The following is a 72089-nucleotide window of genomic DNA, read 5'->3' as shown; positions in this document are numbered from 1 at the left end:
TGAAGTAAATCTATAATGAATATACACTCAAAAAGTAAGCCTAAAATAAATACCAAAAGTTATACAAACAATTTGAAGATAACACGAAGGAAATAAAAGCATAAGACAACATAAGAGAACAACAATCATAAATACGAAGAAAACAGGATCATAATTAAATCAAAAGAAACTCTCTAAGATTTTTTTAAAGCACATAATAGATGACGATGATTTGACCGTGACAGGCAAATTATTCCACAATGTGACAGCTGCGAAACAAGAAGTTTTCTTACCGTAATTTGTGCGAACCGTTGGTAATAAGAAATTATTATTACTTGAAAATCTAGTGAAGCTTTTGCTTCTTAAACTAACAAGATCAATTAAATCATGTGAATGGTAACAGTGCAATAATTTGTAAAAAAATATTCCCAAGTTGTAATGAACTACTGCATTTATTGATAGTATGTTATTCTGACGCAGTAGACCTGAGGCAGAGGAACGGCATGAACTAAACGTTATAATGCGAATACATTGATTTTGAATGTGTTGAACCGATGAAACGTGAGAAGAGCAAGCATTGCCCCATGAAATAATGCCATAATGGAAGTGACTGTGAACAAAAGCAAAATATAAATGCAGCAAAGCATGATGAGGGAAAAAGCGGCGGGCCTTGATTAAAGCTCGAATGCCGAAAGCGGTTTTTTGCTTGAGATTGGAAAAGTGAGATTTATATGTAAGGTTAGGGTCGAGATGAATGCCAAGGAATGTAACTTGGTCACATGGCGCAATTGAATGAGGCCCAAGTTTTATTTCCGGAAAAATACTGATAGTTTTCTGGCATGACCTGAACACCATAAATTTAGTTTTTTCCGGGTTAATAATTAGGTAGTTGTTATGACACCAGTTTACAACATTGTTAAGCACTGTATTCAAGTTAGAGGTGAGGGAAATTATTGATTTATTAGATAATGATATGGTTGTGTCGTCCGCATACAAGACGCAGTGAGAGGAATTAACGCAATCTGGAAGGTCATTAATATATAAAAGAAAAAGTAAAGGACCTAAGATTGATCCCTGGGGTACACCTTGATTAAAAGTTCTTGTATCAGAGAAAGCATCAGCCACATATACAGTCTATTGTCTGTTTAGTAAGTAACGTTTCAAAAATAATAATGCAGGTCCGGTTATGCCATAAGCTTCTAATTTATTAAACAAGATTTCGTGATTAAAGGTATTAAAGGCTTTAGTAAAGTCTAAAAAAACTGAACCCACAAAATTTCCAGAGTCAATTGATTTCTTAATATAGTCAGTTAACGAAAGTAAAGCTAGGTTAGTGGAACGTCCAGACCGGAAACCGAATTGACAGGGGTTAAGTATATTAAACTTAAGTATATTAAACTCTCCACAGTAATGCAAACATTATGCACTAGATTTTCTTCGAGTTACGCCATTGCTTGTTTTTTAAATCTTGGTGCATGATAGCTGGGACACCCGGTATAGATACATGCACTTTTAGTGCGTGACGAACAAAAGGTACAGCTCTGCAATGCTGCAAGGGAGCGAAATCGCGGACTCGGGATCCGTTACACCTGGTACTGAGGATGCATTGAGAGCTTCATAAAGTTGCATTTTAAGAGCACGCTTGAAATTCTCAATGTTGTCAGAAAATACGTCTAAGGAGACAGAAAAATCATCATTATACAGTCGCTGCACTCGAAACAATGGAGACAATGTCTCATGAGGCCCCTACATCAAAGCACATGGGGGGACGGAGTGCTCGCACTGGTGCCCGAAGCCGAACAAACCTCACTAATACGACGCTGTCGAATTTAGAACGCATAAACTTAAACAGTAAAAATAAATCGCGCTTCGTGCGTTGAAATTCTAATTCGTCCAGGTTAAGCCACTCGAGGAAGTTGTTGTGAGCGTATTTAGCATGCAGGGTGCGATAACACAGAACAAAATGCGACAAAAACTTTTTTGCACCCTCTCCAACAGCAAAGGTGGCGGCGCACTAATACAATTCCATACTGCCGATGAAAACTCCGCCTTCGGAATAATAAGGGCTTTATAGAAATCTAGCCCCCCGCCCCCATGAAAAGTGCCTAGCTGTACCAGATATCGCGCACAAAGAGCGAAGAGATGATCGTGCTAGGTAGTTAACATGAGGTGTGAACCGACGAAGATTGGAATCCATCAAAACACCCAAATTGCGTGTTCTGATTACTCTTTTTATCAACCGAGAGTTCAAGTGGTAGGAAAAGGTTAAAAAAGAATTCTTTCGTGTTTATGTACGGATTTAGGTCTAGGTAATTACTCTTACCCCGGAGGGAGATCGCTTGTACGTCGCTTTGAAGCTGGGAGAAATCTGCATGTGGTACCACTGCACGATAAAGTTTCATGTCGCATGAGCGTAGCGCAAAGTGACGAGAATCCCAACTCCTCATCACTTCGGCACACCCTCTCCCTTCGGCCACCTGTTCGGTTCCGGCCGCTTTATATGTGATCTAAAATGGCGTCTACTGCCCCCCCCTCCCCCCCTTTAAAACAATGTCTTCCCAGCTGTGTATCTCTTTATAAGTGAAGTAGTTTAAAAAAAAAATCTGTGTGAGCTTGTTCTTTGTAAGCTGGCTTTCCCACATTGCGTGTTCAACGGGGAAGCCTACCTTTAAAGAAAAAAAACAAATAGGCGGCAATAGGCGCCATGCCCGTCGTGAGACCGAATACCGCGAAGTGGAAAACGCGAGATGTCCGAGTGGCTATACGTTCACGCTGAAAGCTTCACCTATGACATGACACGGTTCCAGTGGGAATTTGTAGCCAAGCAATAACCTACAAACAGATCCACTGGTCATCCATCCACACGCAGAGAATGGAGTGGCAGTGAATTTTTTTTTCTTTCTTTTACAGCGGCAGCAATTTCGCTTACACTCGTGTAGACGGACGACGGGGACAACAGTCACTTTTCATGTTTGATGAGACACCTAAGGATCTCGTTGTAATAATTCTGTTTGTGATGCTCGCACATCACATATTTCTCCATTTTCATCTAGTTACTCGCGGAGACAGGCACACAATTCTACTACAGCACCAAACGGTGAAGGAGATATTGCTTTACGCATTCCTTTTTTTTTATAGGACACTCGCGAACTGGAATAACTTAAATAACGGAGATGTCGCCCAAGTTTTATTGTATTTCTGCGCCCTGTTTTCGATTCTTGATTGCCATCTACACTGCTGTGTGTTCGCACAAAGGGGAGATGTGTAAACCGCGCAATCGATCACTATACTATCAGTAATCAAACAATAAATTCCGTGACCGTGAAAAGTATGTAAATTTATTTCTGGAATATTCTACAAAAAAAATAGGCACCCCGAAAGTCTCATGTCCGGATAGTAACAACCACAACAAATTATGCCGGATATAAATAATATGGGGAACTATGGGGAAAATAATGTCCATGAACACGGCTCGTTCTACCACTTTTAAGTTTCGTTAGGCGGTGCATGCCTCGGGAAAACATGCGAGTTGCAGAGTATCTCGAATGCAATACGCCTCCGTACTTTTTGTAACGATAATTATATCTACCGGTGTCAACCTTACACAATAGGAAGGGAAAAGCCAAAGCCTCTAGTAGGTACGTTCGGCAACGCCGGGTAGCAGCGGCGTTTTTTGCAGATAAGCACATACAAGCTTACGCATGCCAGCCTGGGAAAATTTAATCGGATCAGAAAGTAAGCAGAAAGATTTAAGTGCTATCGCTCAGCCATTTTCTAAAGAAAGTATTGCGGTTTTAAGCTGGCCGCGCATGCACAAAATTACAGCGGGAAAACATGCTCTGTGACTTCATTAAAAATTGCCGGAACATACCTTGCTGTAACGTTTTTCTGCGATGTGCGTGCACTCTGGGCATGACGTATCAGGAAGTGCATCCGAAGGGTAAGTGATTGGTATTAGTACTCTTGCAAGTACTTTCTCAGAAATATTTCAGGATCAGATACATTGTAATTTAACAGGACAGATGATTAAAACACACCTTTCGATTCAACGTTGTACAGAATCTTTTTTGTAATTTTTTGTAATGCTTTTTTTCAGAGTTCGATTAGCCCTATTTTTGCAAGTTGTAGAGACGAATACTGTAGCGTATAGAGCTCTAACCACTAACGTCTTACGCTGAAACTTGCAGGAATACTTCAATATTGCGAACACGGCGTGCATCTTGGTTCCTTACAGGCGTAGTTCATATACGTGCAGCACGATAAATCACTATCGACAAACACACAAGTTTTATATTTTACAACCCGCCGCGGTGGCTCAGTGGCTATGGGGTTGTGCTGCTGAGCCCAAGGACGCGAGTTCTATTCCCGGCCACGGCGGCCGCTTTTCTGATGGAGGCGAAAAACGAAAACGCCCGTGTGTTCGAGATTTCGGCGCATGTTAAAGATCCTCAGGGGGCCGAAAATAATCTGGAGCCCTCCACTACGGCGCTCCTCATCGCCTGTGTAGCGTCGGCGCGGTAAACCTCAGAATCAATCAATGAATCAGCATATTTTACAGACGCCACGGGCGTTACAGGGGAGCAACAACAAGATGGGAGCTTGGACGTATTGCGATAAACATTGTCACAACTTTATGAAAATAGAATTAGTTCACTTTTTGGGGGGCTAATACTAAAAAAATAAGCCTGAAGCCAGTCACTTGTTTTAATACATGTGGCGGTAGATCCGACAGCAGAGTAGAGTGTTTGTTATAGCTTGGCACGAGCAAGGTGTCGCCTGCATAGTGTAAGATTGAGTTACAAACCTAAGGAAGTTACAACCTAATCACGATCATTAAGATACACATGAAATATGATGAGAGACAGATTAGAGCCCTGGGGACCTCGCTTTGCGAATAAATACTGCTCTCTGGCCGAAGTGATGCCTAGACTGTCGGTGTTTTAGTACAGTAGCCGACCGTTTTTTTTTTTTTTTTCGGACTCCGAAAATTCGGACTTGCCAGATATTCCGGACTTCCCCGAGGAACCACCAGTTGTCTCATAGGAGTAATGTATATGAACAACAGATATTTCGGACAAAATAAAGCCAAAAGTTCGATCTTTCGGACAAAATTTTCCGCGACAGAGCCGCGGTGCGTCTCCAGGACAACGCCATTATGAATACCAGCCACCTGTCTCGCTTCGGATTGGAGGGGAATTGACCTGACTCCCGCCGGGGTAACCAACTTTGATCTTTCGCGACATTTCGAGAGTTTGCTGCAGAGGCAGCAACATAGTGTTGTGCGTGGAGCTAACGGACGACGAAATCGTGCGCAAAGAAACCGTGCGCAAAGAAACGCGACGAAGACACTCACGACCGCCCGCAACCGTCAACATAAGACATTGCCAACTATTTGGAGTCGTTGCCCAATGTTTACAAAGGAAACGTGACTCTTGTAGAGATGCAAGCAGACGTTCTCACACGAAGGAGAAATTTAAGGCAAGAAATCACTCGCGACTTCTTCAGTCCTGTTAAAATGAAATAAAGTTCGCTTTTTGCGACTCGCGAATTTTTCAGTCTGTTCTTTTATTCGGACTATTTTCGGTCCCCGTCATAAAAATCGGTCGGCTCCTGTATATCTATAACACTTGCGGAATGTACGCCTCATTTTCAGTAGCTTTATACCTCACACTCGTTGCGAAAGGTATCGCCACTGGAACGGCATAAAATAGAAGTTCGTATTTCGCGCGCTCTCCCGCTTTACAATGGCGAAAAGAAATGTTCCGCCCTCTGTACGAACAGATTGAAAACGCCGCAAAGCCGCTCCGGTAGTCTTTCGCGCGCTCTGTCACTTCACAATGGCGAAAAGGAATGTGCCGCCATCTGTACGAAGAGATTGAAAACGCGTGAAAGCCGCTCCGGTAGCCTTGTTAAGGTGGCTTGTCCTGGCTGGTCGCGGCTAGTTCTGGCCCGCTAGACACTGGTGTTTGTCGGCGAAGCGCAACCAAGGGCAGTTCTCACTCCAGCGGCGTAACTTCAGCACTGTTACGGCTGTGGTTTCGTACACACGTGATGGGTGTGCGTGGTGCGGCTGAATAACAGATTCAGGTTGGGGGTAGTTAAATTGGAGAATAAAAATATTGACGTTCTGACCACTTGCCTAAAGCGCATATTACTTCACGCTTAACAGAGCGGTGATGATATCGTTAGCTTGTGTCACTCGCTCATTTTGCGAGTCTCCTCGGTAAAAGGTTATTATTAAAGCGAAGCCCACTATATGCTCTGCCGTGGTGAAAACTGTCTGGCTTCTCCCGGTGTACCGTGAGTGCTGTACCTAAAACTAACGTGCGTTGGAGGAGAATGGAAATGGTGCTAAAAGGTTTTTTTTATTATTATTATTATTGTCGCGAGTGGCGCTCGCAAAGACATTTTTTTTTAAGTTGCAATCCCTGCATTGAAGATAAGTTGAAATCCCACGAAGAATTTGTACATCGTCTTGAGATGCTGCTAGTTCAGGTGTTTCCTACTCAACCTACTGTTACCGATGTCCTGTGACCGAAGCTTATTATCAAATTTCACTGCTTCTGTTTTTGTTTTTGTTTTTTAAATAGAGTATTGCGCACAAAACCTGACCACCCCATTACGTTACGGCTTAGAATAAGCTGCCAATGTCCCGAGTGCTTTTCTGTAAATTTATAAGCATCACTTTTTTCAATGAAATTAATGTGTTCAAAGGGACCGTTTCTTGACGGAATCCTCTGCTCCAGATGTTTTGACGATCCGACGCGTTCGCAGTGCGTTCGCAAGTCTGCGTATGTATAACCTCATATAAACTGCTCCCTATCGTTATTTAAGTTGGCAATAACCACAAAATAACTAACATGAAGCAGTCAAAGGTGAGATGTCTTCAAACTACACTGCAAACCTCTGGGTCGTTGTTAGGTTAGTTTGCACTGCGTCGGCAAAAGGCGCAAAGTGTCGGAGGCAGATCCAGCATGTTCTCTGAGGGGGGAGGTGGTACGGTTGGGCAGAATAGAGCTACTAAATAAGCTACGATCCCATATAGGGCGGATGCTTTAGCGCATGTTGGTACGGCTTGGTAGGGCTTACACTCTTGGAAATTCGAAAAGAAGGGTACGGTGTCTTACCGCCCGCAGCCACCACGGTTTAGTGTGTTATAAAATGAGGCAGAAATTCTGCTTTGGCCAGCTTTGACCCAGGATCATGAGTGCTGAGACGCTGTCACTGTGTAATTGAGAAATTTAGGGATCAATATAAGGCAGGTACGCAAAAGAAACAGCTCTAATTTTCATTGCTTCCACCAACTCTTGTATTGCGAGCGGTTACACCATGATTAAGTCATTAATTAACTAAGAACAGTGTGGGCATGCACTGTTGCTTTCGGCCTTATACCACACGAAAACGTTCTTATAAGCCCGGAAAAGAGTCGGCGCAGTGGGAACCTCTGGCAAATGGTTTATTTGTTTAGCCTCGGTTAGGTTAGGCTCATGTCCTCGCGTGCTATTACGCCCAATCGCGAGGCGGCAAGCACGTCGGGAGGAAGACGCGAGGAAGAAACGTAAGCAATTTTTCCACCACGGAAGAAGCTCATAGAGAAGGCCTGTCTGGCGGCACATAGAGGAATAAAACACCTGTTGGCACTAAATCACCAGGACCGGCCCAGCATCAAAGCGCCAGCGCAAATGAAACCCCTTTTACGGCCCCTCTCGTCGGCTGACATTTACAACTACCACATCACAACCCATTCTGCGGGCCCGTGACCGCGCCCAGGCTACGAAGGCCAGCTAGCGATACGTGGCTCCATTCCCATGGAGGCTTACGTGACGGACGGGGATGGCGCCAACACCGTCGACCTCTCGCGCTCTTATCGCGCACTCGTGGCTTGAGAACTGGTAGTGTTCCGCACAGCCTGAGTATGAATACCCGTTTCGTTGGTGCATTCTCGGATGAATTAATGTGGTGCCTAACAACTATGGCATTCTTACTCGCTAAATGGCGATGTCCCTTTGGAGACATTGCAGGTTGCAGGACATTGCAGGGCAATGGGCCGGGAAGGCCATGTAATGCAGATAAGGCGCAAGTGGGCCATCCGCTTAACGAAATGGTTGCAAACGAATGGAAACGACACGGGGGAAGAGGGGACGACCGAAAATTCGATGGGGGGGGGGGGGGGAGGGGCACAGAATGGACTTGACAAACTCGCGTTAGGGGTGGATTTGGAAACAACACCTGAGTGGTATTATTGGATAGTACTCAGGAGTGTCATGAGCACCTCAGAGCACGGACAAAATATAAATCGGCGGCAGCGGGTTCACGGACTCATCGATCTTGCTGGGAATCAGCTCGCCGCTGAATGGGAAGCAGCGACAGGCTGAGCCCAAGGACGCGGGTTCGATTCCCGGCCGCGGCGGCCGCTTTTCTGATGGAGGCGAAAAGCGAAAACGCCCGTGTGATCGAGGTTTCGGCGCACGTTAAAGATCCCCAAATGGTCAAAATTAACCCGGAGCCCTCCACTTCGGCGCGCCTCATCTCCTGCGCTGCGTCGGCGCGTTAAACCCCACAATCAATCATGAAGCAAAGCTAGTGCTGTTGACGCCCGCTCCATTTTTAAACAGTTTAATAAGAATTAATTAGTTCACCAGGAAGGTAAGCAATCCGGCGTCTTAAGGGGCTCACCTGATCACATTTCTATGGGCCTTTCTCATTGCACGGGCTTAAAGAGAATCGTGTACCGATGGTAAATGTTTCACAAATTCATAGAAACGTTTCTAATGCCTAGTTTGCTCCGCTTAGAAATATATCATTTCTTTACTGAGATAAAAAATAAAAAGGAAATGCATTTTGGTTCATCCACTTTTTACTAGATGGCGGTAGCTGTCTAGCAAGCATGAGTTTTATGCAAGAGTTTTTTTTTTTTTTTTTCACTAAAGTAGGGGCGTATCTCTGAAACAAGCGAACTAGGCCGTTGTCAACATTGATATGCATTTAAAAAGCTTTTCGCATTTGTGCACGATGGTTTTTAAGTCCGTGGGTCATGAAGCAGTAAGTCCCACTAAAATGTTAACAGGTGAGTCCCCCTTAACCAAGAGATGGCCCACAAGATAGCCTACGTCGGCTGAAAGAATAATAATAAAAAAAAAACAGGGCGAGAATGCCTGAACACGCCGTATATATGGCTCATACATGTCAACACACTATGTAGAACTGCTATCCTTGGCTCACACATGTCACCATAGTTCAGGGCCAAGCAAAACTTAAGTATATTTGAGGAAAAACTGAAGTGCGGAAGCGAGAATAACAGTGCTCTTTTAATTAATAATTCACCTTGGATTTGTTATTACGACACCAAATAAAGATATCACAGGTCAAAAATGGCGCCGGAGGGAGGCGAGATAAAACCAAACACAAAAACTCAAGATGTAGGCTCCAGTTGCTCCAAGCGCCAAAAAAAAAAAAAAACGAAGTTTAAGTAAAATAGAATGCGCTGCTTAACAGATGGCGCCCGAGCGGTGCGAACGTGGTAAAACAATTAAATCGCATAATGTTTAATACTAAAACGATTGCCTATGGTCTGTGGGGAAGAGGGAGAGAGAGTTATATTATAACTTGTTACGTGTGGAGAAAGAAGAAGGCGTAAAGGAAAAATTACGATGATGATAAAGAAAGGGCACGTTTGGCAACTGAAAACTAATCGTTTCGCATTCACTACTTAGTAAGGAATGCCTGGGTGAGCTCGTGATTTTCTACGACCGTATGTAAGAGCATTCATTGTTTCCATCACAGAACTAACTTGCGCCACGACAAATTACTGATTGATTGATTGTAGGGTTTAACGCGCCGATGCAACGCAGGCGATGAGGCGCGCCGTAGTGGAGGGCTCCGGATTAATTTTGACCACCTGGGGATCTTTAACGTGCGCCGAAATCTCGTACACACGGGCGTTTTTGCTTTTCGCCTCCATCAGAAAAGCGACCGCCGCGGCCGGGAATCGAACCCGCGACCTCGTGCTCAGCAGCGCAACGCCTTAGCCACTGAGCCACCGCGGCGGGTGCGACAAATTACTGAACTAATCATTGGGCCCATAGATTCTCAACCTTGCCTGGACGCCACTTGTTACTTGCTCTTGTCAGCAATCACGGGATTGTGGAATTACCGGATGTTCTGACATAGCGCGGACATTGCATGACCGCTTTTCTTTCTTAGAAATGACTGACATCCGCCCAAAGGCAGGACCACATTGTAAGCAGAAAGCTAACGGCGCGTCGGAGCAGAAGACGAGAACAATTAAGTTATTTATTTCAAACTTCCGATGTGATGCAAATTAAAGGGTACCAATGCACAAGTTACGTTGTGCCCATGTGATTGAAGCTAATAATAATTGGTTATTAAGCTTGTCCAAAAAAGGGGTATAAGAGCCTGTCCAAGCTGTCTTCACGAACATGTCACGTTTCTATCCATACTGTGGAGCACGGTTTCTATTTCTCAAACAGTGCAGAACCGGCACTTCCTTCACGGCATAAGATAACCAATATCTTATCTTATCTTATACTGATAGCGCCCTTATTTCCCAACAAGTGTGTAAAATGAATCCAAAAGTACATCCTTAGTGCGAAAGCACAACTCCCCTACCAATTTGCATTTCGCGGTTGTCTGCCTGAAGTCTACCGTAATTTCTTGTTCATAAGTCGCGTTAGGGAAATGGGTGTGCAAAAATCGAAATATACGCAGGTGCATTGAACAACTCTTTGTATCAGGAATGCGTGCTGCTTCCCCACTGCATTTCGTGGTCGGCGCAACCAAATCGCCTGTCAATTCTTATCTGCATAAAAAAGTCACTTTACTAAAAGAACGGATAATTTGGATTGCCGGAAATAGGAACCACGTCGTTATAACGGCGGAACACGACGGGGGCGGAACGGCGAAGCTTTGCTGGCAGGTAAGCTCAAGAAAATATGGGTAGTGCTCAAAGGAACCACTAGATAACGCTGAGCGTATTTAAGTGCCAGTTATGTACATACTATTTGGAAAACGGAACGTGACTATACGATGGCATGAAATAGACGGTGGGTTGCTGTCTGCGTTCTCGCTTCACAGCGTCTCATTGTTTGTCTTTTTTTTTTCCCCGCGGCAGCAGCAGCAGTGTCAGCAGGCAAGATTTTCGTCGAAGAAGGGAGTGGATGGGATCACCGCCAGTCTCCATACAGGGACCCTAGACTCAACTTGCCCACATTGGGGATTGAAAAGCAGGAGGCATTCGAAGGTGGGGAGGCGCGTTATATATGTGTAAATGCGTGTAAATGCGTGAGTACATTCGCGCTGGAATCACAGCACGTGTTACCACAGCTTGTCCAGCAAAATTTCATAATTGTTCAACGTTAGTTGTCGAGAACTAACGAGAAATTCCAGCTCTAAATGCGTTTATGCAGCGTTCCTCATAAAAAAACAAGTTAGAGAAAAGCAATGAAACAAAATAAACAGACTGCAAGCGAGCTATAACGACATGCGAATGCTTCGTTGGGCCTAAGTGTGTCTTCGGGTGGCTTATTTTAGAACCTAAAGTATCATTAGGTCCGCCGCTTGCACACGAGGCATCACTGAAATAGGCCAAAACGTCGACCATGCGTAACAAAAATACACGCAAAAAGGGCGAAGAAACATCATGTACAGTAATGCTGTTTTGAAGGCAGACGCGGAGATTCGTGGCGCGATTATGCACGTATGACGCGCGTTCGCTTTTCCTCCGCGGAAGGATATGCGTGTCCCGGCGATCCGTGTTATTTCTGCGCGCGGTGCAAGAGGCGCGGTCGAACCACCATGACGCACAGCGGGTAACATGCAAAATCACAATGGCTGGCTCCGTAAAAGGGCTGACAGAACTCAACCGCGAGCTCAAGTTCTGATATGCCGCGCGAAACGAATAATCACTCGCAGACAACACGAAATTTTCTCCAGATTGTCGAAGTCCCACGGTTGGTTAATTTTTCTGTCTGTCTGTCTGTCTGTATGTATGTATGTATGTATGTATGTATGTATGTATGTATGTATGTATGTATGTATGTATGTATGTATGTATGTATGTATGTATGTATGCATGCATGCATGCATGCATGCATGCATGTATGTATGTATGTATGTATGTATGTATGTATGTATGTATGTATGTATGTATGTATGTATGTATGTATGTATGTATGTATGTATGTATGTATGTATGTGTGTATGTATGTATGTATGTATGTATGTATGTATGTATGTATGTATGTATGTTGGAAGTGATCCTCTGTAAATGTTCTGCAGCAAATTAATACGTCGCTCACAATAAATATATTTTTCCCGTCGGCCAAAAACCTGCCTAGAGTGTAGCTAATTCACATTTATAACCTTCTACCGCCTCGGTGTAACGTGATTTGATACAAATTATATAATATTTTTGGAGTCCGGGCTGTCCACTTTGATCCTCACTATTGTTTCGGGGCTGACGTAGCCACCTTGGATGTCATAGTAACACTCTTTAAGACCCGCTAATGTGAAATATTTGCTCTATCTGTGCGGCGGGCTGTACAGTCATGCGAAAATGAAAGGCGAACACGGAAATATGAACCAGAACACGCAAAAATGAAACTGTTGGCGCGCTATCGATATACTATTTCGAAAGCCACATTTTCCAACTTTGTTTTTGTAACTAAGCCACGCGTCATTTTGACTTGCATGGAAATAAATCGAGCTATTTGTGTTCAGGTTCATGTTTTCGTGTTCGCGTCTCATTTTTCCATTACGTACGTGCGTTGTGCAGGTGCATTACATATTCTCAAGAATTTAATGATGATATTGTGAATATAATCATTATTTCCCTATTGGTTCACTTTCACTGTACCTGTATATAGACGGCATTGTTACGAATAGACTGGGCTGTCACGGCGCGCGGACTTCGGCAATGCACAGCGCGACGGCGTGCCCTGATACTTTCCCGCATAACAGTGATGTTCGTAGAGGAAGGCCACTTGCGGTGCTCATGCGACTGCGACAATACGGCGCAGCCAGAACCTTCTCGAGCATGGAGGAGCTTGCCCGAGCAGCCGTTGACAACGGCGGCGCGTCTGACACATCCATTGTTGCCAACTGTAGGGCTTTCTCTCTACTTGTAGAGCGTTTTTGAATTTTTCTCTCGTCGTAGGACCGTCGGGCTGTTCAGCCAATTTTCCGCCAGGTGTAGGGCGATGTTAAGTCTTCTTGTTAAACTTGCAGTTCTAAGCCAAATGAATCCGAGAAAGTATGAAATTATTCCTTGGTGTAACGGGTTTAATTGCCACTTTGTCACCTGGATTGCGCTTCTGCAGCTCGATCCTTAGGCAGCGCGCGACAAAAAAGCTGGCTCCTTAGAGAACGATGGAGCGCGAGCGAAATGCGTACCGAGAAGGAAGATATCGTAATTAAGAATGGAACGTTCGCTATCCGCAGCATGGACGGAAGCTTTCCTCCGTGATCAGGGTGGAGAAAAGAGTGACTATCAGCATAAAGTTACCGACTAATGCACATTGTATGTTAATACGAAACTCTATAACATAACTGCTCTTGTACGGCGACTCCGATGAGGTCACGCAATTCGTATCTGCCCATCCTGTACATGATATACAGGCATAGTGATTCTGAAACGGAAGCTGAATGAATAAAAAATAGCGCCATTCACTCTGCAAAGAACGATGACCAGCGAAGCAGAGCGCAGCCCAAGAAGTGGACGAAGCAAAACACGTTTTAGATGCGACTGCATCTCATTCACTCGCCTTGTCCATGCAGCGTCGTCGGCGTTGTTGTCGTCCGCCCCTCCCCCATTCTCCTCGCCGCGCGAGCTGCGCTCTCCGCCGCTCACCCCCTCTCCTCTCCGATGCCCCTCTCTCGCGAGGGGCATTAGATTGGATTCGAATGAATTGGCCTGGATTGGATTGGATTGGATTAGATTAAAGTGGATTGTGTTGGATTGTGTTGCGTCATAGCCGCGGCAGACACACTGGCGCCGGCGCATGTGCAGTACTCTCTCTTCCGCGGTCTCCTCTCCTTCGGGCGCGCTGAGCATATAACCGGTGTGCCGCTCTCCGGCGGCCTTTCGGTCGACGGTTGCTCTCCGCTTGCGCTTGAACCCCCCTCAGCGTCGCATCACACCAGGGTTCCCGCGAGGGGAGGTGGGGGTAATTTTTTTTTATTAGTTACATGCCATTGAGCATACCTCTACTTAACTAGCTGAACGAAACTTGGAAGGGCTCTAGTTTTATTGAGCGGTCAAATACGGGTATGTCATTTGCCTCCGCAGAATCCTGTGTAGTGGCAACAGATGGCAATTTTCCGTTTAGAACTCCATACTCATTAAACTTCTGAATCATGAGCTATGTAATCATGAAAATTAAATGAAACTAGGAGTACTGTTGGAGTCGTCTGTTTCGGGAGTAGTTTTGATTAAGCAAGAGTTACCTGCCGTTTTCTGCAACCATTTTATCGGAACTGTTCTAAATCCGTACGTGCGTGAAGCCTGGCTACGTGTGCAAGCCCCCTTTCCCCTACCCTCCCCCACCACTCTGCGTCCACGTTTAAAGGTGTGACAGGTTATGTGCGTGCGCTTATGCGAAAAAGACACCGGCCAAAACATCGCTGCGGAATCATTTCAAGGTGCCCGTGTATGAGTGCAAAAACACCGGCAAAAGGGTAGCACCAGGAGCCCTTCAAGCGGGTTACACAACATTACCTCTGGAGACGAAAAATTCCTGTTCTACTCCGAGTTGTCCGAAACCGGAACTGGTTGTAAAAGTAATAAAACCTGCAACTAAAAATACAAAAATAACAAAAGAAACGAATAAAAAATCCCGTGCCATCTCCAATAACGTGGAACCTGGGGAGGTGCAAAGAATGCAGTGTACAAGTTTATTCTTGGGCCTTGGCGTTTTTGCCCATGCACGGAGATGAAACCGTTGGGTAGTAGAGGTACACAGCTTTGCTGTAAGTCTCGTGTTTTTGAAGCACCGTAAGCGTTCTAGCACGATGCGTTGGAAAACTACTGTCCGGGTGTGTTCTTTTAGTGCGCGTTTTTCCAATGGAGATTTAACGTTCTAGCACGAGGTATTAAAAAAAACGAGTGTCCCGGTGTGTTCTTTTAGTACGCGTTACGTTCTAGGGCGAGGCGTTGGAAAACGAGTGTCCTGGTGTTTTTGTACCGTGACTACATGATACTACGACGACAACAGCAGACGCCGAGAGCCCGAGCCCCTAAAACAACAAATACATTGATAGATATGTCGCAAAACAGTCATTTTTCGTCTGGGGAGGAGCGTAGGGCCACCAAAAATATTATGTAGGGTGATGTAGGGCTTTTTCAAGCCCGGTGTGAGGCGTTGCAGGCAAAATTGGTTGGTAACACTGGACTCATCGCCTCTCCGGCTCTACGAGAGTGCTTTTATTTGTGTGTGTTTGACTAACGATCCGTGCGCAACACGCCGTACGCCTGTTTTGACCGTTGCATTGGAGACTATAAATAGGCTCTCACCCCGATGAGGGAGCAGTGCATCGTGGGCCACTGCTGAGGGCGTTTCCCTACACGTTCGACTGTCATGTTGTAAGCACGCCGATGTGCTGCTACCTGTATCATCGCTGTTCTCTACTCGCCATGCATCAAACAAGTGAAGTTTCACTCTTGGCTCTGCGTCGTTGTTCAGAACGGCGGCAACTCTCCTGCAAGCCACTCGTCCACCACGCTACCTCGGCATGACGGAGGCGATTCTTGGACGCCTTTAGCCACTGTAACGGAGCTGCAAACAACTCATCGCGTGACTCTGGTGTGGGAGAACACAATGCAAAATTATCGTCAAAGACGTCGGGTTTCGATCTTCAAAATGGCAGCTCACCATTTGATAACGGACAAGAACATGCTTGAAAGATGACGAGGCTCTAATTACTAAGAAAAATAAAGCTCCAAAATATTCTTTCCCATTTTCCCAACCCTACTTAAAAAAAAAATCAAGTTCCGATCATCGTTATAAGAATAAGCTTTTGCCTAATATCAGAACAATGCAAACACAAGGCCTCATCCAATCATGTTAGCCACTTAGCGTTTTTTTTATGCTTTCTACGCGCCCACAGGCTCGTGCACGGATGTACTGTATATACCAGAAGGGTTTGCTGACGGGCCAGTTGGTACATTGTTACACTAAGAAAAACAGCGCGAATGACAGGACGAAGAAAGGGAAGACAAAAGCACAGGCGCTGTGCTTTTGTCTTCCCTTTTTTCGTCCTGTCATTCGCGCTGTTTTTCTTAGTGTACTGTATATACGAAAGTAAACTGAAATATTCTTCATCAGGGCGGCCTCCAAACATCCGTTCCCACGGCTTCAGATTACTGCTTCTTCTTCTTTATTGTGGAAAACGCTTCAGGACTGCCGTGCAGTCCTCCGAGATTCCCCCGTCACCACCTCTCATCAACGACAGCGCCTTCTTGCCTCAGCCCTCTCTTCCCATCATACCCTGGGTCGCAAAAACTGAGCACATGGCCACCTATCCTTAGCATTCTGGCGGCCAAATGATGTTATAGCGGCGACCATTACGCAGCCCCGAACGGGGTCTCCCTCCCCTCGAATGCCCCGGCCGCTCTAATGAAGAGCGCAAACGGTGCCTAATTGAAGAGGCGGCTTTTCCCTTTGATCTGAGCCTGCGTCGATGGGGGACTTCGGCTGGATGCCGGCCACCGCAGCGCACGACGCCATGAGCGCCTGCTGCTCACCTGACTCCCCCTCCAGGAGGCGGGGACGCTTCACACTTGCGCCGGGCTGGGGTCAAGGAGATACTTTGCGCTCCCCGACGATCGTTCCGCGCTCTAACCGCGACGCCGAGCTCTAGCGAAGATATAAGCAGGGCGGAGGAATCGTATTGTTGCGGCGCGTCGGCTACCGCACTCGCCGCAGCCGCACGGAGGTGGACTGTTTCAAATGGGCTATGAAGGCAAAACACGTTTCGTTAAGAAGATTGCCTTGTCCCAATAACAATGATACCAATTTTATCGCAAACTTCAAACAGATAATCCACATAATAAAGAAAGAAAACAGATGGAGCAGTGGCCGACGTTGCAGTGGCGGCACCCCAGCTATACTTTCCGCCGACATCCCTATGACGTCACACAATCTGGTTCGGGATATTGGCGGCCTCCGATTGAGAAAACATAAGACTGGGTGATTGTACTGGGGTCTGTGGTTCCATTTGATTGTATTGCTTAAATTTTAACAAACAGTTGACGCACTAACAACTATGTTTTTATTGTGTCATTGCTAACCACATCTCGACACCGTAGCGCGACATTTGACAGCTTTTAAACATTTCTTGCGTTTTTTTCGCTTAAAAACAGTTTCCGTGGCAGCTAAAGAGCTTAGTGAGTTACCAATGGCTACAAACGTACCGAGTGGCGCAAATACACAACACACAAGAAAGAAGACACGGACAGGCGCTACACTTGTAGACCTCAACCAACACGCCCAGCAACACGTTCTCTTGAAGTACCAATGGCTAGTTCTTTCAAATTGAACCAGGTTGTATTTTGACTTCATGGCCCCTTTCGGATATGCGGAGGGCCTGTTTTCTTTATGCCAACTTGTTTTCTTATGTCTTTATTATCGGTGAATATAGTATCACGAAGCTACATGTAAGGAGTAGTGTTGGACGTGCGTTAGGTCGGACACAAAAGTGCAGTGAAAACTCGGTCCTGCTTGTCAGATGTCGAGCCCCGCAGAATAGCAAAGAGATCTGAGGCTCAAACGTGGTGTAGTATTACGACATTTTAACCATCTTAGACCCGTAAACATATCTCGTATTTCGCACTACGCACTGGAAGCGACACGGCAAGCTATTCCGTTTCAGTATCTTGAGCAGCGGTCACGTGGTCTAATTACTACCTTTACTTGCGACATGAAAACGGATTCCGTTCAATGAGCATGCGCGTTCAACCAGCCAATTAAATTCTGCTGTACAGTCACCCCACCGATGCTAAGTCTAATTTTTACCACCTGGTTACACGCAAGCGACAACTCTCTCAAACTGTTGTATTCCTTTATTGAAACGTTTTTTTTTTTTTTCCGGTTCTTCCTGCGGAAACGTGCTTTGCTTAAAGGCTTGTCTAAAAACCCCACCGTTTCCCTCCGCGAGCGATAGTTTCCTGAGATCTTGCTGTTCATCTCTGCTTCGGCTGGTCACCGGGATCATGTGGCGAAGGCACCATATAGAATTCCGTGAAGAGGATATTGCGCGTTTTGCGATACAATTTTTCCATATGCCTTGCCGCCCCCATTACTCGCTGCCCACTGCCGCTGAAACAAACGTGAAAACTTTGGCGAGCCAGTGAGGCATGACGGATAATAAAAATTATTCGGGACACTGAAGTCTTCTTACGTGCCTTGGAGGTCAAAGCCCATAGCACTATTGTGACGAGTACCTTTTATGTGCACGCCCTACCCTTCAGACAGCCGCCACGCTATTTTACCGCCCTTAATCAATCTTACTGAGCACTAATCCACCGTGATCAACATTACGCAATTTTAGTAGCTCTTAATCCTTATCTTTATGCATGGTTGTCCACATTATTCCCATCTTACAAATAATTACGTCCCCCATTCATCCAGCTTAATCCACCTTGATCCTACGATGCTGATATCAATCTCTAATCAGTCATTAACTTCGATAATCACTAATCAGGAACTTAGTTGCCAGCCGAGTAACTAAGCATGTTGCTCGGCTGGCATGCTAGCCGAGCAACAGCGCAAAGCACAACCGCCATCCTCCACTCGTCAGTTCCCGCTACATGCTGAAGTCACGTGAGTTTTTCGGTGCCATTCGTGTTGATGCGGATGATGACGATGGTTACCTTTCAAGTTTAATGAGGCATTAAGGAAAAGCCTTAAGGTCTCACCCTAAGGTCTCATCCTAGTGGTTGGCGCTGTGACAGTGCCAACCACTAGGACGAGAGAAGGAAACACCACAGCTCTGCGCTGTGGTGCCTGGACACGTATTGAAACCCTCGTCACAACATTGGGATTAGCGGTTATACCACTTCCTCCCTTTACCCAAAGGGTCAGATCCGGGCTAACCTACTAAAAGAAAGGGGGAGGGTGGTTGTCGCATACCTTGCAGCAAGGTCAGGAGAAGGGTGGGGTGGCACACAGCCTGTAGGCTTAGTAGTGCTAGTTTCTAAGCTTGAGGAAGGGCAATCACAACTGTGTTATTGTTTTACTGTTACGGTTTTAATCATGTGTTATTGTGTTTACGCGCGTTCCATGCTCCTCCCCTAAACCCTAATTAACTAGTATACTCGGGAACAAGTTAAAAACCGCAATGATTCATGTACGGTATCACTCCGCGTAAGCTGCGGACCCAGATGTCAACGGGCGCGCGCGTTTTGAAAGGAGATTACTATGAATGTGCGATATCGTCTGTTTTTTCTCAAGTAGTTTGTTTGTCGTCGTTGAAGAAGTTTATAAGCATATTAAGTCGGAAAAATCACGGGAACGGCTTGTGCCATGTTCAAAATATTCCCAATAACGCACTACTTGGACCGCGGAGTAACATCTGCTTGCGGTGATGAAGCACAGAGGCACCTTCTGTTACCCTTCTTCAAGTTGTACCCAAGTATAGTCACCTCATCAAATGCAAACCCAGCTCAACTAGAAAGTGATACTGAAGTGACACGATCAGAAAATTCCGTAACAAAGGATGCATGCCGCTAAAAAATAGTAATAATAATTATAATCTCTATTGCACAGGAAGTGAGTGGGGAGGGGTAAAAAAGTAAGAGAAAGAGGGACCGTCCTGGGTGGCGTTCTAGGCGTGGCTGATATGTAAAAACCCGCACGCAGAGCGCCTGCCAGTCATCCAACCAGAAAAGGGGGAGGGGGGACATAGAAAAAGCGGTTAGCTATAGGCATCACAGGCACCAGAGTAGCAGGGCAGTGGGAGGTGTAGGCCTTAGTCCAACATCTCTTCATAATAGGTGCGAATTTTCATTGCATGCACGTACAAATGAACTTTTGATGGCATACTTCAGTGGTAACCAGCACCCCATTAGCACTCATGGCAATGTAAAAGGAGCTGGTGTGATGGTTGAGCACAGAAAGAAAATATTGACGACTACTATCAATAAATACACTTTTATTCGTATCACAAAGGTGTGATGGTGCACAGCCAAGGCTGCAGAAAAGGACATTTACTTTAGCATTGAGAAACAAGCTTTAGACGACCCAAAGCAAAATGCGAAAATATGTACTCCACAGAACTTCAATGTACAAAAGGCTCAAAAATGGCTCCAGATACAGTACCATTTCACACACGAATAGGTTAAAGGCGAGGTAGGTGCTGATACAAATTGTTCATAATTAGCGGGGCATACAAAGTCCGAATCTTCACATCTTGAAAAACGGCATGTTCACTATGTGCATGCATTTGCTCCAATGCAGTCACTGGTGTAAGGGAAAAAAATTAACACCTTACTTTCACTCTACCACCCCTTTGTTCTCATGGTACAATTGTTTGTCACATTGCATGCTAACAATTTTGACTTTGCGAACATCAAAACCCAGGAAAGCCTAAACAATGTGTTTGAGAAGGTAATCAGCCCTATCTGGTCCCTGTTAACATCCAAAGATAGAAGAAAGTTCCTCCAACAAAGACCATATTTCGTGTAGCAAACGCAGGAATCATGTGTAGATGAACTTAGAGTATTTCAGTGCAATAAATATCTCCAGTCGTTATGAATGCACAGGGCACACCACTAAAGAAAATGTAATGAGAACATGCCCTCACGAATTAGTCTACCTGCACATGTCTGCTATGGCAGTCTTGCATAATGAATTCAATTTCAGCCTTCGGGACACTTAATATTCTGGGAAATTGAAACAGCTCATTTCCACAATGAGTGCTGTGTTTATAATGTTGATCCACCCAGAGATTCAAATTTACAGGATCCTTCTTAAGACCTTCATGGATGACTGTCCACACATCAGGGCAGATGCAATTGGTGGAATTGGAATGTAAATATGAGAGAACAGGAGAAAATGAGTCAGCACTCACGGGACAGCAAATGTTGAACAGGACACCAAAAGTGGATGACTCACTACAGCAACAACAAAACATTACATAAAGGCTAACAATTCAAAACACTGAAGTCTTCATGGACATCACTTCAAGTCTTGCCACATTAAAGACTGAAAATAACAGTGCTGTACAACATTCAAAGGGGGAGGCAACACTGGCCACCACTCATCAATACATATATAAGGAGAAATATGAAAGAAAGATGACTAGTGTCAATGTAAACAAGAAAAAAGAAGGTATGTGCACCTTGCACACACAGTGAGCAAACTAGAAGGCATGCCATTAGCCACAGGTGAGATCAAAGGAAGAAGCTTGCATTTGTGTTTGTGCTTTTGAGTGTTGCAAGGCATAAAAGTGGATATGGCAAGCGTTACAGGAGCTTGGAATTGACCACAGCCTTTAAATGTTTTATACACCGAGCTACATCTTTGTTGGGGGTCACTCATATCCAGTTTGTCTTAGCAGCAAAAAGGGTGATTTCAAAGGCAAACTATCAGAACATGCTGCTTCATATTAATGCTAATTTTAGCTATTAGATTTTAAATAAGCATAAGCAGTTGGCAGTCCTTAGTCATCCTCAGCAGCCTGGCTAGCTGATACTGAAAACAGGGGTTCTGTGGGAGCAAGAAAGATGCTAAACTTGGGTAATACAGGTAATGGGTGGCTTTGGCCTAGAAATCTCAGTTACAGTTGTTTTCACAACAACCATAGTTCCCAGCTGAGTTGGCAGTAAGCATCTTCGGAGAGTTTCCCCTACCGTATTATGCCGGGGCAGGAACAAATTTCGGATCTTTGGCTATGTAGTCACGAAAACACTGACATCCTGTTAAAAAGACGTGACCACATGCTTTATGCTAAAAATAAACCCAGTTATCCACTCCTAAGGCGGTTTTCCAATTGTGTTTTGCTCGCAGTTTATCACTCAAGCCGTATCCATCCTTAAAAGGCATTGGAAGTACATATCAGTGACAAATTTATGATATGGGGATGCGACTTGTCAAATGATACCTGCTAATGATAAAATTACACAATTTTCTCTTACCATAACACAACCCATATCTGTGTTGACCACATACCATATACTCATTTTTATAGCTGTGAACCACAGTGTCTTAAAGATCAAGCCTATTGTAGGGTAATAAACCAGGCCGAGTGCACCATCTCGAAGTGCTCCACTACATTTGCAGCATGCTTGACTATGGACTTGCGTCCAATGCAGTCGACTGACTCACCTCATGCTTTGTTCTTTCAATCAATATGTGCCTCAACTTACACTTCTGTACACCTGTAAAACCCCGTGTCTCCCATCTGCCTTAGCAGGTGTACCGAAGCTACACTGACGGCCCCAACATGCACGGCAGCCGGCTTCCCTGGCACCTTTTTCGTGTTGTATGGATGCTTCAACACAAAACGCTCTCGGTCGCCATTCAAATCAATTATATTTACATCTGCATGACAACGCGATTTCGGCGAGAATCCCAAGACACTGCCACAGCGTCGAACAAACACAGTGCCGTCCCTGCAGCCAAAGCAGCCGCATCGGGCACACTACGAATCGGCGAAGCCGGAGCTGACCACCCGCTTGAGCACCTCCATGAAGAGCGTCCGCTCCTGCTTCTCGGAGCGGAGCCGCAGTTCGCGCTCTTGACGCTCGATCTCGAAGCGCGCCTTCTCCAGGGCGAGCCGGTCCTCCTGCAGCTTGAGCTTGGCCCGCTCCAGGTCGAGCTCCTCGCGGCGAAGCTTGAGCTCCTTCTCCCGCACGCGCATTTCCTTGGCCTGGCGGGAAAGCAGGAACGACACCACCTGGCTGGGGAAGTCGGCCGGCTTGACGTCGCCCAGGGCCACGGAGGGCTCGTCAGGGCCCGAGTCATCTTCGGAGCCGACGCCGTTGTTGCTAGTCGGGGCAAAGGGCGACGGCTCGGCGAGGCGCTGCCGTTTGGTGGGGACGGCGTGCTCCTTCGATGACGACGACGTGCCGTTCTGCTCGGGCTCGTTACCACCGCCTGCGTTAGGAAGGCACCATCGCACATAAAGGTCAAAGGTTGCTGGTGGGATGCGAAGCATACAATCAATAGCGTAAAGCCACCTGTCATGAGAGGTCATCTCATAACTGGGAGAAGCTCACAGCTGCCCATCTGGCTATCGGTAAAACATGGTCACTAGCAGCATTACCACGGGCCTAACTGCCTGGGACACGCCACCAACACGACTCACGCGGACAGCGGCAGCACACAGAAGAAACCGACGGAACGTAGTCAGTGCCATGGATGCGCGTTAATTGATTGTGAGGTTTAACGCGCCCACGCTACACAGGCGATGAGGCGCGCCGTAGTGGAGTGCTCCGGATTGATTTTGACCACCTGGGGATCTTTAACGTGCGGCGAAGTCTCGAACACACGGGCGTTTTCGCTCTTTGCTTCCAGAAAAGCGGCCGCCGCGGCCGGAATGGATAAGGATGAGCGCCAGTCAGAATCTTGCACTCTTCGACGTGCTTTTTAACAAAAAACAGTCCAACGTATGCACTTCATGAAAAGAATGCTGTTCCTCGAGCGGTGGGCCCTGCTGTACGTCGGACCTCGAAGCGTGAAGTTAGGCCCGACGTCGGGCTGACAACCTTTAAGCAAACGAGTTATACACTGGAACGTATGGGAAGCTTCACGAATGAGGCTGGCTAACGGTGTTTTTACACAATTCAGCGTCCGTTCGCCACCTTCACTGCAAACAAGGCGGCGCAAAAACGTCGCCCGTCGACGCCGATTAGCATAGCGGCTAGCGTACGCTACGCTAGAGCTGGCAAGTACGGAAACCCGACCTCGTATGCGCGCGCGTGCATGGCGAAGAGGGCCACCTCTCCCCAGAACGATTGTGCGGGCTCGCCGAGGGGGGCCGCCCCTGAATGCAGTGGCGTAACTAGATGGGACGGCGCCAATGGCAAATATATTTTCGCGCCCCTCCTGACGATAATGATAGTAATTAAAGATATTACAATATCATTAATAACAGCTGTTGTAGAAGCCCTAAGTTCGGTGTTGCAGGGAAAAAAAGCCAAGAAAATGCCGAGTGCTCGTGAGCGCGTGCCTCGCGGCGACCGCAGAGTCCCGGCTCGCGCAGTGGGTTTAACAAAAAAATTCCAGCGCTGTCGTCACGCGCTGCCGTGCATGCATTTCTTGGTATGAGGAACACGAGGATATCGATGCATATGACGATAACTACTACAAGCACAGTGCAAATTAACGACGGAACATGCAAATAAACAATTCCAAACTTGTGCAAATGCATGGTGATGTGTCCTTCAAGGCTCACGAAGAAAGAAATTCTGAAGCTTTCCTATGGTTCAAGCCTTGAGCGACTTAGTGCAAGCTTGGCCAGTTGAGCTGGCGGAAGTCTACAATGCTGAGGATGACTCTGCATCCACCACTCGCCGCGAAGAAGACGACGACCTCTTCGATGCATATGACGACGATTACTAGCACCGCAACTGCGCAAATAAACAATTATACTGAAACTGTACTATGAGTGCGGCAATGGTCACCTAAACAGATTCACCATTTATGTCCTAAGCCTGAGTGTAAGCTTTCCTGAATTTTTAATATTAATGTAAGTGCAAACAATTCTAGGCACTACAGTTGGGCAACACGCCCGCAGCGCTGGACTTAATCTGGCAACAAAATCCCAATGCTGCCCGCGCGTCGCCTGCTAGTGGAAGTACTTTCCTAGTTTCAGTGACTCTAGTCTGTGCCCCTCGGCACGGCGTCCCTTGTGCGTCCCCCCTTTTCGTTCTTGTCTTCATCAGCGCAGTTCGTTCGTTACAATGTACCGACAAAGGCCGGAAGTGAGCTAGCCGCCGGAAGTGAGCTAGCCAAACTAGCACTCTCCAAAACAAATCCATACTAGCACTCTCTTCAACGGCGACTTTTGGCGCTGCGCCGCCCTGCTGCCCTCCCAAGTAGCGCCCGGGCAGTACCCCCCTGCCCCCCCTTTGTTACGCCACTGCCTGAATGCGCGCCTGCCCAGTCTGTTCCCGCGGTACCCGTCGACCCTATAGCGTAGCGTACGATAGGGTCGGCAGATAGGCTGGCGTACCCGGAACGCCAGCCTATTTGCCGCGGAATAATAACGCTTTACCTGTGCAGCATTGCGAGCGTTCATGCACTTCCGCTTCTCTTCGGTGAACTTCATTACTTCCACACGGTGGAAAACGGCGTGCCATGCGACAGGAGTGCCCGAAGGCCTAACATCTTTACTAGATTGTACATTTTGAGATACGCGCAAGCGAAGCGTGGGCGCTCGATTTCCATTCCCATTCATGCCCCGTCTGTTCCTGCGCCTTACGAGGGTTATGAGGCGCGCCACGCTGAACAGCCGCGCTGCTCTTAACCTTCCAAATGTGACGGCCTCAAGGTAATCGGAAAACTTGGGAAGAGTCCGGCTGCCCAATAGCCGACAACTGCCCCTCAGTCGCTTCGCTTAACGCGCCTGCGCGAAAAACCTTGAAATACGCGCGCCAAGTTGTCAATCAATCCTCCTGGAGTGAACGTAACTAAGTTGTTTGTAAAAGCGCTGAGCCACGTGCGGAGAGCCTTGCAATTTAGTATGGCTTTAGGGCTTCAGGTCGACAATATTGTGGAAAATATACCATTCACAGGTCCTTCCTGAGCGGCTTGTCCAAGCCGTTGCAAAAGATGATAATGGGAGCGAAAAAAAAAAAAAAAGGCCTCCGAGTGTCCAAATAAAGTGCGGCAAAAATTACCCTTGTGTAGCCTTCGCGGTAAGCCAACATAGCGGCTTAGATACGAGGAAAATCTGCAAATTTGTAGGAAAGCTCACGTAAGCTCGCAGATGCTGCGATCTAATGGATACGACGAGAAAAAAAAACTGTTGACGTCAGCCGATAAAAATAAGCGCGCACAGGATAAACAACTCTGCCTGTATACTAAACGTGAATTCCAAGAAATTATTTAAAAAATACAGTTTGCGTATATTCTCAGCGCTAATCGCGGACTTTCCACCCGCACCCCCCGCCAGCATCCGATAAGATCGCCAATACAACCCAGGAGACCGAAAGCAGGTACGCACGAGGACCAACAGCCTCCGTTCATTTGTTCGGGTGACAGCAGTTTTCCTTGTCACTAATCCGTGTATTTGTTGTCTACAAGCCCACCCTTTCCCAACATACCCCCAGCTTGTATGTCCCAAACGTCCCACCAGGTGTCGTGGGACAACGCTCACAGAATGAGAATTTGAACGAACTCTGCCCACGTCCGATATTTCCCACGAACACCTTAAGCTTCCAGCGTTTGAGATCTAGGAGGGCTGAAATATTATCGCGAGAGGAATTACGGGTGAAATTAGCCGTAGAGAAAAGCATCAAAGAAAAAACGACAAAAAACTAGCAACGAAGAAAGCAACCAATAAGAACAAATGGGAAAAATCTACGGGGTGAAAAAAGGAAGGAAAGAAGGATGTGAAGTATAGAGGGGAATAAAAACGATATAGGATTTGATGCTATTTGGGGACATGGCGCAGGACAGTTTTTTTATTGGCCTCCGGCGTTTCGGTGATGCTTGGATTACGAGCGTTTTCGGTGCCTTGTCGAACTGTTCCACTACCACCTCGTCACTATGCTCTCCACTCCGCGAGATGGTGCGGGACGCATAGGGTGCTAGGCTCCCGTTCATCACCCTTTCACTCCCCTTTTCCCAGCTTAATGGAACAAAAGAACCGGAAAGGAAAGGAGAACGAAAAGAGAAAGTAGGGAATGCAATGTTATCAAGAAAGACATGAAAGCACAACCAGAGATGTAAAGGAGCGGGATGAAATGTTGGCTGCACATAAAGGGGGAAAAAAGGAAAGAAGAGAGAAAACAGCAAAGGAATAGAATTAAAGGAACGGAAGGAAAAGAAAGGAAGGAAAAGGTCAAAGGATGAAAAAAGGAATGGCCCAGGAGCATTAAACTTTTATGACGATGACGTCCGGGCACCCCAAGCTCGAAAAAACGAGAGCTCTCGGAATAGCAGGAATACATTCGGCATGAAGGCAATAGGGGCCTGCACCGGGCAACTGTGCCTAAAAACATGAGATGGCATGCTTCTGGACCGCGTTTGATGAACGTGACAATTTTATATTCCGCTACAGCTTAAGAGCGACAACAGGAGTTGCCCCTGTGTCACTGCAGCCGGCTGTTCCTCTGCACAAAGAAAATACGTTATAATTACTGCGCGTTATTTTGACCATGGCAGTGGAGGAACACTGGTTCTTCAGTTGGCGGGCATGAAAGGAAAAAAGGTGTACGGTCTTTGCCAAAATTTTGTAGGGCGCTGCGGTTGCCGCGGTCGGCTGGTTGCGCGGTTAATGAGAGCGAGGGAACTTTTAATTCTTGCTTTCGTAGTGTGGCTGGCGCAACAAGTGCGTCGCGAAGTGTCCGCGCTGAGAAACAGACGGCGCGCCGCACTTGTCGCGCCAGCCTCTTCGAGCAAGAGCGGCAGTTTCCCTCGCTCTATTTAGCCGCGCAACCAGCCGACAGCGGCAACCGCAGCGCCCCTGCTGGGCCGCGCGCCTGCTCTGGCCACGGTCGCCGTGGCCTACAAAATTTTGACAAAGACTGTACTTGAGGTGCAGAATCATTTGAGACCCGCCGCGGTGGCTCAGTGGCTAAGGCGTTGCGCTGCTGAGAACAAGGTCGCGGGTTCGATTCCCGGCCGCGGCGGCCGCTTTTCTGATGGAGGCGAAAAGCAAAAACGCCCGTGTGTACGAGATTTCGGCGCACGTTAAAGATCCCCAGGTGGTCAAAATTAATCCGGAGCCCTCCACTACGGCGCGCCTCATCGCCTGCGTTGCGTCGGCGCGTTAAACCCCACAATCAATCAATCAATCAATCAATCAATCAGAATCATTTGAGGTCGTATGGGAGACACGTTCTGCGCGGTGCCGCTTCGGGTTGCGTGTGCGAGAGTGTGCCTTTTCGTTTCCTCAAATTTAGTAGTCGGGGGTTCTCTGCAGTACGGTTTCAGTTGTGGGGGTAAGGGAGGCGGATTCGAGGCAAATAAGATTGAAAGGCAGATGGGAATTCGCGAGGTTCTTATATATTCGATGGCGTTTGGATGTTCGATTAGAAACGACTAGAACAGTGCGGCTGTGGCCGAACTGCAACCCAGCACCGGCGTTAACAGTGGTATCCGGTGCGAATGGAGCACCTCCGCACTTATCAATTTCGTTTATCCGTGTTTCAGAACGCTGCCGGCCCTCTCTCTAGTTGCACGAAGCATGATACTTCCAAAGGCTTTCTGCTTCTTACGAAAGGCCGAATCTTTCGCACCACTGATAAGGAAGATCACAGGGAGCGGAGGTTGCATCGGCACTGACACGCACGCATGCGTCGCTGCGATGCATGTTAAGTTCTAAGATTCCCCGTCATGCTCCCACAAAGGCTCCAAGACGGAGGATTCCAGCAGTACTGCTTCGGCGTTCCGCGTGCTTACGACCCCTCATAAGCAGACCAAAGCGAACGTTATGTTCATAGAAACGTGCGTAGCACGGCACTATCGCGCAGCCTCCGATCGCGAAATGAATCCAACTCACCTTGCCGACTGGCGTACGAGTCGGCCTGGGAGTCCTCGTGCAGAATGACGCGAGGCCTGATCTTCTCCAGGTCGAACTCCTCATCATCTTCGTCGTCCTCGGCTGCTGCAGCAGCCGCGGTCACGAAGCCCCCGCCAATGCGGGTACTGTAGCCCCCCGCGCCGTCCTCGTACTGCTGGAGCACCTAAGAAAAAAAAACCGGGAGAGGAGGGGGAGCAAATCTTTGCTTCACTGTTTACTCCAATTAGAGTCTACTGAAGTGACAAGTCGCGGAAGCGACTTGTTGTCGCAGTATGCCAACTTTGAACCGAGTCAGCTTCGTAGTAAACACTGTCCAACACCGCTGTCGAACACCGCTGGGTTTCATGGTCCTACGGTACTCATGCACGCTTAAAGCAAAATTGGCTGTAGAACTTTAAGCCGATTGAACATGCTCCTGATCCTGTTAAAATACATTAACTCTGATTAGGTCAGCTACTCCCGGATACCCGGCTTTAACAAGCCATTCAGTGCCTCCCCCCCCCTCCCCCCCCCCCCCCCCCCCCCCCCCCCCCTCTCTCTCTCTCTCTCTCTCTCTCTCTCTCTCTCTCTCTCTCTCTCTCTCTCTCTCTCTCTCTCTCTCTCTCTCTCCCAGCACCTTGTGTATTCAAGGCAGAGAAGAAAGACCAATCAAGCTGAGTGCTTCAGCAGTGTGTCATGCATAGTACTGCTACCCTACTGGAAGGATGCAGGGACAGAATTTCGACAGTGACCCACACCGTGCCGTACATGCAGTGTAATGGGCAAACACGTAACGCGATTATTTTTGTAAAGTTGCGGAACCACCATGCAGACCACTGACCAGGGCAACATAAAAACAGTTTGGAGGAAAAACTGTCGCAACTACGAGTGCCATCTCGCCAGCCCTGAAAAGCATTGCGACAGAAGGTAATCTGATGCCGAACCTACCAGTTCTTCTGAAGATTTTTCATGTGGCAAAAAAAAAAAAAAAGAACATACGCGGTAATTATGTCAAACACCATTAGCTGAACTAATGCCACTTTGTCTGCACAAAACTTATCAAGGAGTAGCCAGTTTCACAATGCGTTTTCACTATACGCGCATGGAGCTAAAAATGCGAATTCGAAACATAACTCGTAGCTGTGGCGGGAGGGAGGCAAGCAGTGTGCTGTTTAAACTCTTCCTTTCTTAAGTTAGAAAACCGGGCATACTTTACTGGCACTTTTCATCCCGGAAAGTCGAACGGGGCGCACGCGAATGATGGATGAAAACCAGATGCACAACACGGACCGACCGTGCACGTCAGAAGCAAAAGCTTACACAAACACCGCGGCCGATGAGAGGAGAAGCGGGGGGAGGCAGCGTGCAGGTAACCTGGCCAAGAAGCACCGCAGGCGGTGGAGTAATTTATTTCCGTTCTTTAGCCCTGGCCGTACCACGGGGGCAAGGTCAAACTCAAGAATAATTCTTTGGCATCGCTTTCGCGAATTCCACGGTTATTCGCCACGTAAAGACGTCAAAGGAGAGCTCGCACGGTGGTACGACAGAGAAACAGCAAGGATATGCATCTAACAACGGGATACATAACGAGAGATCCGGGGGTACCGGAAGACAACGCATACCATGCGTTATGACGTCGGGATGGACCATAGGTAGCGATTGTCTCCGGGTCGCGGTGATAAACAGAATTCAAGCCACGCACGCACGCACATGCACACACACTGACGGGCTTGTTAGATTTAGCCAAAACGCCTAGCATACAAGATGTCAGAAGAAATGTTTGGCATCTCGAAAGTATTCGAAATAATGGTTCAAAAAAGGGTACAGTGTCGGCAATAAAAGGTTTTGCGAGCTCCAATAAAATTTCGCGGCAGACTTGTTGCGTAGAGAATGCTTCAGCTGTCAAACGGCGGCTGAAGTGGTAAGTAAAACCCTTGTCCATGAAATTTAAGCGCTTGGTCACTTCATTCAGTTTCTCCGCATTTCACCGAATGCCCCACACTGATTGTTTTAGTCGAATATACCGTCATCATACACATTAAATCAACGATGTCAGTCTGGAAACGAATTGGAACCACACGGTGATCATCCCTTCACACCGACACAGACGCAAAAACCCTCTGACGCACAAAACGACTCTTTGCGCAGCTCCAGTGACTGGGAATGATCTGTATAACGGCAGTTTAAAGTGGGCGAACAGCAAGACGACGTCCACATGAGTTTCAAAATGCACCGTCACGAAACCAAGCACGACAGCGCATTCGAGACCACCACTGGAGACCATCCTACGAGGCGGTGCCCCTAAACGTTTTATCGACTCCGTTCTGTTAACACAATACGCTCCATACCACCATAGACGCTGGCACCCAAGCACCTATTCCAGTACCTCGAACAGCTAGCTCTTCGACATGAAATAAGCGGAGGTAACTTAACACTGCCCTAGAGACCACTGCGGCCGATAACAAGAAACCCGAATGTTTCTCGCGTGGCTCTTCTAAGCGCCGGTCTGCTCGATCGTGCACAATACCCAGTCTCACCCATCTCTCCTGCCTTCCCTAAAGGACGTGCCGCGTTTTCTCCATCTTGAGCACCGCCTGCAGCACGGTACCGCAAACAGGGCATAAAGAAGGCCGTCGTCTCAATGCTGATGTACGTCTAACATGAGCATTGTTCACGGTACAGTATCTGGCCCAATTGCGGTTGATCGCAATTAACGTGTACCTGCTGCAGGAGCTGCTCCTTGACGGCGAACTCCTCCTTGGTGCAGAAGCGTTGCAGGCTCGGGTAGTCTCCCTTGATGAACTGGTCCAGCAACAGGATAGTCCGCTCACGACAACGCCTTGAGCTGATGATGAACAGGTGCTCCAGGTTCTTGGAGATGGAGGCCCAGGTTGTGGTGGGAGGGGTGTCCTTAAACGGGTTCAGGTTCACCACCTCCTGCAGCAGGCGGATGTCGTGCTGGCCAGAGAAGCGGATGGGCCGCTTCCGCTTGTCAGTCTCCTCGCCGTTGCCGCTGCGCGGGAAAATTTGAAAAACAACGCGAAAACTGAATGGGCGCTGCCGAGTTCCAATCGCGCACCGGGTATGAACCATGTGCGGGGAACCCTCTTTGACGAAAGCCTACATGCTCCGGGATAGCTAGCGGTCCACGGTTGTTTAGGCAGCCGTCTATGGCGGTATTTAAAGGGCCCTGAACCAATTTTGAACGTTGTCAATTCGCGCAATCCTAATGAAAACAGGAAACTCACTACAGGAGGGTCTTCGTCTATCGCTTGGTTCGCGTGTGTGACAGCCAGCACCGTGAAGGTCCCGAGATGCCGCAATTATGTAAAGCTCAAACTTCGCAAAATAATTACCACGCATAATTGGCAAAGTTAACATCTATTTATAATAGCGTAGGTAGAAATGGTTGGAGGAAATCGTCATCATTAGCCTGTATACACCCACTGCAGGGCAAAAGCCTCTCCCATAGACCTCAAATTATCCCAACCTGTGCTAACTGCGACCAATTTTGAAACTAAATACCCATAATAAACAATAAAAAAATCATTAACGAAATCAAATCTTATATACCACTTTTACAAAACCAAACCAAACCAAACCGAAAAGCTAAAAAAAAAATCGCGCAAAGCACCAACCGCGTAACGGCTTGCATGTGCAGAAAACCCTCAAAACGAACCTAAACATGGAATAAAAGCGCCAATCGTTCTACACCTTGCCCTCTACAGAAAAATGCTTTCGCGAAGTTAACGCATGTAATTATAATAGTGTTAATAGAAAGAATTGGCTATACAGCGTCGAGGACAAAAGTCGATGAAAACGGCTTGTGCCTGCACAAAAATGCCTAACTGGTAAATTTAAGACGTATAATCGTTGTACTAGTGTGAACAAAAACAATTGGTCGACGGCAATTTATTAAAAACCTGAAATAAATGAAATAAAAAATTACTAACAAAATAGAAAATGTGTTCAGGTTCTGCTCTCAAGAAGAGAACAAAAACAAAAATGCCAGACAAGACACGTAATCGTTACACAGAGACAATTGGTCGAACGCAATCTGAAAAAAAAAAAACTGAAACAATTAAATAAAAATAAAAATTCAATAAAAGAAATGAAAACATTTGTTTACACCACCGCCACAACACCAAGACAAGAACCCGCGAGAACGAACTGAACGGCTTGCATCTGCACAATATGCCTAATTGGCGAAATGTACTCGTAAGAGTGGTCGGCGAGCGAAAAAAAAATTGTACTTTATTTAAAAAAAGAAACACGTAGATGGCGTTAGTGGTTTTCCACAGAACGAACAAGCACGCGTAAAAATTTGGTCCGAACCTATCAACCCGGGTGATCAGCCACAGAATGCTACGCATTAAAATATCTACCAAGTACAAGCGGAAGGGTTATTTCATTTGGTACCCGACACGAGCAAAGGCGAAGTCACTAGAATACAATTCGCGATGCGCCCAATTCTGCTGCCTTCCGTTGTAACACGAGCGTGGGCTTAAGAAAAGGCACATTCCTTCTATAACCAGCACACAATAGATGCGAGGTTAGCCTTGTTCCCTCATTCACGAGCCCAGTTATGCCGCATACTAGGCTTCGCTCTGATAGAAAGGAACACCATTAGCCAGTGGCCACGTGAAGACACGTTCACGCTCGCGATCCAACCGGCAACGCTTTCAGAGTTCTCCGTTCATTGACCTTCCCCAATCCCCCGAAATGCCACCCAAGACAAGACTTGCAACAATCGGTCACGAATCGGTCAGCCGGAAGCGCCACGTCAGCCTTAACTCGCCCCCATCCCCGGTACTACGAAGACTAGCAGAAATCGGTCATGAATAGGGCAATCAGGAGCGCCACGTCATTCTAACTCACACACCTATAGTACTGCACCAAGATGGACATCATGGGTGGGGATGAATAAAATGCAGCCGCATAGTCCCAACGATGCCGTCAACCCGATCACCGTAAAAGGGGCGATGCAACGAGACGTACCTTCTCCGGGCGCCTTTGAGGACCGCCTCGAGCGCCGCGGCTACTTCAGCTGCGGAGGGCATGCTGGCTGCGACTCTTGGCAGGAGATGAGTGACAATGGCCAGCGAAGGCGGCAGGCCGGTCGTGGCCCCTCGGACTGCGGCGGTAGAGGTCGCGAATGGAACGCCACCGTGGCGCCACGCGAGGTGCCACGAGACGATACGACGGCGCCGCGATCCCACGTGGCGACGGCCCCTTCGTCGTCTTCGGATCATGCTGGCCCCGCTGCGGGCCCAAGAGTGCGGTGGGCGAGCTCTGGCCTGGGATCCGGCGGCTGGAAAGCTCCCGACGGTAGGTGAGGGTCGGCAGCTTCTGGGAAGTAGGAGGACCCTGAGCGCTGCATCCATGACCGACGATACTCTAGAAGGGAACTGCTTGTTCGGACGAGGGGATCAGGCTTTTTATACTGTTTGCCCCACGAGCAATGACGGGGACGAAGTTGGCGCGAGGTGCATCATCAGCCATTCATTACTCTCCACGTTTCCACTTCTTTGTTCTCTTCTCTGCTTCTTTTCTTCAGTGCACTCTTCCTGGCCAATTCCCCTGAGTGGACACGTTTCACCATCGCACTGGCACCACCTCACCACCTGTCAGTGGCGCCGCCACTTCGACACCCATCGTTTCAGGACATCATTGCCACCACAATCATCATCACCATCGTGTAACACGCCACCACATTTTTTTCTTCTTTCTCGTATGCCCTCCGCGGCACGAGCTCTTAACAGTACGATGGTCTCACGGAGCTCTGAACAGGTCTTCCTCTGAGCGCAACTGATTTCAATCCGATGAGGTCGCGTTTTGGGGAATGACAGAAATATCAAACGAAGGGCTGATAAACAAAACGGAACTCGGGCTGTTGTTCCAGAAAGTTTGCCGACGGTGGCAGCGCAAATTTCTCCCGGTAAGGAAATACATGTTAAAGCGCGTGTACGTTCACTGTGTTTTTTCAGGCGCAAGCCTTAGAATTAGATCGCTATGCTTCATGGAACGCGCGGGGCACAAACCATCGCTGTGAGTGGCACAGAATCGCAAAAAAAAAAAAAAAAAAAGGAGGCTACGTGTTGCAGCGAGCGTGAGCCGGGAAAAGGGCAGATCAACAGAATTTCCAACTGGGCCTCGCAGTTACATCCTTACAGAGTTATGAGCATCCCCGAAATTTTTCTACGCGAGGTAAACCTTGGCCTACCCCAGCCGCAGGTTTTGCAATGCAAGTTTCCAGCACTAATGGATCAACCCTGATCGTCAATCACCGTCATCTTGGCGCGATTGGCCACGCTGAACCACATGTCGTTCCCAGATGGATACAAGCCCGGCACTACCGGGGCGATACAAAACATCAATTAAACCAACCTAAATGATACCAAACCCTCCTATTTGCGAAAGAAATGCGTTGAATTGACCTAAGAGACCATTTACAAAAAAAAAAAAAATCCTGCGTCTTCAAAAAAAAAAAAAAATTAGCAGTGGCTTAGCTCGGCTATGCCAGGATATACGTAGCGTGAATTAAGGTTCAGCTGGTTATTCTTAGCTTTCCTGGTTGTCCAGGATTAGCTTGATTATCGTGCTTACTGCTGCTTCAATGACACACACACGGTACACGCATTATGTGACGCATGTATATTTATCAAGCGGCTCCGGCGCAGCGTCACCAATCGCCCCAGAGCTAAGCTAGTTCCACACGCGCACGCCGGTGTTGCTGCGACGCACGAGCCATCGGTTGCACACCCGGCCACCCCTTGCACGATCATCAAGTGGACCGTGCCACCACGTGCCGCGCTTGCGCAGCAAGGCTCTCCAGGAGCCACGCGAAACTGCTCAACCTCGGCCAGTGTAGCTCACGCTACAAAAATTGTTGGAATTGCTGGTGCTCGAACCCAGCCCGCTGACATCAAAATTCGTGTCTGTGCATACCTATACACTAATCAGGTCGGTTGCTCACGAGAAAAGGAGGGTTCCACGCGGACAGGCAGATGGCGCTAGTGCGCACAGGAAGTTACCGGAAGTGCCGCTCTTGTACCTCTAGAAACAAAATGTCGCTCACCCCTATAGGTTTATACATAATGCCTGCGATGGTGAGGATGATGATGATAATGGAGGTGGTGGCGAAGACGACGACGATGAACGACCTTTATTGATAGAATAAAGACTTGCATAGGCCGGTTATTAAAGGGTACAATGGAAGGGACGGGTGCGGAAAGGGAGGATCCTTCGGTGCAAAGCGGTAGAATCAGCTGAATACATGACAGAGCTCTTTGCGGGTATACGGGAGCCGAGCAGAGAGAGAAGGTCAGCCCCACAAGCTGTTGCCAGAATTGTGAGAGCAGTTTCAACTGATGAGGAAATTCTGCATCGCGGTAACAGTTAAAGGCGCCATAATGGGTGGTTTATTTGGATCATTATTAGCTAAGTCGCATCTACCTTTTCTTCTTTTCTTTTGTACGTTAAATTGTACGCATCTTCGGTCTTAGCCCTGGCTAATCGCCCGTGGATGCGTGCATTACCCGTTGACGGCATCATAATCATAGTCGTCGTCGTAATTGCAGAGAACGCGAAGGCCCAGAACTTCATCTAACTACTGACGTGGGCGCTCGCAGCACGTTTAATCCCTTCATCTTCCCCTGTCCCTCATCTCTCTCCAAACCTGGCGTTCGAGCGCTCGCGTCAGCGGTTCAGAAGAAGTTTCAGGCCTTCGCATTATCTCCACTGATGATTATGATTATGATGATGCGTACGAGTCGCACTCCTCGCTAGATAAGAGCGCACATAAACAAGTAGCATCTAAATGCCAAACTTTCTAGACTTGACGAGCGAAAATCCTTCGGTTTGGAATTTCGAACTAAAGTGGAGCTCCGAGAGAGAAATCAGCTAGACTACCTGCCATCTCTTGATTCCCAAAATACATGCCCTGCCTCGAATAACTCCTACCATCATTGTCCACGCTGTATTTGTCGACGCGGGGTGGGCAAAAACCTACATCATTCCGCCAGCTGATGAGGCGTGAAACGTCACACACAAAGGGAAAAGGCACGTGATGTTCCTAAAAGTGGAAAGCAGGCGCCCAGAAGCTTCGCGCGAGCTGTGCACGCAATGGGGGGAGTCACATAGGAGGCGGCACTATCCGCGCAGCAACAGCTGCCGCGGCGCGAGATGCAACAAGGAGCGCCACACGAAGAAACGGGAGGCTCGTGCACGCAGCGCCAGTGACCCCAAGCTGCAGGCAACTACTGTTTACACAGACGCGCTTGGAACAAGGAGGCACGGGAGGCCACCGTTGCAGTGGTCGCACCCATAGGCGTGCGCACAGGGTGGGCGCCCCCTCTTAATCATCTTAGGGAGGCCGCCAAATTTGCCCCATACCTTGCCGATGGTACACATGAAAGTTGTATCTGTTGGAATTCTGTCACATTGAAATAAAAAAAATGATGAACTATTCCTCGTCTTTGCACTTCGTTCGGACCGCTAGGCCTTTGGTGGGAAGAGGTCGGGAGTTCCTGGGGGGGAGTGGGGGGATGCTGCGGTAAGACTTCGCCCCCTCTAATCGGGAACCCTGCACACGCCTATGGTCACTCCCTCTGGATCGCACAGAGGGTCACAGGCCTACAAATATCACGAGCCTGCGAGCACACGTCTAGAGGTCCATGCCCTGTGGATGGCGACACTCATGGTACGCACCAATGTGGCGTGCTGACTGCGGACGGCGCGACAAAAAATCACCATAACATGTGACAACACAGAGACCATCAAACGGCGCCAAGGACCAGTCATCGATGGTTCACTGTGCCACCTCATGAAGGAGTGCAGAGCACTAGAAAACGAACCCAACGTACAGGTATATATGCATCGACTGGGTGCCGGGACACGCGGGCAGCCTCGGAAACGACGTGGCTCACGTGATGGCTAGCGCGCAAAATTCTACGCTCAACTCGCTTCCCGACCGCCCGGTTCCACCACTGATTGAGGTCGAACCAGCTAGCCTGGATGAACGCGGAAAAACAAACGAAGAACGGAAAACCTACGAGACATGACTCAAGAAATGAACACCCTTTCCAAAAGGCTTACCCAGAGGGGCAAAGTTCTAACCCACAAGACCCGAACAGGAGCCTCCCTGACTGAGGATGTGCTGCACAAGCGGCGCTTCTACGTAAAGTGGCGGCACGCAATGACCGCGACACTAGATCCAACGTGTCACTAGATCCAACGAGTCAGTACATCCATTCTGGATCTCTTGACTCTCCTAACTCGGGTATCACGTGAGCTAGTGGATCTCCTGACTCGTTAGATCTAATGACTCGTTGGATGCAGTGACCAGAAGCGCCACCGACCCACCGTACCCCTGCCCGTACTTCGAAAACTCCACAGTTTACGTAGCTTTTCGATTTGAAATAGAAACATTCAAACTCAATGCTTTTTTGTTATTTTTCCCCTGTTATAGCTTGGTGGCACGCGCTTATGGTCACTATATCCAACAGATAATTAGATCCAATGAGTCAGGAGATCCACTAGGTCACGTGATGCCCGAGTCAGAAGATCCAACGAGTCAGGAGATCCAACCGAGTCACTAGATCCAAGGAGTCAATGAATCCAAAGAGTCATCACATCCATCCACGTCACTAGATCCAACGCGTCACTAGATCCAACGAGTCGTTAGATCTAACGGGAAGAACCGCGCGTGCTTGTCTTTCTTGGGGTTGGGTGCTCATTGTGTTTATCGGTTTGATTTTGTTATCGGTTTGATTTTGTCACTAGATCCAACGCGTCAATAGATCCAAAGGGTCAGTACATCCAACCGAGCCACTAGATCCAACGCGTCACTAGATACAACGAGTCAGTTGATCCACGAATGGATGTAATGACTCGTTGGATTTACTGACGCGTTTGATCTAGTGACTCGGAATCTTACGGGAAGGGCTTCTGATTGAACGAGCCCGTTTAATAAGAAAGTCAAGCAGGACATTCTACCCCTCCTGTCGGATTTTGGGGGCCTCCGCCAACTCCGGGCCCGACACGCCACACAAGTGCCATCATACGAATAGTTGACGAAGCCCAGGAATCCCAGTCATGCCAAGGAGACGTTACTCTCGCTGTGGGAGTTGGAAAAAGAATCAGGCGTAGCATGAAGGGCCTAGAGGAGGCCTGGGTCCCCTCCCATACAACCCCTCCCTTCTTAGGCCACTGGCCGCTCCTTTTCCAGTGAAGATTTATATATGCATACTTTCGCTCCACTTTTATTCGGAGGTAGGCGCACACCCTTTCCTCCGGAAGTTTTCGTGTCAGCTATCACTGCAAAAGGAAGTTGCCTTCTGCGGCAGAGGTGTACAGCTTGGCTGCAAAGGTCCTTTGTCTTTGAAGCACGAAGCTCCGTAGCGCGAGGCGTAAACGAGTACCACGGTGTTTTTTAGTACGAGTTACGTGCTAGCGCGAGGCGTAACCGAGTTCCCCGGTGTTTTAGTAGCGTGACTACATAAAACGACGATTACGACGACCGACAGGAGACGCCAACAGCCCCAGCCTCTAAGGGGGGCTTTGCCTCTAAAACAGAAACGAAACAAGAATTCCGCAATTTGCCTTCCATAGACAAATCTGTCATCCATTGTCTGTCACAAAACTACAAAAACAACAAAATCAAGATAAAAACTGAATATGTTGTAACGAAATCTGAATGATGTAACTCATCCAGGGCCCTCGCGCGATTAGCTAAAAAGAAAAGGAATGAAGCACCGAAATCACACAGTGTATATATTAAAGCACCCTCTCGCTATTATTAAAACAAAAACAAAAAGAAAATATAGGCAGTAGGAAACTGAGAAAAGCAAAAAATAAACGAAGAAAACGGCGCTGTTTGGGTACACGCGTCCCTTTAATGCCACCAAAGAAACGTAAGGTTGGCGAAACAGAGAAGCGACGTAAGAACGCTTGCGCCGTACCTATTGTTTCTGTAGCTTTGTTTTGGATGCCCATTCTTTTGCATCTCACGGTCATAACAAGAGCCTTAATCTTAACTTAATCACTATTCAAGAAAGTAATTTTACCTGTGCCTCATCATTCGCAATCGAAACAACCATGAATGAGGCTTACAATGAACACTACAAAAACTGGCAACCCAACGGGAAGTCTTCGACCACCTGATCCCTTACCTGGAGACAACCTTATCCAGCGGCTGTAGCTCGGACTGCTGTATTAATAGAGAGTTTTAGCATTCCTTGTGCTCCGTACGTTCTGTGCGTACCGTATGCACCGGGACCCGACTGGGCACTTGCGCATTCGTTCCGTTGGGGTTCGGCCCTCCTTGCCGTGCCCGTGCACGCAGGCGCAGTCCGGTCCCGGTACGAACGGTACATACGGAATGTACGGAACACATGGAATACTAAAACATTAATGACTGATGTGCCTGGACTGACTTGGCCCTATCTTTTATTCTTTCTTCTCACTTTCTCTATCTATTTAACACTGTGCTGCATCCTTTCGCTCCCCTCTACCTCCCCTCCGCCGCACTGGGTTGTATTAGAACCACTAAATAAGCTAGGCTTAAAGGAGTACTGACACGAAATCTCAAAGCTGAGATAACTATGTAAAACGCTTCCTTTTTATCAGGAGATATCTCCCACTCCCAGCAAGTTTCAACAGCAACCGTTCAGCGAAACATATTTAAAATCCATTTTAATCTTCGCCCGCACGAGAAAGCCCAGAGAGGGAAGACGTGACATCATCTGCTACGTGCCCCAAACTGCCGACGTCGGGGCTCCCGTGACGAAGCCGACGCGCTGGCTGTGGTTGGCGCGCGCTGCTCGGGAGTGTGTACACGTCATGGTTTTGGGCATGACGTCATGCTGCCCGGGCCTGTGGGGACGGCGAAGACCTCGGCCGGTCTGGGCGCGCGCGTGCGCTCGCTCGCGCGCGCTTCCAGAGAGGCAGCGATACGGCAAGAATGGTGACGCCATGTGATACATGCTGTCATGGCGGCCGCTCGGCATTTTTTTGTCGAAACGGAAACTGGCACGAATAAACGACGCCGTAAATGAATGTTTACGCTGCGCTCGACCGTCTAATCTGTCATTCTATGATTAGTGGGCTGGTAGGCACGCATAGCAGCGAGAAAAACGTAACATAAAAATTTCGTGTCAGTACTCCTTTAAAAGTAACGACACTGACGCACGGCGGCAGCCATTTTGGTGCCTGACGACGGGGTGGCCAGCTTTATGCGCCCTATCGTGGCTGACATTGACGGGCGGTATTGGTCCGGGCGCCGCATGGCAACCATGACAGCTGTGTTTACTTTTCGAAGATTTAGAGACAGCGCGCTGGTGCGATAGGGTCAGGCTCGGTTACGCTAGCGAAGCTTATTTATTGGCTTTAGGTTACGCTGAGCCACTAATTAAGCTGCGCTTTTAAAGTGGCTGTAGGTTACACTACGTCACTGTCGTTCTTTCCCAGCCGGAAGCGGTGCAGGCGTTTTCCACCTACCCGCCGGTAGAAACAGCTTACTACAGAGCAGCACGGCATAGCTACTCTGTCTCGGGGCTTGAAAACTCACTCTCAACGTGTCATACAGCCGCACTGCGCCCCGAAAATCACGACTTATCCAAGAGCGCACACGCCGCAACACAGAGGCACCAAAATGTCAGTGCCCATGGGTCTTCCCGGGGTAAACAAATGTCACGTGACGCGGTACGACCAATGGCTGCTGTCGGCGGCATAGAACAATGACAGAAAAGAGTGCCGATACTCTGAAACCTCATCTAGTGACTCTAGGTTGTATGCAGGTGAGCTCCCTGCCGAGCTCGAAAACATCCACAGTGTACTTCCTTTCCTTTTCCCACAAACCGCGAACAACAAACTGCAAGCGCTATCTATTGGGAACACCAAAGGTCATTTTTTTGTTTTTGGCATTTTAACCTGTGAAGTTCAAACGGGAAGTTATGTAGACAGTACAGAACCGTAACTATCCCTTGTAAGTTTCTATATGAACTGGACTCTTACAATTCGCTGCGTCATCCCCCCAAGATCACGTGCGATCAAGCCAAGCACTGAAGGAGGTCCCTTGCTTTGTTCCTGCAATATCATAAAGTATAACTGCTGCAATCGACGATCGATAGCATCAACCGAAAATGGGCGAAAAAGTCCATTGGATCTGTCGCGTTAGCCAACAACTTGTTCGGCAGTTCCTGTTCCTGCCACGTTCAGAACTGTCATATCTATCTACTTTTTGTAACTCTGCTGAATTGGTATTGCTTGTTTATTTTTCTTTCCCCACACCTCTGTATAATGTTTTGGCCTTGAGAATAGATATATAAACTGGCTGATCCCAGTTCTCGGGACTGCGAAAGTATACGTCTAACGTCGACGCCAGAGAGTCGCTCAGTTACCTCGCGGGCGGCACAGTAGCAGTCCCGGAACTCAATACGGTGACGCCCAACTATAAGACACCAAAAATATGTAATAGGTTGGCTGCAGCACATGCTCGTCCCTTTCTGTACACCACCACGTTCGGGGGCACCTTGAGACGTACGGGAACCTCGCACGGTCACGCCTTCTCCTCAACCAAAGTATCAACTCCACGAAAACAAATTCCAGAAAGAAAGCGCCTAGTTATGCCGATTGCGCTAGTGGAGCCACGTTCGGGATCTACAAAGTCGCTCCTTGGCTAAAAGGGGAATTCCCGGAATCGCGCGCGCCGTGTAAAGGCGCAGCGGCAGCGCTGTTCCTGTCGTATATACACAATTTCCGGTTGACGCGCTCCAGCGCGTGCTCCAACTGATAATCACCTCGCTGCTATATTTATACGACGATACACGCACGCGCGCGCGCGTGCGGGCGTCCAGAAGACGTCACTCGGCAGCCGGAGGAAGGGGGCGTGGTGTCGTCCAGAGGTGAGGCCATGCCTCAGCGTTATACCGACAACGCGACTTCTTCATAGCTTTTGCGTGATCGTCGACGCGACTTCATGCCCACGCGCTCGAGACAAAGACGGTGCAATCAAAATAAGAGGCGGCGGGCTGTTTGTGCGCTGTCCGTTCGCTACCCGCGCACACACCCACGGATTGCCGCAGCATAGCCGCGGTTTGCGTGGCGGTCGTACATACACAGTTGGGAATTGTGCCAAGCTTGAGAACGACATGGCGCACGGACCGGCAACCCGGTAATTTACTCGGCACGGCAGCAGCATGGGCTCGGAAATTAAGAGATGGTGACGCGGCCGACATGAGTGGACGCCCGCGTCAGCGAACGATCGCCGGGACGTTCGGCTGTCTTTGAATCTGTGGTGGCAAGACTATATAGTTGACGCGTCCACGATGAAAACGAGAAGACGGGCTTTCTGCTGTACACGCGCGAGCTCTCGTGAAACACGACCTGTCCTTAGCTTTTTGCCATTGTCTGTTTCGTTGAAGAACAGGCCGTAACATTAATTTCAGCGGTACCAGCTATCGAACATACGTCGAGTGCAGTAATGCCAATAATCAAAATACACATTTCGAAAGACTATAATGGGCGGACTTGAGTTGTAGAGAGCAATCAGAAAATGTCATTGGCAATCTGAAGTCACCGTACGCGATGCTTTGCTAGCAGTATTACGGAGCAAGGCTAATGACAACGTAAAGGAAATTAAATATTTCATGCCGCAGAAGTCACGCGTCGTATTTGCGCAGAAGACGCCTTAAAAAAGAAAAGAAATCCTATGCACGCTCTCAGTTGAAAAATCTGTAAACCTACATATACCCAAAGAATCATGTGCGCTTCCACCGCTTAGATGATGAAAGTTTGCCAGTGTGGACCGATGTAACGACGTGGTCCAAAGACTAGAGGAGCCCTCTTAGAATGCCAATCCGTACGCCATTCCGACAGGAACGTCTCGAGACGGAAATTCAGAGACAGAAAAGAAACCGTGCAGCCGTAGCTTCGTTCCAGCGTATATGTGTCTTCTAACAAGTAATTTCCGATAAAGCTTGCCTTACAAGTCACAACGCACAGTTCTGGTAGCGCTGCCAAGAAGGCAGTAATATCGAGCGTCGACCGTGGGCATTGGGACAGGCCGCTGCATATTCAAGACGCTCTAAACTACTACGCTGTTGCCGTACGCGCTGGAAACACCGCCGATCCAAAAGGAGGAAAAAGACGGGTCGGGATAGCCAGTACTTTCCCGCGTATATATGGGAACGCCCGTTATGCAAAGGGCGGAGGCGTTGGCGGTTATTGCAACGCTGGTCGTTTGCGTTTCGAGTAATCGCTCACCGAAGCGTGTACAACGAAGCTCGCTTATTATGAACCAAAGCGGCGACAACCTTGGTCTTTCGGTTTCGTCCGCTGAAAACCTTCATAATTAGTCGAACCTATACATGTCGCGAACCCTCGGTCATGCGACATTTATTTGGTAGAAAGAGAGGTCGTAGCGAATGGACGTACGCTCAACTGATTATATGAAGGTTCCCAGCGGAAGAAAACGAAACCGGGAGTTCAGGATATGCGCCAACAACGCATCGTAGGTAAAACAAAGGACCGCGTTGCATGCCCGCTATCCCAAAATTCTATCTAAAAGTAGTGATTTCTTTTTTGTTCGCGGGTTCGATTCTCGGCCGCGGCGGCCACTTTTCTGATGGAGGCGAAAATAAAAAACGCCCGTGTGTACACGATTTCGGCGCACGTTAAAGGTACCCAGGTGGTCAAAATTAATCCGGAGCCCTCCATTACGGTGTGCCTCATCGCCTGCGTTGCGTCGGCGCGTTAAACCCTAGAATCAATCAATCAATCAATCAATCAATCAATCAATCAATCAATCAATCAATCAATCAATCAATCAATCAATCAATAAATCAACCAATCAATCAATCTTTTCCGTTCTAACCACTAGAAACCGCGAAAGGCCCGTCGATTTAGCTGTAGTGGCGAAATGTGGAGATTGAAAAGCAATATCTAAATAAAGGCAACGGAATTTCTTTCTGCGATCACAACCACTGGGAACATGAGAGGCCTATACATCTTACTGTGACGGCGATGTGAAAATGAAAACGCACCAATCTTATTATTGTTATTATAAAGTGACCAGACATCCCGATTTAGGTGGGACACGTCCCGGTTTCGAGGCTGTGGTCCCGCTGTGCCGCAGCCTGCTTGTGGGACGGTGTTTTGGCGTGGCTTCGGCCCGAAATATGGAAAACGCAAGCAATTACCTACTAGTGATGAAGCCCAGTGTCACTAATGAAAAGCTTGAGAAATGAAAGAGCCAAAAGAAACCGTTTGAGGAGGCTTCAAGAAAGCAGCGCACACGACAAGAAACTTGTGTGTTTCCTGCTTAGTCCCAGTGTCTGACCTGTTTTCTTGGCGTTACAGTGTACCAACAAACCGTTCAGTACACCCTTCTGCCTTCGACGAACGGTGGGTGGACGTGCTTCGGCGCTATACTTATTCAGGAAATAACGCATCGCCGCTCGTCGAACAAAGAACGAGAGAATGGCGGAACGCATGAACTTCCAGTTAAAACAAAATTGCAATAAGCCTTAGTGTCCCTTCAAGCTATGTGCCGCGTTCTTCCTTACCCCCATCCGCCTCCTGCTTTGGGGCCCGAGAAATGCGGTCACTTTAAGCTTATATAGAGGACAGTGTTGGCTGTACCGCGCACAGCCGCAGCGTTGCAACCGATAAGCATACAAAGAAGTCCTGCGACGAAAGTTTGAAGGAAAAATAAACAATAAATATGCGAGAGCAGCTTGCGCATTTTTTTTTTTTTTTTTCAGCGAGAGTGAGGAAATATCCCGCATGAAGGACTAGAAATGCATGTAGGCGCGCGCACTTACAAAGCGCCACACAGTGCCTACCCACCTCCCCCCCCCCCTTCCTCCCCGCGCGTTTCGACCTGAAATACGGCAAATCAAATCACCCGAAGCGTACGCAGCCCTTTTCAAACTCTATTTGAAAAAGAAATAAAATAAACGCGTGAAAGACGACTAAACGCTTCTAGACGACGTCAGGCATGTTCTACACAACAGTCCACGCTAACCAGCGACCAACGACGCTTGCTTTCAACGGGATCACTGCTCTCGATCGAGAGGTTCCAGCAAACGTCGATGCTTGTAAATGCAACATAAAGAATGGGCTACAGACTTCAGGGGCGTGAAAAAATATCCGAACACTGCCCGACAGAAGCGACGGTACCGGACCGTACTTCCGAAGTACGCGAGGCTTCACATCGAAAGCTAACGTACAGGGACACCAAGCGAAACAAATAAGCACACGGCACACGATACTGTGCAAGCCCGTGCGTGAACCCGCTCGAGCCCAGGCATTAACTTGGCCGTGGGCACAGCGGAAAGTCGCGCGTTTACCTCGAGTTTCTCGCCTCGTCGGCCTTCCTGGACGAGGCCGTCATCGGGGACCGTCCTTCTTCAGCCGTGCTGTTAGGCCGCTTGTCGGCAACCATCTCGGAAGTGCTTCACCGGATTCGCAGCGCACAGGTTCCGTACGCCTCAGGCAGTCGCTGCCAGTACCAAACCAAGCAGCTCATAGTCCGCGACGCGTATTTCGGCCAGGTCGTGGCGTCGCCAGCACGAGCTGTTCTGAACAGACGTGCACAACGCGATGACGATGCGGTTTCGTTGCTATCACGACGCCCAGATGTTGGTCTGGAAAAGCGCTCGCCTTGTGGCTTCTGCGCCCTGACGAACGTCGCCGGGAGGGCCTACATTGCTAGTCTGTTTTTTTTTTTTCTTTCCCTTCTTTCATTTTTTCGGCGAGGTCTCGTAGGTGGGCGTGTACGCATCCTCCGTCTCGTGAGCCCTTGGAGGGGGGCGCCTTATCTGTTCTTAAAGAATACAGGCTTCTGAAAGGGCTGACGTGGTATCGTAGATAGCCGTGAAGGCACGAGGCTTCCGAATTCACCGGACACTCTGCGCGCAGCACCATATATCGTTTGCAAAAGCATGCGGTTCCGGTGGCGTACACGTTTGGTAACGGTTTTAAAGCGACGCGATGCAATACGTCTCTCAACAGCTCCGACGGCTTATCTAACAGTTTGACCACAGGACGTCTTTAGTCCCAATCGCGAACGTAAAAAAAGTACTGGCGATGTTTAGGATTTTGTAACAATGTGAATGTTAAAGCCTGTAGTTGGACCCTCTGTGGAACTTCTGAACTGTCATGTTGCTCTCGTCGGGCCACCGCCGCAACTCCACCCACACGCGCTTTCTCCCGTTGCCAGTTACGGCGAGCGGCACACCGAGATGCTCTACCCTCTCCGCCGTGACGTACTTTCGCGGTCTTTCCCGCCCGCGACTAGGCCCCGGGTCGTCACCCATAGCGATGTGGAATGAAACTCTGAGCACGCGCGGTGACGTATACAGGGCTCGTACAGAACGTTCTATAGAGCCTGTCGCCCTTTCTCGTGACCTTCCACCGGCTCTGCTGTTTCCCTTTCCCAACTCGCGGTCCCCAACTCGCACTCCCATTTTTTGTTAGGAATTTTGTACATCACAACGTCCGGAGAAACATAAAACGTCAGGCTTTCGCTTTCAAAAAGGTCAAGCGCGAAAGTAAGGAAAGTCGCGGTCAGTGCACGGCCAAGGGTCATCATAAAACTGAACAAGACAAGGCGCTCCGCGCTGCCGAGACGACTGGCCAGCTCTTTCTCTAGACCGACGCAGTCTCTACCTGGTACGGTATCGTGCTCCTCTTAACTAGGCGAAGCCGTATTTTATTCTTTCCACCCACAGACATCACGCAGACCTCTCGTCAACAGTTCAAATAAAACGAACTAAAAGCGCGAACGGTCTCTGAACTTCGTCGAAATAGGTGACGGGAGGTGAAAAAACAAACGCGTCCATAGGTTTTTCAGGTAACCGTACAGGGGAACCGGCGGCACCACTGAAACAACCCTTTTAATCAGGCTGGAGTGACCCAAGCTATGGTTAGACCCCAGCACAGCTGCGTGCTTCCCGAAGGGGACGTTCTTCGGTCGAATGTCGCCGCTGGAGGATGGCTAAGACATAAACAGAGCTGGAGGGGTCCAGGCATTCACAAAAAAAAAAAAAAGTACTACGGCAACCCCACAACGCAGCAGGAAGAGCTCCCCTCTTCCTTGGCTTTCTGTTCTGTTAAGTGGTGCGCTCAGCTGAACAGTGAGGTCTAAGCCCCTCCACAGAGGAGCGTCGATGGGAGGGCTGCAGTCCGGCCAAGCCTTCCAAGGCCAAAAGCACGTCTGTCGATGCAAATAACCACGTGACTTTTCTCCTCAACATCTCCCCGTTCCCCACACGAGCTTCCATGCTGATCCGATCGTTTTGCTGCGACGTTGATGTCATTGTGCTAGTGTTACCGCTTCGATCGACCGCGGTACTCGTGAAAGGTTCGTGGCTTGATGGCTTCACGCAGCCGCACTACCTGTCGCAGTCGGGTTCGTGTGTACGAAAGGTTCGAATTCCAAGTCGGAAGAAGAGGATCGGTTACATCTTCCGGCTTTTCCGCTTGCCACTTCGAATGACCGACCCTATACTTGTTATACAAATTGCGATTCAATATTTACCAGTAGGACGAATGACGGAAATATTACGTAAAACAAATCGTGCATCATTACAACTCAGGCAACGAAGCCACTGGTGGTGGGGGCACCTGCTAGGCGTTGACTGAGTGATCCACCTTCAGGATCGACACACGTGACAAGGCAATAACAGCGCCGATAGCGTCTAGCCCACGGTGGGTCTAGCCGCTATAACTGCTCGCGCGCCGTGACAGGAACCGCTATTATCAACGCGAAAGCGCTACTCAGTCAGGTATACGCGAAAGGCCGCACACTGTTGGCGTCCGCGAAAGGCGTCCCCGAAACACTTGCCGCAGCAACACTGGGCACGCATTCGCGTTTTACACCCCGTGCATCAAGAATTAAACACAGTGGAAAGAAGAGTTGCCATTGGCTGCGACGCATTTCATAGTGCATGCATCGGAAATGAAATACTAGACGCTGCCACCAACGTAGCATCTACAAAGGGTGTGTTCGGGGCTACCTCGCGGGCGCGTTACTAATGCCGCAAGCTAACGCGTAGTGTATCGTTTAGAAACGAATCGTATAACAGTGGCGCCACTGTCGGCGCTGCGGCTTCTTCATCGCCCGAACTTTCAATACTCGCAAGCTTTCGCATTTTCTTCTGATAAGCATGTGCTTCTCCGGCAACTTCTGCCAACCAATGATAACAGCCGGTTCCCGTGTCGCCATTTCCGATGCGCCAGTCTAATGGCCGCATTTCCTGTATGTCCTCCATTCCATGCGTTCCTTCGACTCGGCTAAGTGGAAGATACCGCAATGCTTTTAAACGCGAAAATCGATTTCAAGGATCTCCTTTACTGGAGGCTCAAATGGAGGAGGGGGTGAAATGCCAGGGTAAATCTAGCTTTAAGAACTCGAGGGAAGCCCGTTCAAGGTGCCATCGATTCTGACATTGAAGCAACCGGTAAAGTAGGGAGCGTTTATTTTCAACGCAATGCCGGAAGAGCAAAGTTGAGATACCTGAGCTTAAGGTACTTCAACTTCATTAATTATGCTTACACTGCCAAGCAACAACCGTTAAGGCAATTATCACAGGGACCCGCTGCTAGGTTTCAAAATAAATGCTTTTATCCTTCAGACGCCGTCTTTAATCTGATCGGATGTCATCAAGAAGCAAAACGAAGCAGGATTCACGATTACAGAAGCAGTACCGTCAGCGCCCTCACGCAAACACCACACTGGAACTTCGATAACGAGTTAGCGTCAGTGCTCGGATGATGCGTGACACGCCACGCGGGGCCAAAAGGCGCAATATCCGACGCTGGTAGCCGCCATCTATAGCATGCTTTCGCGCGTCTCTTCGCAGCTGACAACACCAAACCACGAGGAATTCACACTGCATGCAACACATCCTGCGGCTCTCCGTCGCCGGCTCCGAGATAGCAGCACTCGCCGGAATAAGAGAGCGGAAGCGGCGGCGACAAGGCGACCGCGAGACGCTTCCCGAGGCTGCGCGTCACCTATATTCGGCGCGCAATGACGCGCGCAGGCCCGACGGTGACTAGCTTTTTCCGCTGGTGTAATTGCCGCGCAAATGCGGAATTACGCCGCGCTCCAGCCATACAGTCCTGGTACATGCAAAACATACGCGACGACCGACCTCCTTGGCGACGACAGAGACCCTCCACCGCGGAAACAAGAGGTCATGCTTGCATGCCCAAGCTCAAGTTGGCGGCACAACCAAAAAGAAGTAACTGGGAAAAAGTTAACAGGATCATCTCAAGCTGATTTACTATGGCAGCTGTTCATAAACCGCCATACAATTACTTAATCATTCTCCAAGGATGATGTTGAGTCAAGTGGCTTATGGCACCAAACGCCGTGGTCTCAGAAGCAATACAGAGCTTTAGCACTACGTATGGTCCGTACTGTACGTAGTTGCCGTGTTGATCGGTACCCGACTGGGCGCTTGCGCATTCGTCGCGACAGGGGAATTAGTTTCGCGGGCCGGCCCTCACCATGCACTTGCATTCGTCACGGTGAGGTGCGCTTTCTCGCCCTTCCCGCGCGCGCATGTGCAGTCGGGTCCCGGTCAGCACGGTAACTACGTAAACGAGGGAACAGACGGACTGCTAAAACTCTCTAATAACAGAGTTTTAGCAGAGCGGAGAACCGGTACCGGTACAGCGCCCGGTACACGGTATGTGCACCTACGCATGCGCCCAGCCGTTCTCTCCTCCTCTCAACCTCGCACGCGCAGAGGCGCCGGTCGGTTACCGGGTACCGTACCGGGACCGGTTCTCCGCTCTGCTATAACTCTCTTTTGGTAAAGCCCGGTACTTCCGGTACGATGCAGAAGGGTGATTAAACGTGTTGATATGCCGCGCCTCACACTTAAACAGAGTTAAAAGATAACAAATCCCTTAATTTACTGAAATACGTAGAATTGAAGTAAAGAACATTTGGGGAACAAAATTACTCCCACCTCCCCTCACGGGAACCCCTGTGTAGATGCGACGCATAGGGGGTTCCGTTGTTGTTTTCGTTAGGTTGATTCTCCCATCGCGTGAAACGTGCCGTGAACCCCCTGCCGCGGCTATGACGCAACGTGGCGCGGCTATGACGCAACACAATCCAACACAATCCACTTTAATCCAACACAATCCAAATCCAATCAAATCCAAGCCAAGCCAATCTAATCGAATCCAATCCAATGCCCCTCGAGAGAGAGTGATCGCTATCGGAGAGGAAAGGGGGCGAGCGGCGGAGAGTGCAGCTCGCGCGACGAGGAGAATGGGGGAGGGGTGTGGACGGACAACGAATACGCCGTATGGAGGGACAAGGCGAGTGAATGAGATGCCGTCGCATTTAAAAAAAAAACTTGCACTGCTGTGGATCAAACCGAGGCAGTTCGAACCCAAAGCTGTGATTCCCCCTCTGGACTACTGGGGCAGAAAGCGGATTTTCTTTAGCAGTTGCTCAGCGCAGTAGGAGTGTTCTAAGCGAACCGGTAGACGGTGCTGCGTAGAAGACAAAGCAGGATAGAATTTGAGGAGAGACCTTGAAAGAAGGACGACAGAAAAAAGGCCGCGGCAGTGGTTAGGTACTTGTATATGAGGAACATAGACACGCGGTGGAGACAGTGGACCAGACAGCCGTTTAGACGGTACGGAAAGTCGGTAGGTGAAAGTGGGGTATCAGAGACAGTTAAAAGGAAGGTAAAGGCAGCCTCCCCCCACGGGCCTGCTAAGGTGTCGGCACCCCACGCCAGACAGTTTCTGGCCCTTTTCTCCCCTTCTTACCTCCCCCCCTCCCTCTCTCAAAACCTCATCGCATCGCATGGCATCGCAGCGGAGACGACGAATTTTGCTCTGAGAATGGAAACGAAAAAAAAAAAACATATATAGCCCAGCCTCACTGGCTTAACGTCGCGAACGCTGATGTTAACACCGAAGCTGCCTGGTGTTCCCTAACCGCAAGGCTACGCTTCATAGAACTTCTCGGAGCAGCAGATCAATTCCAATTCGCGCCCGTTCTCCCGGCAACTCTCTCTGGAGCTCCCGACGACCGGCGGCATCGTCTTCCAGAGAGCGCGCGAGTTTACCCATTTTCTGAACATTCGAGTAACAACCACCAAGCGCACTCGTCTATATATGCGCATTCCTCCGAACCATTTTTCGGATGCGCGCTTTCTAATTGGCCGACTGCTCTCTTGTCCTCGACTCCGCCCACCTGCGCTCGGCACCCGCTCGTCCTCTCCCAACTAACCTACATTTGTGCTTGGCGCTTGCTCTCCCTGTTTTTAACCTACGCCCTCTCCACATCGTTGCGCCCGCGTTACCACGCCTCGTCCTATGAAAGCGTCCGCCAAGAACAGCGTCTCTGTTAAAAACACTGGGGACCGGTAAGACAGGAAAAAAGTGACGCAGCTCGCACTAGTGGTGCAAGGCTGGAGAAACAGCAGAGCTGGCGGCCCCTCTCCCTTCGTCGGAGACCCGGCTGTAGCACCTCACATGTATTTCAGAACTTGCCGCTGAAAGTTCTCCATGACTGGCAGGCCCGGATAGTTCTGTCCGCAGGCTTCCTTATTTTCCCCAAAATGGACCGCGTTAGCGCGCGCTGCAACCGGCTTCGCGAACTGGGTGTCTGTGCTTCCCACTTCAGGCGCGAACAAACGTGAACTGGCGAGTAGAAGAGCACGCGAGAGATCACGCCACGAACGCTGGGCACAGTGTTCTCGAAGGTCGAGCTGGCCGACGCCTGGAACATCTCACGAGGCGTATGGTAACGCGCGCACGGTATTTTTTTTTCTTGGTATTTTTTTGGTAACTCCTGACGTGGCGGAAGTACACGCGCAAGCCTGGACGACGGCGGGCGCTTTTCACGAGGCGCACGCTCACGTGCGCTCGGCTGGGCTGAGTTTTCTAGTAAGGCTCGACGGCGGAGCTAAAAATTTGAACAAGTCTGCGGTTAAAACTGGCAATCAGGAATGAAGGTACACCAATGGCAACACGTGAGGCACTGCATTTCTCTCTGAAGCACGGACTCGCGTATTGAAGCACGGACGGGCCTGAGAACACGGACATACGTGGGAAACCACAGGCAACAGGATGAGACCTGTGTATGCTGCGGCAGGGATCAGGAAACCATAGCCGCATATTGTCATGGACTGCACAGATATACAACCACGGCGCGGGACGATGAGGACAGGACGTTGAAGGAACAGATAAGCGATTTTTGTGGAGTACGTGTCCTCGTGGTCATTTGAAAGCCAGCGTTTTATATTCCAGGGTAACCACGTGGGATTTTTGAATAAACAGGCGGGAAAAACTGTAATTTTGCACTGCAATTTCTGAAATCTGAAAGGTGGCGACACCTAGTGGCTAGTCGTGACACTATATACCTTACATGTCGAAATATTTCCGTCGATTTCAAAGCGTGATTGAAAACACGTATGAAGGAATAGGAAAGGTCGAACATTATTGTTGTTCAAGCCGGAGACAAGTTTTTAAACACCCCTTGTAATCTCACGTGCAGCAAAAAAAGTATGTTGCAGCACGGCTGACTGTCATGGTTGCCAGCATCCCTTCTGGCGGGACGCGTATGGTTGGTACATCAAAAATTGCGATTTCAAAAGCTCTAGGGCGCTATCAGCAAAGTCGTTTCGTGTTAAGGTGTTTTAAGTGATGCGCTTTCATCTGGAATGAAAAAAAATATATACCCGACAAAAATCGGATCCCGTTCCTTTAAAGGAGCTTTGGTATTCGGGGTTAGGAGCAGCCTAAACTTCAGCAAAATCGAGGCGACGAAGAAGCGGCTCGAGTGGTGGTGGAAGAAAAGGGAGAGGTGGAGGCGTAGAAGGAGTAATCAAAGTAATGAGAATATACAACGGCGGGGAAAATTAAAAAGTGTGCAAAGGCAGAAAAAAGGTGAAAGGAATGGACGGAAATTCAGAACCGTTGTGGAGGGGTAGAAGGGATAGGGAGGAAACCAAGCGATACGTTTGTTAGGGGTAGGACAAATAGTCGAATCTCGTTAATTCGAACTCGAAAAGACCCGAAAATTTGTTCGAATTAAAAGAATTAACGAAAGTTTTTTTTTTCAAATACACATAACATTGCCGGGTTCGTCAGTTCGAATAAAGAGGAAATCCGAATTAGGCGAGTTCGAATTAATGAGATACGACTGCAACTTGAATAAAACAGGCAAGGCGGTTGTTGACAACCGAGATCCCGGTACAAAACGACAGCCTCTAATCAGCATCATCATCAAGTGGATGGCTTGTACCCATCTGGGTGCGGAATGTAGCGGCCCAGAAACGCGGACAAATTCCTTTCGGCAGCGACACGTTCAATAGCGCGTGCCTTAGAGTTAAAGCGCAGTGAAAAGAAGCGCGCAGCGTGCTTCAGGAAGAGTTTTGCGCTCCGGCCGCTTGTGGTTCACTCACCCAGCGGGGCAGCACCTCACGCTAATGTGATTGAAAAACGTGTAGACCCAACGCGGCATATCATATCCATAATACGGCCAAATGAGGCACGAGAGGGTTCTTTGCCAAAGAACACACGTGGATTGGTGCGTCAACTTACTCTGGCTCCGACTTCCTGGTGTTCCTGAGGGACCTCTCGTATTTCGGGTGCGAGTACGAGCCCTGGTCCGGTGAGGACGACCTAAAGAACCGAATGACAGCAAGAGAAAACATCGCTGTTACGCAGTGTAGGACAGAAATAAGAACAATCACACTCTCAAAGAGATCAGAGAAAACATCGCTGTTACGTAATGTAGGTCAGAAATAAGAACAATCACACTCTCAAAGAGATCATAAATACCGCATAAATGTATACCATATTGCTATAGTAAAAAATGGTCCGCTTTACACACCCACACTTTGCGCGACGAGAACATGCATTAATGGGGAATACCTCAGATTGCCTGCTCCCTAAATTAACCCGATGACGTACCAAATGTCGTTATGACGTAAGTGAGGAGAGGGGGGGGGGCGTACCCACCGGGCGGGTGCCCTGTCATCTACACCTGTTGTTCTCAATGAAGATTTTAATCATTAATTATTACATGAACGCGCCAACAAGGCTCCGCCACAGTATGCATATTTCCCCCTCTTCTGCCCCGCAATGATTGCTTCAATTTCAGTTTCTTTCTTGGGGCAATAATCGAATGGAATTCATTACCTGACTCTTTTCTAAGCGCAAGGTCAACAACTGTATTTTTGGAAGCTCTTAGAGCCACTACTGTGTAATAACCCTAGGCGCATTGTTTAGTCTATTGTGTCTATGGTGGCGTAGTGCAAATTTGTACGCTGACTTTTACATGTATGTAGTAGTTCATTGTTGCCCTTCTTTGTGCTTTAAGGCTTGTATGCAACTCAGCTGCATCCATGTTTTCTTCTTGTTTTTATTTTCACTCCTGTAAAAGCCCAAACAGGGCTGAGAGTAGGAATAAATGAAAAAAAAAAAACTATACTTCAACGGAAACCAAGCCATGTGGCAAAGTCACGCATATATTATGCCACATCAACCGTTATGTGTTCTGCTCTACCAAGTTAGGAACAGAAAACAGCATAAGAAAAAAAAAAAAGACAGTTTGAGCGGAGCGAAGACACGGCAGACAGGAGGCCCGCTTCTTCCTCCGCCTCTCTATTTGTACCCTCCACTTGGATGAAGGGAGAATTCCGCAATGCTAATGCATCGGCAAATCGATTTCTAGAATCTCCTCACTGGAGGTGGGAGTGGAGGAAGAACTCAGAATACCAGGGTGATGCACTCCCTTATGACAGCGGGTAGCGAAGTGCTCTTTGGTGCGACCCTCGCTTTGGGGGTGCCCTTGTGCGAGGTATGCTACAATACAAAGCCCCTTCGCTTTGTCCGGCCTGGTTAGAAAGTGGCTGCTAAAATGGCGTACTCGTTTTTCATCGGAATAGCGCGCAGCGCTATTTGCGAAGTGACGACGGTGTGGAAGAAAGGCCTCCTCGAGGGAAGGCTCCGTTTGCACTTTCAGGAGCGTCGGCTGCCTCCCGTTCAACACTCGTTTCCAGAGGAAGGCATTCAGGTTACTCCGTGGCTCCCTCGAAGGGGCGTCTCTTGACATGAACCCCCCCCCCCCCCTCTTCCTTCCCCGCGAGAAAGCCCCCATAACTAATCCCCTACCCTATCGTCTTCGTTTGCACACAATCCAAATCTACGCCCCTCTCAACCCCCGACACATCCACCATCCATTTTTCCGTAGACAAAACGTGTGTTCGCACATGAAAGCTAAGGTCGCCTTCGAGAAATTTCAGTTTCGCTTGCCCCATAATAATCCCTCTCCCGGTGTACTCTGTTCACGGGACTTGTGTAGACCGTATGTAGATGACGGGCTCACGCTTCACTTTTTCAGAGGGTGGCTAAAGCGATCTTCATGGCTTCGTCTGGGCTACTGGCCTGCCTTAGGACTTGCACAAACACAGAAGAGTTAAAGATACACTAAAGGCTGAATGAAATTTTGTTTTCACTGAAAGATCGTACGTTTCGTAGCTCTCTCGGCTTTTGTTCGACGAGCAACGAGACATGCTGCGAAATAAGCAAACCGTTTGCTTATTTCGCAGCAAATAATGTCTCGTTGCTCGTTGCCAGCTTTGCCAGCTTTTAAAGCTGGCATTTCTCGCACCCACTTCCCTTTTCTTTATTTTTTTTCGTGACGTAGCCATTAAGCATGTCATTGCGTCACAAACTAGGAGCGAGGCACCCTGCGCCTGTGCGGTCTAGGCGCTCTCACGCTGGCCGCCGCCGACAACGTTTCGTCTGGCCGATGGTGCTGGCTTGGTCTTTTCTGATTTGTCCCCGGCGGAACGAGTAATGCTTTTTAACATACCAGTGATGTCCATGCCAACAGCACCGCTTCAACCACTGCCCAAGGCAGCGAGTGCTTCACGTGTCACCTGAGAGGTGGGGTCTAGGACATTTCGGTGCAGGACGTTTCGTGCGGACATTTCGGTGCACGGACATTCCGGAGCGCAAACTTTTCGGCGGCCCAATTATCGGTCCTCGCTTGTTTGAAACACCCGTTAATTTTTATTTCAGCATAACGTAAGTGATGAACAATAATTAGCGCAGTGATTGCATCTTTACGTTGATGCCGTATTTGATTGTTACCAGTTATTAGGGAGTTTTAGTATAGCGTTTTAGCTGTAGCGTTAACGTTTTGCGGGCCGCAATCGCGAACGGATAGCGCCTCGTTATGCTACGGTTAGCGTGCCCGCTAACGCTATGGGCGCGCTAAAGTGGTGCTTTCCGCTATACTAAAACTCGCTATTGTTAGAAATTAAAATTTCTATATTTTTCTTTACTACCTTGTTCGGAGAACACCTGTTTTGCAGCCAAGAGATTGAATAATTATTTTGCTCTTTTTTTAAATTGATGGCAAGACGTTAATTTATATTCGCTCCTTTTTGCGGCAAGGCACATCAGCTAAGACAATTAGACGGGGTAACGCATTTTTATGCAGATTTGTTATCCAAAGAAAGCAGCTTTACAAACATTCGGTTGCCCCCCAAAATGCAGAAAATCTTATGAAAAGTTTTATGTACGCTACACTGTCACGCTAAAATGAATTTGCAAACACTATTGTCCCTACCTTTTTTACAGACAAGTATATAGGATATTGTCGTGGAGGAAGAGCGCGCCTTTTTGGAAACGGGTGATAAAGCTCGCACGGGTTGTGTGTATAAATACCACTCATTCCAGGACTCCAGGATTAGGGCTTTGTTTGCACGCGTACTTTCATCTCATTTTAATTTTTTGTCCCGGCCTCCACCCACCCCATCCCCACCCTCGTCTTTAGGTTTCCATCTCCCCCCCATTTCTCTTTCACTCATTATTTTCTGTTTCCCTTGAAAACCAGGCCCCCAAAGCGTCACCGCATTGATGCAAGAGAAAGCTTTACGTTCACTATGAGCTCACACAACCTCTCTAATGCGCAACAAAAAGCCACCCGAACTTGAGGCTGCTGAGGACACAATGACCAGTATCATTGGCGCCTGTCTCCCCCTCGAGGAACAAGCTTGCTGGCTACGCCCTTTCGCAGGTCGCGGTCATACAGACGGCGCCCCTCTCCAGGAATCGCTCTTTCTTCGCCTTCAGTCGCCCCGTTGGGAATTAACTATTCAAGTCGCGCATATCATGGACACCCCACTCGCTTTCTTCTATTATGAGAAGAAAAAATTGCAAAGGCTGGTTTTACGACAGCTGGGACAGTAGTCTTCAAGTTTTCAGCATCCAGTTTACACATCGGACAAGAACAAGTGACACCCCCTCTAGGGGGCTGGTAGCGGGTGGTGTCAGTCCCGCCCCCCTTCAGTAACGCCACTGTAAGTGCGATCGTTGAGTTTTTAAGTAGATCGACACTGAATGCAACGAATGCGAGATTGATAAAGTAATTAAAAGGGAATGCACAGGCGCTTAAGCTACCTCGTTTCCTTTCTTTTTTGCGACGGTTTTGCGGGAAAGGGGGGATGGGGGTGGGAGGAGAGATCGGAATGGACTAAAAGCAGCAGCGTCTTGCAGCGTTGGGTGAAGTGAAATCAAAAGGCTTCGGTAGCACTGAAAGTATTAGGATTGTTTACATGAATATCAAAATAAAGCAAAATATTGAACGGAAGTAAATTAACAACGTAAATTTTTTAACATCTACTACCGAAATTGGATTTTACGCGCTGATGCTCCGGTTTAGCATCGGTTTAGCGTTCGTTTCCGTGCACGGCGGCGCAAACACAACTCTCGAGCGTAAAATCATACCAACTGACAAAATTACGTTATTAAAGCTAAAATGTTCCTAAAAAGATGCCTGGGCCATCCCGCGCACCGAAATTTCGGCACCGAGACGTCCTGCATCGAGACGCCCTGCACCGAAATGTCCGAGAACCGAAAAGGCCGTGCACCGAAATGTCCGTGCACCGAAAAGTCCGTGCGCCGAAATGTCCTACACCGGAATGTCCGGATCCCTGAGAGGTGATACGTGAAACGGGTACGGCGCTGCTCTTCCTCCGAGGCCGTTAGCGAGCTCTCGCGCTGGCGCCTTCTTGGGCGGTAAAAAGTGCGCCAGTGAAATGCGATCAGTTTCGACCGCGCTCTACGCTTCCAGCAGTTGAACTCGATAAGTTGACAGCGAAGACGTCTTTTTGTACGCTCCTTGAATAAACCACCCGGCACATATTACGGCCTGCGAACACTAAGATTGAGTATACCTGCCCGGCTCCCCTGTGCCAAAATGTAGAGCTATGCAGCGTGTACGGATTATCAACAGCGGCTTCAGGCAAACGGATAATCACAAGGTAATTACCCCTTTACCTTTCACGGCCAGCAAGGTTCTAACCATGCGCGGGCACGCGATACCGATACCAACATCGGTGCGCGAAGAACGGAATATTACAAGCTCAAGCGGGTCGCCTAGACATCTTGTTCCTTTTGCTGCTTGCTGCCGGGGTTATTGCTTGCGGAAACTCAGGCGTTCAACATCTTAGATAATTGACTTTTCTAGTTGTGCACCAATGTAGAGCACGTCTTTTCCAAAACGAAACTGAAAACATCGTGGCCTGCTTGAAACGGTAGGGAAGCAGCCTGTCTCGCAATGTATAAAAGCTGCAGTTTCTGTTTTTTAAATAAAATGAGCTCACGTGATGTTTTGATTTAAATTTATTTTACGCGCTCAACCACGGGAGAACCGTTCATTTGATTAAAACACTTTTAGATGTTTCGGCAATGCGCTTTTGCCGTTCTCAACTTTTGTGACACCACAAACTGTGGTACCCAAAATCTTATGGGGCGTCGACATCCGGTTTAACGCTTCTGGGGTTTTCTGCCTTATTAAACAACTGCTATTCGCGAGAATGGTGTATTTAGATTCCCAGCACCGTAATCTGTCGATTCCGGCCAACTTGCTTTTACCCTTAGTGTCCCTTTAAGTGCGCGGTTGCTTGACACTTTCATTCCGCATCTTTGTTTTTATCACTCCAACTTACACGTCAACCGTCTTTATCACAAGCCCGAACATATGGTCATTTGAGGTTAAACGAAACGTGCATAAACGGTATACGTCATATACGGGCAACGAAAATTTTCATTCTTTAAAGGCCCCCTGCAGCACAACCCATTACTGCTTTCATCCTTTCCGCCGTTCCCGGAAGTACATCGAAAGATATAGTATAGCCAGCACAGGACAGCACTGCGCGATTAGCTCGTCGGTCGTAGCAGACATCTCTTCTTGTTTCGGTCCCGGTTCTGTTACGATTTCTAAAGGCAACCATGTAATGCGTTTATTGGCAGCAACTGAAAGGAAACGGTCAATGGCTGCAATATGGTTGGGTGACGTCACTCAAGGCCACAAAAAATGCCTAGACCGCCGGAAAGAGAAAAATCTTCTCAGAGTAGAATATTAATGGGCGTAGAGCAGTAGTACTTGGCTTGAGTTGCACCTAATCGAAGCACTAACCCCGCTTTTTGACTGCGTCCTAAAAACGTTACAGATTATGAAAAGAAGTTGGCATTGGTGTTGCAGGGCACCTTTAAAACATGGTTCACAAGACGGGCATTTCTGAAGGAATTCCGTCACCCTTCTGCTGAGGGATCTGACGCGTACCGATGCCGAAAAAAGCCTCATATGCGTCTCATATGAGCACCTAGTCAACATTTTTACATAAGTGACCACCATTATTAACTATGAACACAAAAATTTTTTGCTAACCTCACCCATTACCAGACATGCATGGACTGCGACAGAGAAGAGAACACGGAACCTATTGCAACCAGCACAACACGTTATGAGCTACGGCACGACGCTAAGACAAGTAGTATCAACCTGCAGTTTGCAGATATAAGCAGAAATTTGCATGTCCTTCATTTGATACGCGCGCAACGAGTGAACCCACTTTTTATTCCAGATGAGAGATCTACGCTTAAACCCTCCGGTGACGTCAGGAGGTGTCTTCTAGTGAGGGCTCCATATGCTCATGTTGGAGCAGTACAAAAGCAGTGATGTGCAGGAAGGCCTAAGGTCCGATGCTCTTTGTAGCATGAAGAAAAATCCACGGCTGATGGAATGCTATTAAAATAACGTCTTCGAAGAGCTGACAAAGAACGCTGGTGGTTCAAACTGCCATCTAACAGATTTGCATGCTCTGTGCACTCGATGAACACATTGTCAAGGTAACGCTAAGAGGAGGACTGGGGTGAGGGGTGCGAGATTGGCCGCGAGACATCATTATAGTTGATCTCTTGGCAACGTTTAGAGGACGCCTCCTCTGACAAGACCGAGAGAACGATGCATCAAGGTCATGGCAAGGCCGCAGGTGGAAAGCAACGTTACAGACGGGACGCAGAACAGTGAGATCATCCGCATAAGCGAAGACTTGCAGAGCAGATGTGCAACAACGACGCTGATTAAATCACTGAAAGGAGTACTGACACGAAATTTCAAAGCTGAGATTACTATGTAAAACGCTTCATTTTTATCAGGAGATATCTCCCAGCAAGTTTTAACAGCAACCGTTCAGCGAAACATATTTAAAATCCATTTTAATCTTCGCCCGCACGAGAAAGCCCAGAGCGGACGACATGACATCATCTGCTACTTGCCCCAAACTGCCGACGTCGGGGCTCCCGTGACGAAGCCGACGCGCTGGCTGTGGTTGGCGCGCGCTACTCGGGCGTGTGTACACGTCATGGTTTTGGGACTGACGTCATGCTGCCCGTGCCTGTGGGGACGGCGAAGACCTTGGCCGGTCTGGGCGCGCGCGTGCGCTCGCTCGCGCGCGCTTCCAGAGAGGCAGCGATACGGCAAGAATGGTGACGTCACGTGATACATCCTGTCATGGCGGCCGCTCGGCGTTTTTTTGTCGAAACCGAAACTGGCACGAATAAACGACGCCGTAAATGAATGTTTACGCTGCGCTCGACCGTCTAATCTGTCATTCTATGATTAGTGGGCTGGTAGGCACGCATAGCAGCGAAAAAAACGTAACACGAAAATTTCGTGTCAGTACTCCTTGAACAAACAGGCTAGGGCAAAGTACAGCCCCCTGGAACATACAAAAACCCTAACGGTGCCACAAGAAAGCGGTTGCCCGTTTTTGTCGGACGGCAGCGGGTGGCCCGACCAGGTAATATAGCAACGACTTCCCGCAGGACCGCTAAGACTGTGACATGTCAAGCCTTAATTAATGGTAGGGATTATACTACAAGAACAACAAGGATAATCATAGCAAAGTTCTGTAGAATGACACTATACTGAAAGTATACGCAGAACAAGACATACAAGTTCCCATTACGTTCTTTACAACGATAAAGCCGCCAAGTCCCTTTGTGAGGCATAAAGTCGAAAATTAAAAAAAAAAAACGCTCATCTTCAACATCATTAATAAGCAGCGCGATAAAGCGGCATTGCCCTGACAACGACTGCAACCAGTCATGCATTCGCTCTCCAGAACCATGTTATTGCTTCCAGTTTAAGTTGCATTGCTAAAACAGAATGAAAGGGCTGTCCGTCTTTCGGCAGTAACGTGGCTCGAGTAGCACAGAAAACTATGAACGCCTTCAGAAGAGATTTGTGGATGTAATGCCACCAGGAGAACAGCCCGGTGTGGATTCGCAAGTTGAATTTTCTGCGTGCTCGCAGAATCCAGAATCGTCTACGCGAAACTATAGAAACAGAGTTCTTATGATATTGCACCCACGTGAACAAAATGAAAAGCCGACTGACAAGCGCCGTCAAGGAAGGGTTGGCTGCGGTGACAGCGCGCGTACGCAAGTGCGAAGTCGGAGCGAAGACCGAGGCGACCGCCTTTGGGCGAACCGTGTTCTTCAGTCGTTCAAAAACGAACGCGCGAAGCGCCGACCCAACTGGCAAACACCGGCGAAACCGCCCTAGTCCAGGAAGCGCAAGGCTCTTCCCGCGGCAGCTGCGAAGCCCCGTGCGCGCGCGCGCGTGGCAGACCGCGCCGAGCGACAACTCCACCCACGACGCGGAGGCAGCAACAAGCGCGTAGCAAAGGAAAAGCACGCTGCTCCGAGCCCTGCCACGCTGCCGGGGCTCCCCCCTCTCCCAGGCGCGGAGGAAGGCAGAGACGGCCGCCCGCGCGACAAGGCCCGAAGGTTCACCGGTGCCGCCGAGCGACGGCATCGACCGGACAGCGCAGGCCGGGGGGTTGCCGCCGCCGCCGCCGCGATGCCAAGACGCCGAATGGCAGCGGTACGAGCCGCTCGCGCCGCCCCGAATCGTTTGCCTGCGCACGTGTCAGCTCACAAGCGAACGAAATCCGAACAGCGCACTGTCAGCGTTGAGGGCACGACGTGTAGATACAGACTCCGACGCTGCAATGGGAGGGCGCCTCCCACAAGGCGTCGCGACGCCCGACAAGAAATGTATCGCGCACCGCCGTGCGTCCACGCTTGCCGCCCAAAGACACTCGCTCAACGGTGTGTTGCAAGTTTGCCTCGGCTTCTTACCTGTCGTCCATGGCGTCCGAATCGATGTCACGGTGTCCATTGCTCCTGAGGCTGGCTCGCGGCGTCTTGCTCGCGGACGACGTATGCGCCATGTTGGGAACTGGAGGAGAGGTCTAGTTCCTGCGGCGCCCGCTAGGGCCGACCCCGCGGGCCGCCGTGCGCCCCCTCGCTTGAGGACGCCGCCCTCTCCCTCCGGCCGGGACGTCCGTTGAGCGTCGGCGGCGGCTCCAATGTCACGCTCCGGGGTCCCTTCCCCCCAGGAGGCAGCTGCACGTCGCCACGCCCGGGGGACCGTCTGGCCAACACCTGTGCCTCGCGGGAAGCCGCCGGGGCCCCGTCGGCGGTGGTGGCCGGGCTGGACGACGCCATCTTGCGACAACCCTGGCTGCCCGCCGGCTCCCGCGCCCCTTTCGGCTTGGGGAGGGCTCGGCGCGAAAACACGCCGCGGCTCCCGCCCGAGCGCGCGTGCGCTCGCCCGCGACAGCCACGCCGAAGTCGCCGGGGCTGGGCATGGCGGGGAGGCTTTTCTTCTCCATCTCCCCACTGCGTCCAGTGGTGCGCGCTCCGTCCGAAAGATGGTGGGACCCCATCGCCACCCTGCGGGCCCCGGCGAAGAACGAAGCCGCGGGGCGCCGCTGGTTCTTGATCGGCTCGGAGCATGCGGGTGCCACGCGAAGCTCCTTCACCCGTAAAGCGTGCGGAACGACGATTGGATAGGGCTGACACTGTGCATTCAGGAACACCTCGAAGAAGGCGGAGAGGCATCCTTTGTTTAATACCGTTCGAGGGCAATCGTCGATCAACGTCTGCAGCAGTCAGTAAAACACAACGCGTTCATTGCGTTTTGTTAACAAGCAAAGCTAAAATCGCGAAGCGTCGTGTTGTCGTTTGGTTGCCTTGTCACGGGATAGAAAGAGTTCACCCAGGCACGGCCTATGATGACGTTGAGGGTGGCTTACGGCGGTTACTCCTCACCCAACTCTTCACACTTGTTTTCCATTGAACAATTTGCCCGGAAACACTCTTCGCACCAGACGCTCTGTGTCTTAAAGTCAAGTACGTCCTGGTGCGCCGGTCCACCAGTATAGGGCCAACGCGGCTTGGGTTAATTGGCAGAAGCACGTTGATTTAATCATTGCGGTCCGGTCTGACAAGCTGCAGCACGACGTAAAAACCGAGCCGTAAAGCTTCTAAAGGATTCATAAAGAAATAAAGCCAGACGGTAGGAATTTATCAACACGGGCTGCTCGAAGTCTTGCGTTAAAAAAAGGACGCGGAAATAAACAGACTCCGTACAGCGAGATGGAGCTGCCCGCGAAAAAACCCAGGCCTTGCATGTGCTGTCTAGTTCTATACCCCGTGGGTGAAGTTGCACGCTGTTGTGTAGTTTGTCTAAATTGTCTGGTCGGCAGCATTGGACTATGGAAAACAAGCACCACCGCAAAACGAAGATGTTAGTTCTTATGCAAGTATCTGCAACAGTTACTGTGCATCATTGAGAGAGAGACAACGATCTTTATTGAAACTGGCGGTGGCAGCTGAGTTGAATGGAGAGAGCACACGGAAGAACAGTGCCGTTTAGACCGTATGGATTGACGGTTGTATCACACCCTCGCTAGCTGGCGTACACCAACGAAGCCCGTGATAATTCCATGGTGCCTCTGCAGGTCAGTACGGCGCAGTAACGTCATAGCTACGAGATCGACAGGCATTCCTTCTCCGGAGTATTTCGCCCCACTGTGCCCTTCTTCTGTATACAGTTAACCCCTTAGGCTGCTCCGTGCGCAAACGTTCATCAATTTTGTAGGGATGCCGTTAAGGGTGCACGCACGATGCGTTACGACAGAAACAGAACCGAGCACGGCCTAGTTCTCTATTACTCCTGTAGTGGCAATTTGCGCCGTCGTAAAGAAAAAGCGCTCCTGACAAACATGTTATCCGGAAAGGCACCCACAAATTTTCTCCTTCTGCAAGGAATCCTTCTATTCGTGTTTTTGTTCTCTGCATGTACGTTGCTCAACAGTCCTTGTCATTGCTCTTGCTATACATTGAGTCGGCTACGCCGTAGCATTGGGACCACAGAGCGCCAGTTCAGATTATTTTGTCGGGTAGACAGCCTGAATGAAATTAAACCGCGAAATTGGGACTTGTGACGATACTTGAAGAATTATTGAGCACTTCTGGGGCGTTGGGCCTCAGACACCCGATGAATTTTTAAGAAGCATTCATGGAAGAACCCACAGAGGCGCTGCGAACTTCAGTACAAGCTGAAGTTATTGTTGGTAGTGATGGATAATTTAATTTGTTGATTGACTTAACGGCGTTCGGCTGAATGATACTACGAGGAGTCAGGTCGCTTTTGAGCTGAGGAAGGTCAAATGTGTCACGCGAGAATCTTGCCCATAAACGGTTCACTCCAGCAACCAGGTGGAAGCGGCTAACAGCGGCGTATGCTTCCCTATCGGCTTACGCCTCACAGCGTTGTCGCTGCTCTTTGGATTCGCCTACATTAACTGCAGGATCTTGGCGACGCACTCTGTTCCTACAGCTATTCCCTTGCTCTTATACTGGAGCGGCGGCGTTTGTGTTTTTGGCGACACTCGCGTCGACAACGACGACAGTGGCAATGATGAAAGTCCATTTAGTTAATTGTCAATATAGTCGTTACCAGGAAGGGGGCAGAGGGGATGCAAACCAACACCTTCCCCCCTCCTCGCCTTCAAAAAAATTGGCGAAGCTTGCACTAAGCCACGCAAGGCTTGAACCGCAGCGAAGCTGGAGGATTTCTTTCAGTGAAGGTACTGAAGGACACACCACCACGCGCTGCATTAGGTTTGAAATTGTTTATTTTCATGTTCGGTCGTCGCTTTTCACTGGGGTAGTAGTCATTGCCATATCCATCTACATCGTCGTCTTCCTCATGCAGGACTGGCGGGCCTGGATCGTTATGTCCGCTGGCTTTCGCATTCCTCCCAAAGTGGAACGCGTCAACACGTGCTAGAACCGGTGGCAACCGTCTTCGCGAACTGGGCGTCTGTAGCGCGAGCTGTCTTGTGTTCCCCACTTGTGGCGCAAACGCACGTGAACTGTTTTAGGGGCGAAGCACCTTAGGACCTCGCTTTGTCCGGGGTTTGTCCCTTGGAGTCCGTGTACACAGTGTTGCGCATGCGCGATGAGCATTGGGTTGGGTTGGATTTGGATTGGATTGGATTAAATTGCATTGTATCGAATTGTATTGGATTGGAATTGTATATACTGCACACACGCGTTGTCACTCATTTACATGCGCGAGTGGGCAATGCCGCGGGTTATTTCCGGTACGAACGATCCCCAGTGCTTCGCCCACTCGCCATGATTCACTTCGTGGAGATGCGGGTATTTTTTCTCTGTATTTTTTGCGAGTGCCACGCGCAAACCTGTACGACGTCGGGCGCGTTAAACAGCGGGAGTAACAATGACCCGGTCTTTTCTGATGACGCCGCACAGATTACGGCCAGCAACAACAGCTCCGCTGTTAAAATTGGCGGTTCGTGCTAAGTCATCGCCCCTTCCCATCTCATGCGTAATTCCCTGCCCGGCGCCTTGTGGTCGGCAACGTATTATAGTCCGCAGTCTGTTAGCACAAAGAAAACAGAGGGGACGGCTTGCAATGTCCAGTGGCTCCGAATGGGAAGACTTCATATTGAGCTGGTGTGCATGGCACACTTCCGTCAATTTAGGCTGGAAAGAGTTCTGCAAGTTCTCTCGTGCCCATCTCGTCAATGTCGAACGTGAGGCCATCTTGAATGCCCATCTGTTTTCATTTACGCAGATGGGAAAGGGTGCATCTCGTCGTCTACTCCGGCACATGTCCCTACTGGCGAAGAAATCGACGTGTGCAACAGCGGGCGGAAACGGGCGGCGGCGTGGATGGACTGCGGCTGCCCGCTCCTTCCCAGGACTTCGCCTGGAGATGTACCACGCCTACCTTGTGACTGTTTTCCCGTAGAAAAGAAAATGCGAGAGAATTGAACGTAGAAAATCTATGGCGATCCCATAGCATCAAAAGCTTTCGGCTGTGAAGGCGCTTCCGTTCCTCCATTCCCCTCGCCTATCTATGGCCCCGGATACATGGACTCGACGAGAAAGGGTCGAGCAGACTGGCTCGTTCCCAGCTACCTCGACCCCTCGAGGTGAGGGGAGCGATAGGGTTCCTGGAAAAGGAGCTACCGCATTTTCCCGATTCCAACGCGCACCCTCTTTTGCTAAACGGCATCCTTAATATTTGTGTGCGCGTTACAATCGGGCTCAAAAACCGAAATAGGCTTTAAAGCGGCCAGCAGCATTCCCATGCGGAACGGACACGGAGTCCCCGCAAAATCCAACTCAGTCCAATAAAAACAATCCGTCAACAGTGAGTGAATTTTGGCGCGCTAATTCATCAATGGCATGTCACATACCTTGGTCAGCTGTTGCACATTTTTTGGGCTGCTGCAATTAGTCCGTAACGCCTGGAATTATGAAGATCATGCCACTTGAAATCGCAAACAGCTTCAGTGTTTCCCGCTATGACTTTATTTCCAGCAGGAGGTGGATAAGCAATCTTATGAAGTACAATCGTTCTGAGCTACCACAGCTGCATACGCCAAATAAAATCTTCCTCTTCGAGGTACGTGGTGTCATGTCTTTTCCATCTGCGCAGTACCATCAGTGTCAATTTTTTTTTTTCGAATTTTCCGGCGCGAACTTATCCGCACGTTATGATAAGGGGGCGCGTTAAGACCGCGCAAATACGGTATTCTGCTCCCCGCGGCCCGCCGACTCAGCCCGACGAATCCCCTGCCTCCGAGTCGACTGGACTCGCCGCGACGGCTCTGCGACCCAACCCGTCCGCTTATACATGGGAGGGTTGAGCCCAAAAAACCTGTTTATTTCGACTCAACGCGCCCTCGTCAGGTCAATGTAAATGGGGCTTATGAAAATGGGCTCCCCTCGCGGGAACCCCTGTGTAGATGCGACGCATAGGGGGTTCACGTTGCAGCGTTGGACAGCGGAGGAACGGCGCTGGAACGATGGAGCGGAGCGGCGCAGGCACCGCGTTTTATAGCGCGCATAACGGTGAGGGGACGCGCCGGCGCCAGTGCGCCTGCCGTGGCTATGACGCAGCACAATCCAACACAACCCACTTTAATCCAATCCAATCCAAATCCAATCCAAGCCAAACCAAGCCATGCCAAGCCAAGCCAAGTCAATCAAATCCAATCCAATGCCCCTCGCTAGAGAGTGTTCGCTATCGGAGAGGAGAGGGGATGAGCGGCGGAGAGCGCAGCTGGCGCGGCGAGGAGAATGGGGGAGGGGTGGACGCCGACAACGCCGGATGGATGCAGGGACAAGGCGAGTGAATGAGATGCGTTCGCATCTAAAACACACGTAGACCTCCTAGCAAAGCCTGCTTCGGCGAAAACAGGAAAACGTGTTCTCAGCAACGAAACCACTGAAACAAGGGCATGCATTCACATGCAGTTCCCGCAACGTATTAAAAGCATTATCAGTGTCGTAATATGTCGGTACGAAAAAAATCCGCGCAGAGAATTTTAACCTATATGAGTAGGCGCATGATCTGATCGGATTTAATTGGACAAAAGTATTAAATTTATTTATTCGTAGAGAAAAAATAACTTTAACGTCTTCCAGGGCAACACCGACGACAGCTTTGTTGGCCTGGTTGATAATTACATTCAAACAGGATTTTTTCGTTTGTCTTAACTGTAAGCAGAGTCTTTCAATGCTTCAATAGCATTGAAGGGCTCTGGTGTAAGGTACGACACTCCATGGGCATGGCTTGTATTACGCTGACATTGTAGGATTCTCTGAGGCCGCAGCCACGTCGCGCGATGCTGTAACTGTGTAAAGCTGGCTGGCAGTCTTCTTAGAGGGGAGGGGAGGGTTTATTATGTGGGTTATGAAGCCAATTTTTAGGGAACAACCAGTAAGTCCTAAAATTTGTAAAATAGCACAGTTTCGATAAATTGTTCATTTATGATAAGGTCCCGCGGGTCCACCGCAGTGTGAGAAGTTCCGTTGTTAAAGCGAAGCATGAAGCCTCTCACTGATGTCGTCTGTAGTCCGCCCAAAACGCATTGCAGGAAAGCGAACTTCCTCTGACGACGATGATGATCGTGGGTGAAGTGAAGAAAAATTGAAAAGCTGTGTGATCTGTTCAACGCACGCACCTTGGATGCACGTTTAATCGGCATAATCTCCCGTTATCTTCCACCGTTGTTCAGCGTGCTGTAGCGGCTGGCAAAGCATATGGGGTCCTGGACTGAGGACTCCACCTCCTGAAGACGTCATACAAATTTACTGCACAATAAAAATGTTTATCCTCCTCCTCTTTTCCCTGGGATCTTCGGTCGTAGGAGTCTGCCACAGAGATGTACTTGCCTTTCACTCCTTTTTTGAAGCAACAGGCCGGCTGCCGTGTTAGACAGCTATTTTTCATTCTTGATTTTTTTCCTGACTATTCTGTTATAACCCAACATTTTGTTTTGTCTCAATCTTTCCCTCTGACTTTATTCTTTTTTTTTATTTTAAATGAACCGGTTCACAGCCTAATCTCCCGCGTGGGTATGCGCCATGGTTCAAAGGTCCAACCAAACAACCAACCAACCAATCGAGACTAGGTCCCCCGCGTTATAGAAAGCCGTAGTCTATCCTATTTCACCATACACCGCTCGCTTTTGGGTTTGTTCGTTTGGTGCTGGAAAGCTCCGCATTCACCCATCGTTGTCGCTTCGACAAAGGGGTATTGCCTGCTGTATTGCCTGCACTCACACAAACCGTCAGAAAACGATCCGTTCTTTTTAGTGACCGTATTAGGCACAGTTCTAAGAGGGCATCAATGAACCAATGAATAAATAAAATCCGGTAAAAATTTTGAATACCAGCGTGAACAGAAAGGAAATAATTATAACCTGTTAAAGAGGCAATTACTTTTATCAACCAAAAAAAAGAAGGCTCCAACTTCACTGAGAAGAAATATGTAAAGTACTTTGTGTTCTGTAATTTTTTTACTACAGAGGGAAAATAAACCTAAAGAAAGAAAAAGTCCACCTATCCCTACACGAATCTTCTAGTTTCTTTCACTTTCCAGCGACATCATTTCTGTGGTTCACGTCGTCGAAGCGAGACAGCCAAAGTTGCAAAGTTTGCTCGTTGTTTATGACAGCGAAAAACAGGGCACCAATTTCGTTGGACCACGCTGCGATGGGTTCACGGGCATAAAATATCGTAATCGCATATCAGTACACATTTATTTTATATATTTATTTATTTATACATACTGCAGCCCAATTGGGCTATCGCAGGAGTGGGTTGTAGATAGAATGCAAAACAATTTTCTGCACAGAATAACACAGATAAAAACACAACACATTGAAATTCACTTATTCATATAGTATAGACATAATAGATAATAAGTACAGCAAGACATTGAAATTATGCAAAACTGACATAACGCAATCAATTTAAATTCTGCAGAAATTTTTCCAAAGGCAATGACCTAATTTCACCTGGTAGTAGATTCCATTTTTAAACTGTTCGCGGGAAGAAGCTGTACTTAAATAGATTAGTTCGTGGATGAAAAGTTGCAAGGTTGAGTTTGTGGCTATTTCTAGTAGATTGAAGTTTATCGGGCGACAAATAGCTGTTCTGTAATGAGTAGCGCGGAGTATTCGTAAGAACATGTAAAAGTTTAAGACATTCCCGTTCATGGCGCTCCGACAGCGGTTGTAATTCTAGTGTAGCAAGGTGGGATGACGGCGAGAAGCTCCAATCGAAGCGGCGAAAAATAAAACGAATGGATTTTTTCTGAACAGATTCCAGTGTGTTAATTTCAGATACTTTATAAGGATTCCAGATGGTACTGGCATATTCTAAGACGGGTCGGATGAGCGTTTTATATGTTATTAACATCCCCCTATAGAGCCCGTAAACACGCTTATGATTTAATTTCAGCAGGCCCTGTAGACAGGTCTATATTAGTGACGATCAGATAACGCAGGAAAAAATATGATGCGTATCTGCTCCTTTTGTTGCAAATGTCGACGAAAGACGACAGTCGACTGTTCCTCGCCCGTCTCGTTCCTCCAAAGATAACACGCTAGAGGTTTGCCCAAGGCAATTTAAATTTACAGCACACCACTGCTCCAAGTCGGGTGCCTTGATGGCAGCGCTGCCGTACGGCGGAGACGCGCGTGTAGCGAGGCCCTCTACTACAATGTTTATAGAACCACGTTGCCCTTCTCCACGAGCGTTTCAAGCGGAACGTGGAACCTATCTAGGGGAACCTTTCGTTGCTGTTTCAGTTCGATTTCTTAAATGCGCCAGGAGCTTTAGTAGCGCGGGCAACAGCAGGCGACGGTTTAACCAAGAATCCATATTTTTTAAAATAAAGAAACACTGCAAATATCACATATGTAGTGATTTTTTTGCCTCATATTTGCGTAATGTCCTGTTCCTGGACAACAATGTTGACAGGTATGAACATTGACACCGCTCTTAGACGTTTAGATTTTGCTGTATGTATATTATACTATTGCGCAGATTCTGTTTCACTTAGGCCGAGTGGCTGAACGGAGTTACAGACAGACAGACAGACAGACAGACAGACAGACAGACAGACAGACAGACAGACAGACAGACAGACAGACAGACAGACAGACAGACAGACAGACAGACAGACAGACCGAAATTTCTGCGTTTAAGTACCGTTTCAGTACCGTGACATAGGGTTCAAAGCCGAATAGTGGGGCGCTCTGCTCCGAGGAACTGTTTCAGTATTTTTGTGGCTTGAAGGTATTGCGTACACCAGGGCTGGCCTTACCTCATTCAGCGCCCTGTGCGAAATGCTGCCAAAGCCCCTCCCCCCAGCCCGTCAAACTCATCTTTACAGC

At 48.7% G+C, this 72089-nt stretch overlaps 1 protein-coding gene across 2 annotated transcripts; it reads right to left on the bottom strand.

The window, feature by feature from the left end:
• Positions 1-22485: 22485 nt before the first annotated feature.
• On the bottom strand, positions 22486-63309 carry LOC144177802 (uncharacterized). 2 transcript variants are annotated; one of them, XM_077705375.1, is made up of 5 exons: positions 63157-63309; positions 54253-54333; positions 31387-31678; positions 28666-28849; positions 22486-23090 (listed from the first exon to the last, which is right to left on the bottom strand). In XM_077705375.1, exons 1-5 carry the CDS (start codon positions 63246-63248, stop codon positions 22636-22638), a joined length of 1104 nt encoding a protein of 367 aa, XP_077561501.1. In that variant the 5' UTR covers positions 63249-63309; the 3' UTR covers positions 22486-22635. The 2 variants fall into 2 exon arrangements, with proteins under 2 accessions (XP_077561501.1, XP_077561502.1); XM_077705376.1 differs by lacking the exons at positions 54253-54333; positions 63157-63309 and adding an exon at positions 46017-46263.
• Between the last annotated feature and the right edge of the window lie 8780 nt (positions 63310-72089).

The sequence above is a fragment of the Haemaphysalis longicornis genome, unplaced genomic scaffold, assembly GCF_048455015.1.
Source record: "Haemaphysalis longicornis isolate Haplotype H1 unplaced genomic scaffold, Haemaphysalis longicornis Haplotype H1 scaffold_31, whole genome shotgun sequence".
Taxonomy (NCBI): Eukaryota; Metazoa; Arthropoda; class Arachnida; order Ixodida; family Ixodidae; genus Haemaphysalis; species Haemaphysalis longicornis.
The sequence above is the reverse complement of the archived record's forward strand: the minus strand, read 5'-3'. Positions and strand labels throughout refer to the sequence as shown.

Coding starts and splice junctions, on each gene's coding strand:
- LOC144177802 (XM_077705375.1), bottom strand. CDS start 63,248: ATGGCGCATACGTCGTCCGCGAGCAAGACGCCGCGAGCCAGCCTCAGG. Junction 54,334..63,156: donor TCGGACGCCATGGACGACAG/GTAAGAAGCCGA, acceptor TCGGTTCTTTAG/GTCGTCCTCACCGGACCAGG. Junction 28,850..31,386: donor AGGAGCAGCTCCTGCAGCAG/GTACACGTTAAT, acceptor TTTTTTTCTTAG/GTGCTCCAGCAGTACGAGGA.